At 31.8% G+C, this 72089-nt stretch overlaps 3 protein-coding genes across 3 annotated transcripts in view; 2 read left to right on the top strand and 1 right to left on the bottom strand.

The window, feature by feature from the left end:
• Nucleotides 1–569: 569 nt before the first annotated feature.
• On the bottom strand, nucleotides 570–5859 carry LOC128159240 (uncharacterized; the record flags this gene model as incomplete). The annotated part of the gene is made up of 3 exons (XM_052822303.1): nucleotides 5722–5859; nucleotides 4975–5543; nucleotides 570–1145 (listed from the first exon to the last, which is right to left on the bottom strand). Coding segments are annotated over exons 2-3 (1014 nt in total), but the record flags the coding sequence as incomplete, so codon positions are not given.
• A 1173-nt stretch (nucleotides 5860–7032) lies between these two features.
• Nucleotides 7033–38699, top strand: LOC128159242 (prion-like-(Q/N-rich) domain-bearing protein 25). Its single transcript, XM_052822307.1, has 13 exons — nucleotides 7033–7041; nucleotides 10777–10852; nucleotides 17215–17263; nucleotides 19351–19442; nucleotides 23041–23229; nucleotides 23343–23474; nucleotides 25961–26092; nucleotides 28590–28721; nucleotides 29295–29429; nucleotides 30308–30439; nucleotides 37230–37347; nucleotides 37447–37546; nucleotides 37745–38699. Exons 1-13 carry the CDS (start codon nucleotides 7033–7035, stop codon nucleotides 37949–37951), a joined length of 1503 nt encoding a protein of 500 aa, XP_052678267.1. The 3' UTR covers nucleotides 37952–38699.
• Nucleotides 38700–58692: 19993 nt separating this feature from the next.
• Nucleotides 58693–72089, top strand: part of LOC128159243 (uncharacterized) — a 20045-nt gene continuing 6648 nt past the window's right edge. The window contains exons 1-5 of the mRNA XM_052822308.1: nucleotides 58693–58775; nucleotides 63188–63239; nucleotides 63925–64016; nucleotides 64545–64730; nucleotides 64843–64968. Of these exons, the coding sequence (XP_052678268.1) occupies nucleotides 58703–58775; nucleotides 63188–63239; nucleotides 63925–64016; nucleotides 64545–64730; nucleotides 64843–64968 (529 nt within the window). The 5' untranslated portion in view covers nucleotides 58693–58702. The remainder of the gene's footprint in view (nucleotides 58776–63187; nucleotides 63240–63924; nucleotides 64017–64544; nucleotides 64731–64842; nucleotides 64969–72089) is intronic.

Genomic DNA, 72089 nt, shown 5'->3' on the forward strand with positions numbered 1-72089 from the left:
TTCAAAGAGCACATTAAACTTATAGGATTGTACAAAGGTCAACACTTTACCAGTTTTATTTTCTTCCTGCAGCGGGTTAATATAAAGATGATGTACAGTGTCAGCTGAAACTATTTAAACAAATATTTTAATTACACCAATAAATGTATACGTATATTATTTTCATTTATAATGACTTGTTATTGTTTTCAAAATTGTGTACGTTAAAAAGATAAATTGAAGTATAACAATATCATCATTTGTTTCATCTTGTTCTTATTGCATGGGTGCTATAAAATTGCAAATGTAGCCTCAGTAGAACATGGTTAACAATAATTGTACCCAAATTTTGCGGACAAACACAGAAATTTAATAAGCAAAACATGTTGCAATTTAAAATTGGAATTCTAATTGGAATAAAAATAAGTATAGATATTACTTAATGTTAAGAAATGTATATTTTTTTAAATTGTTGCTCAAATATATATATATATATATATATATATATATATATATATATATATATATATATATATATATATATATATATATATATATATATATATATATATATATAAAAATTGCAAAGACTCTTCAAAAAAGCTCTTGCCTTTTCTTAAAGGGAAGAACTTATGGGTTTCGTGAAAGACGTGACCGACATACAGAACATGGTTTGTCAAACTCTCACGACAGAAATTAAAGGATACTTTCTGCACAGATGTTCTGTCTTGTCTAAAAGAGAGCACTGATAACGGGATATTACATAGACGAGCAATTCCCCATACTTCTACAGCACCACAAAAAGTTTCTTTTTCCACCATTTGAAGAATAACCTGCCAACACATTTTCTCTTCCAAGTAAGTCATGAATTCCGATCCATGAGACAGATGACAATGGCATGACCGTTTAACAAAGTCACCAAAATGTTCGTTCATTTCATGTAATGGGTTTTGTTTCAGAAACTTTAACAATCTGCGACGAAGTTCTTTAACACCAACATCAGGCATTATCAAATCTTGGTGCCTGAGAAATGTCAAATAGAAATCTTCCTTAAAATGGGTTTTTAAGTCTTGGTCGTCCCTGTTTCCAATGTATAAATCAAAACCGACTATTCTAACTGTATTTATCAGCTCCCGGTAATCTACATCACAATTGCTTTTCAAAACCTATGAATGTAAAGATATACTATTACATTTATATACATTTATCAAAATAGTTTTACAAGATGCCTGAAAAGTAACAAATTACCACCACAATCCCTGGGGACAGATAGAAATCTTGCCCTATTTCCTTACCTTTCTCATTTTTAACCCCCCCCCCCCACATCGAGACACTGAAGTGTTGTTCTAAGGGCTAATCTGATTTCTTAACATGGTTAGAGGATTTTATAGTCTCCTCTTAATGGGAATTAATCTTTACAGTAGAACAGTAGGGCAAGAAATGCTTACATAATATATAATCTATGACCAACAGACCACGCTTCAGCAACCAGGACCCTAGCCTCAGGTTTAAAGAATTTAAAAATAAGCAATTCTAAAGCTATCTGAACATTCAGTCAGTTTCTCTTCGGTGTCAGAAAAATATTGATAATTCTAATCCATTTTTACAAGTTAAATTATAAAATAAAGTTATTTAGATGTCATCTTACAGCAAGAAACTCACCTACACAGCAAAATGTGTCACATATGTATCACATACGTTAAACATGTGTGATACGTTTGTGACCTCATATACCTTTAACGTAATTAAAGTATCATATGTTAAACATACGTTAATGTCGTAGGTATAACGTGCTTTAAGTATCACATGTTCAACATACGTTAGTGAACATATGTGAAATGTATGTCACGCGTGTTAGACATACGTAATACATGTCATACGTTTGACGCATTTGGATCAAACATATGTTTTTCATGTGTTATACATATATATCAGATGTATATTGCTTAAAATTAAATAACTTGAATATTTTCAATTTTTAAAGTTCATTCTTGAAACACTTCATTTTGCTCCTTAAATCACTTCAATTGATTACTTAGTAACGTCAGTGGATCTTTTGAAACATTCTATTAATTTTTGCATTTCCAACTACCTGTTAATCTAAAAGAAAAGATAAAAGAAAAACAGTGTCGATATTAGAAATGAGTTTAATCTCTTTAAACGATGACATTTACATTTACAATGTTGTCATTCTTCTGTGCTTTATTAGTTTCTGAAAAAAAAAGAAAACAAAGAATTTGACGCCAAAGTCTATTGTTTGATAAGGTTAGATTAACAAATGCCTGAGCTGCTTCTTTGTTCAAGAATAACAGGATTCATGTAGATTTTATTGCAAATACAACTTGAAAAAAAAATGAAAGTCTTTCATCCTCATTTCATTGTTAATAATTTTATAGAGAGAGAAACAGAGAGAAAGAGAGAGAGAGAGAGAGAGAGAGAGAGAGAGAGAGAGAGAGAGAGAGAGAGAGAGAGAGAGACAGACAGACAGAGAGAGAGAGAGAGAGAGAGAGAGAGAGAGAGAGAGAGAGAGAGAGAGAGAGAGAGACAAAATTAAAAAAGTCAATCACAAGTATTTATTTGACAAAATAAAGGTCTATGTGCGGTATTATGCATTTTCGCCCCCTTTTACAAAAGCCTTAAAATAAAGTAGAAATAGTTGAAATCGGAAATAATTGTGTGAAAGGTTATCGCCACAGTGACGTCATAATGTAGAAATGACGTCCTGAAGATTGTTGTAAAATATGGGTGTTTTCCGAGGATTTTTCGACTAGGAAGCATCGAGCGCAGGCTTGCTCAAGTACCATTTTTTATTATGATGTGTACAATTACTGAGTATATGAAGAAAAACATATGTTAAAATCGTACTTGAGCAGACCTGCGCTCTTTACATCCGAATGAAAAAAAAATTACATTTGTACATTTGTTTGCAAAATTGCGAGAACTTAGTCATTTAGGTGACGTCATAAATTAACAGAAAATAAGCAATGATGACTAAAATCAAGATTAAATTGATAGACATCTTCTGTACAATTATTTGATTAGAATTGGTTAAAATAGAGGCAGATATTTGACCATACCAAATATAGTGCTTTTTAGCTTTAGTATATTCATTCTGATTTCTGTCAAACTCCAACTTCTTACTTTTAAATGTTTACCCATGACAATGCTTCTTTCTAAAATGTCAATAAAAACTTTTTTACTTTCATCAAAGTTTTGAAATACACCAAACAAAAAAATATAATTTATACATATAAGCGAAAAACAACGTAAAGAGTAAATATAATTTGATGCCAATAAGCTTGAATCATTTTGGTGATATGAAATTCTAAAGCACATGTACACCTACATGCATACATAGTTTCACATTATCCCCCAAAAGGTGGAGGGGAACAACACTCCTTGATAGTTCACTTTTTAATGTATATTTACGAACAATCTTTACTGCGACAACCCCCCCCCCCCTCTTCCTCCGATGTTAACTTTAATATGTCAATAAATTAGCAACTGTCTTTGAACTCAAGAAGAAAATTTAGATCCTGGATCAATCATTACAAAATCTTCAGGCTACTTAAACATGGATCTTTGAAACCTGTGTATTATATCCATTTCATACAAAATATAATACATACAATAGATGAATAGGTAAATATATCTAAATGAGTTGCAATTTCAGTACATTCGTATTATATATTATAGCATTAGCAAAATTATATGATGACATTCATGCATACAGATATGAATGTTTACATTTTTGAACTTATTGTACACATACCAACTAAAAAACAGATGTCATGCAACAATTTAAGAATTGTTCTGGTTCAAGTTAGCCGACTTGTTTCCATACTTTTTTAGTACAAAGCTACAACAGACAAATGGATTATTGTTATAATACACATACATTTACAGAAATAATAACTATGATGACAATAACGCGACTCCATACATTTCTGTATATAAATGTATTGTTAACTCGAACTGCTTTCCATAGACTTAACTTTATATACACATCCCATTAATCATTTTACTTAGCTGTAATAGAAGACCTTCTTGTTGCTTTCCATTGGCTTTACTCTAGTTTTTCGCTACTTTCGTTCTTTTTAATTTTTAAAGATCGACTTATGTTTTATGGGCTTCCATTTGTATTGATTCTTCTAAAATAAATAAACGAGATGACAGCCGAGTAGTAGCTCTCTGAGGAAATATCACTTTTTATCGTTATTAATTTTAACCCGAATTTCCCCGAAGAACACAGTTGCAGCTCCGTGCTACATGTTGTAGCTTTCCTATTTTGCCATCGGTAATTTTACGGTATGAATTTCTAATGCAAGTAAATAAAATAATACCTCTGCTAAATTCATCATGCAGTTCGATCTCCCAAGTCCATGACGTAAAAATGTGACGTACGGTGTACTTTAATTTGTCAACAACAAAACCAAAGCCGATACCGGCTCAAATCTAAATTCGTTATCAAATTATTTTTAAGAAGGCACGCGGATTCTGTTGATAAAACAGCTTTATTTATTTATGACTACATATATTACAGTAAAGTTTAAACCAATAAACAGGGACATTAGCAAGGCTTTTCATCATATATCACATGTGTTAAATAACGTATGTAAAACACAAAAACCACACATGAATAATGCATGTATAACGTGAATAACGTATGTGTTACATTTGGAAAAATTAACATGTTACACCTGTGTGTATGGATACATGCGTTTACACCCACATGTTTAACATGTGTTGGAAAATCACGCATGGTTCACATATGATGCACATGAATTAAACTTATGATGATCTCAACATATTTGAAACGTATGTGGCACATTTTGCTGTGTATAAGACCACTTTTTCTTTTAGAAGTGCAGAAGTGCAAAAGAGGATATTTGAAAAATTGTTACATCTGGGAAGTTTACCCTGAGTGACTCAAGTGACCGAAAAGCTTAAACATTATTAAACAAGCATTTAAGCAGACTTGTACATTTTTCTTACCTTGCAAATATCAGGATGTAAATCAATATATTTAATTGTCAATCTCAAATCAACGTGTCTTTCCTTTAGCGATTGCGTTTGCTTTTCATGTGATGGTTTGATTTCGTCACATATCATCATAAAATCTTGAAGTTCTGATTTATACTGTTTTATGTAACGAGTATCACCAAATTTCATTTCAGGGTCAAATGATATTGCGTGATTTAAATATGTAAGAGCTAATTCAGTATGCTTATGCTCTTGAAGTTCATGATAGCGTGCATCTGCTACCAAAAATAATTGTTTCCTTCGGTCATCCATACCCTCCCTTATTGGGTATATCTCTGCTAATAATTTGCTAGCTTCCTCCAAATCATCTCTGTCCTTTTCAAATTTAGATATAGGACATGCCTTGTTTGACAATCCTAAATAACAATAAATTTTACGTTGCAAAAACATTTTTCGCCAAAACTCTTGGACCTCGACTTTTTGTGTCACTAGGGTTTGAAGCCCCAAATCGATGAATTTTAAAATTTCATCCTTGATAGCGGATGTCGGATTTCTTTCAAACTCACACCCCTTAATGTAAGCTGCAAAATAATACATATTTGTTATGATTGAACTATCAGATATTCCCAATGATTCCATTAAGGCAGCCGATAGATAATTATTAGAATCCTCTATTTCTCCCCTGACGGCACTCGCAATAGCAAGTCTAGATTGATAAGCAACATTAAATAAGTTCGTATTTGTTGTAGAAAGATTTACCGTTTTTAACTTTTTAAACCAAGGATGATCTGGCAAGGATTCTGTAAATGACATAATAATCGTATCAAGACCAGCACATAAAACATAAGCTAGTTTATTAGCATCCCTCATATTTCTTTTGTATTCTCCAAACCTTTGGAATGATTCCAAAAGAGCGTCTATTTGGGGGTGCTCTAATGTTTTATTATATGCTTTTGTTTTCAAAGCATAGAATATTTCATTACACGAATCATCAACTTCAGTTGTTCTAGGTCCAACAAGCTGTTTACAAAGTTTTCTTGACAACTGCAAAGCAACACAGTTATATCCTGATTTAAATAGGACACTCAAGAACTCCTGAGGAGTAAGATAAGCAGTGACGTACTCAATAATCCGTTTCCAAATTCTCTTTTTCGAGCTAAAATCTCGCCATTGATAAAACATATCCTTTTCCAGAAAAATTTCGCTTTGAAGCTCAACAGCAACTTTGATTGGGTCCACATTATCTCTTAAAATACTAAACATATCGTAGTCAAGTGTCATTGTGCTGGGTGATTCCGCCATTTCGTTTGACAATATCTCGTCGAGACTTGGGAAAACCTTGTCAGCCAATGTCAGTTAGTATATAAGACACAAATACTCAACTCAAAATATTGAACTGCATTTTTGTATTGATTTCTCGATTGCAATGCAATGCAACAATATAATCATTCATGGTTACCGAAGAGAAGCAATTCATTGTTATTAATAATTTAAAACTCTGCAGGGCACTAGTTAAATCGACATTTGGAGCTAGTTGAATTAAAATATCAGTTATATCGATTCAATCATTGAAGAATAGCGTTACCTTTTTTTTTTAAATATTCTTTTTTAAGTTAACCTGTTTATGTAAGCGTAGTATGAGGTCTGTAATTTTTTTTAAAAATATTTTTATTTGATGTTTTCCAGAGGTCCGTGATTGCTCTACTTTCGACTATTGATTGAATACCGAATTGTCCTCGGATTTTTCTCCGTTTTTCCCGATCATAATAATTTCCCCAGGTTACGACATTTTTCCCGATAATGACAGTTTTAGGGACTTGACATTGGGCGTACGGCGGGTATGACCGGTCAGCATAGGATTCTTACTCCTCCTAGGCATCTGCTCCTAGCTCTATCTTTTCGAAGGTCCGTGTTGATCTGCTTTGAATTTGTATTTCGTTTAATGGATTTTTTTAGATGATTGACGGCTTGTTATTGTCAGTTTTTTTTATTTGACTGCTTTGTTATATTAAATATGCAACTTGAAAGCTTTATTCGATTTCTTCCAGAAATAAAAATAACGCAAAAAATATGACTCAGGTAACGCACCAACTGATCTACAAACAGAATAAAGTCGATTTTAATGTTTCTTCCCTCTATTTCAATAGACCCATTTCAAATAGGTTCCGTACGATATTACCTATAGGCATTTAAAAATCCTGAATTATTTTACGTGTATGCTAATTTTGGTGAGGTTAAGCGTACATTTTAATCAGAGGTATATATCCTTCAGTGCTTATATATTACGAAGAAAGCAATTTGTTGATATTTTCTACATAAAAACGGCACTGTACCATATATTCAATAGCCCTTCTGTGAATTATTGCTAGCTCCCTTGGACGTGTACCGATGAACCGTACTGTTAGTTGCTTATTTTTCTATTATGATAAATGCTTTCTTAAAATAATAAATAGCAACTTTTGAATTTTAAATTTGTTTTCTCTTACTTGGATTTCTGTTAACCTAAGACCCGGGAATCATTATTTTGTAGTCTCATACAGGTAAACTAACTTCTTGTACCTACAAAGTGAGTAACGCACATCATCGCATAATGAAAGAAAATGGGAAGAACAAGATAGCGCAAATGCCTGTTTGGTTTTGTCGTAAAAACAATTTTAGATTATTTTTTTTTTCAACCAAATGTACTACATGATGTTTTATTTCAAGTTTACAAAAGCACAATTTCTAATTCTATTCAGTTTTGAATATTTTAAGAAACGAATAAAAAAAATAAAATTATAAAATGTTGGTGGTATCGAACCCACAACCTAAAAACCCTAGCTCTAAAATGTTACCTTATGTCTGGTGCTCTAACCTCTGAACCATTTCAGTCACAACACTTTTAACTCCATTGTTAAATGCTAAATGCAACTTCAATCAGGAATTTACGGACTTTTTATAAAACGTTCAATTGTTGGGATTAAAGTAAAGTGGGTCATCTCTCCATGTTTTGTTGATGGAAATCAGTTTGATTTCCTTTAAACTTTATATAGCCTTTGACAAAAATGTGGAGCCCAGACCCACTCTATAAGAGAAAAGGCATTGACGTTCTAAAAATGACACTTTTTGGAGGTTTGGCACGCATACTTCAGTTTAAATCAATCTATTCTAAATATTTAACATATTTAAAAGTTATAAATCAATTTTATGGTAAATATACATTGTTTTTAATAATTTAGAAAGAAATTATGAGATTTGTTCATATTTTAATTTTATAGTATCTTATCTATCCCCATATAGCCAGTTCAAACGCCTTATTCACCCATCTTCTTTGTTTGCAACTCCGTTGCAGATAAAAGACTATATCCATCAAATCAAAGTACTGAAATATGAATAGAGTTTCATGATTTTAAATCATTTTAAAATCAACGATATGAATTTTACATGACAAGTATATTTCTTAACTGTATTTAAAAAAATTACGCACGATAGTTTAGACGAAATACCGCATATGAATTATGTGTAATATTTAAAGATATAATTTACGACAATTTAGTATGTACCAGTAATCAAAATCTTTATTGAAATTGAATCAAAGCTACTTTTTCACACAAACAAACAAAACATAAATATAAACAGCTGAGAAACACACTTTCATTACGCGATGATGTAATAATAACGGAAAGCCTTTTGTGATTTATCGGAGATAAAAGAAACAGATCGAATACTAGTACCTACAGTTATTAATACATTGCTATTCTTTAAAATTGAAATGTATAACTTAATGGAAATTTTTTTATAGGGTATTACAGAATCCACCTGTCCTAATCAATGTGAAGTGAAAATGAATGATATAGGGAAACGGAAAACATATATGTTCATGTTACATCAAGTTGTGATTCATATCGGTAGAGTATTTAAGAAATCTCCAATATGTACACCATATCAATAGGGATGCTCAATCACTAACATGTACATCGATATGTATACCAACTGTTCGTTGTGGGACAAAGGTACGACACTGAAATACATATACTGTGAATTATAAACTTTTTTTATCAAATAAGTAAATTACGACATTGCATTACATAGATTAATATTTACAATTATTCTCACAGATTATTATAGTTTTAACAGTTTGTGATATAGTTACATTTACCACCGCAGTGTTACCGGTGCGCAGTGTGACAGACTATTAGAGTTTTACTATGTTTACCTTTGGTAATACGTGTACCCAAGAGTTGCAATGCATTGAACTAAATTTACTGGACTGTGTAGATCTGGTGTGTGTTCATTAGAAACAGGATACTTGTTGATTGACAACAGCTGTGATGCAGGTAGTCAAAACATTTCGTACTACATGTACATATTGAATTTATTCGTTGGTACGTTGGCAATCTTTCATACGTACGTTTACGTGAATATGCACCTCATTGCAAAGAATTTGGAGCTTTGATCATGTACCACAGTACATTCATTCCTTCCAAAAAATACCGAGTTGGTAAGGCAACTACTTCTCCACCCAGTAAGGTGGATTCTGCTGTTTGACACACGTTTTAACAAATTAATTAATGCATGGCTACCTGAGAAGGCCAGTAGCTAAGGCATAAGAAAAAAATGGTTTGTTCCCACTTTCCTGACAAACCCTAGCGTTTACCCCCGACTCAATTTTTTTGTATGATTTTTTAATCAAATCGCTTATTTCCGTTTTTAACTAATTTGGAAAAAAAATACTAAAATTTGGCCTGTAAATTTGTATGAAATGACTGTATTTTTTCATATCAATGATGCCCTCGTCGCTCCAAGAGGCAGAATCTGATTTATAATATCGTTTTTTTTTGTTTTCTTAAGTTTAGACCAACTTAATAGTAAGGGGAGACAAACAGTATTTCTCATTTTATACCATTCGGCGATGTCAGTATCTAACTGGCACGTATGGATACTGCTCAAAACACACTGCAATAAAGGAAAATTATTGACTTAATTGTTGTTAATTCTACTGTCTTCTTCACCAGAAAAATAACTTACGATTTGCAATGCACTGGGACCAAGTTTGCATGTTTATGTATGTGGAAGTGTACATGTCAAACAGGATACTTGTTGATTAACAACAACTGCTATCAGGGTAAAGAAATAGTATAGCATGGTAGCTTTTAAATTAGAAAACGAGGTGTCAAAAAAGTGAATGGAAGCGAAAACCTATCAATTAAGGTTTCTTTCTCTTTCCGGCACCAGAAAAGGTTTTTAAAAATGTTCAAACTTCCAGTAAGGATTCCTGAAAAAAAAATCATGAGAAGACATATGAGCATGTAAGAAGATGCCATTTTGGTAAAGATGCTTTTAAGCAATTTCCAAGAAGCACATTAGTCTGACACTTTGACTAAAACTCAATGATGTGATTCAACTCAACAGAGAATTGCATTCGTTATGAATACTTCTTTCTTCATTATGTATCCTGCTTAAAAATGCAGCAATTTGCTATCAAATGATAACTATCATAAGTCTATTGTTGCTATGTGCCTACAATGTAAACGTTTTGTCAACACAAAAGAGCTTGGCTTTCACTACACTATGATTAATACTAAATGTACGTTTTATGAAGTCTTATTCTTTTATTTGAGTCCTTAATTTAGTTGTTTTGAATTTAAAAACAAAATTATTGGGTGACTGTGGTACTTTGTAGAAAACAATGAATAATTCAACTTAATATTTGAAGCGATCGATCTATGTGTTAATGTATTAGAAAATTGTACTATTACTAACAAATCAACATTTTGATCATTGGAAGTATATACATGCTTCAATATTGTCAAATAAATAAAACAATCCCGGAAGTTGGTGAAAAGGATTGAAGATCTTTACACGTTTTATAATTGTGCTATGGCGGTCATGTATGAGTCTATCATTTTATGTAAGTAGTATTCCCTCTTAGTATTCTCTCTCTCTCTCTCTCTCTCTCTCTCTCTCTCTCTCTGAAATCACATTGATATGTTTCCTAACCTCACATTCCATATTTTATTGAGTATAATGTTTATATTTTCAATCAGTGCTTTTATATTTACTACACTGTTTCAGATAAAGTATCTGATAAAACCATATAGCTGTTTGTTTTTCTGAAACATCTAGATTATATGTAAACTGGACATGTATATACAGGTTTTTATCCAAAAGTAACATATTTCGAGGGGCAACTTATTTTGTACATAATTATTTTCCGTTTTGTTTATCTTCAATGTGATCATCGTGTGTTTATTTTTATCTACTCTGTGTTCATTGAACTTTAAATATATAGAAAAACTACTTTTTGAAAGCTTTAAAAGAGGTTTAAAATCATGGTTAATGAAATATCGATGAGCAAATCTCTTAGCATACAATATCACCACAATGTATCAGTTAAGTTGTTATATTGTATACGTAATGTTTTACTTTCTATCGTATAAGACAAATAGGTAAAAGAAACATTAGGATACAAACACAACTATTGATTAATGATTATCTCATTGATTATACATTGCACTCACAAACGCATTGACCTTTACTGCCATCTTATTTTGAAACGCATTCATGTGCATGTAATATATATAAAACGCAATACATCTGATACAGAGGTATAGCGTTTTAATTTCATTTTAACATCGTTGTAACTGTTCCGTTCCGTTTGTAATATGCCGTACGACAATTCTTGTTAAGAAAAACATTTTTGGAGATTGTATTAGCCAATTTTTAAATTCTCCATTGATCTATACATTATAACTTATGTGCGCAAAACTATAAAAGTTTTAATTTCCTCTTGCATGCGGTAATCCAGCTAAATAGGATTAACACATGTAATCTCTTTTTTTTCTCCGAAACAAGGAAGAAATATTTCAAACAAATCATTTAGATAAGTGTTGCTAATTTCAAAAAAATACAAAATAACACTCATGGACGACAGGCTGAATTCTGAACATATTTTCAATTACCAGTTTTATATACTTAAAATTAATCGCATTGGTGAACATGTTTTTGCATAGCAACAAAGCAATTTAAATTTAAAAACCATAAAGGTCAAATTAAAGTTAAGTTAAAATTGAATTAAATCTAATTTGTTGATGTTGCCTTTATCTTTTTTTAACAACTGTTTTATGCAATGTCTCAACTTCTCTTTTAAACTAAAACTCCCCTCCTTTAAACACTCTTTAGAAGACATATCATACCTTTTCATCAATCATGATAAAAAGTTTACACACCATCAATTATTTTAACAAAACTCAAAAATAAATTCAGGAAATATGAATATACATATATAGAAATATGACCTCACGATCATGTTTTGTGTTAAGGCTGACGTAAATTCATAAATAAGCATTATTAATTTTTTCATCTCTGACTACTGAATCATTAGTTTTCGACTACTATTGTCACGCTCATCGCCACACACCCTCTATATATAGGCAAAAGCACCAATCATATTTCAGTTATTTTATTTATCCGACACGCTATATTGGACGCAAATACTTTTTAAAAGGCATGTTGAAGAAAATATGACAATCACTGCACTAGTATGGAATTTTCAATTAAAAAGTTACTAAAATCCAGGCACACATATTAAAAAATATTATGACTATCGGAGAATGTTTCCTTGTGTTAATGTAATCATCATATATCTGTAAACTATATACAGCAGTAGGTTGTGCGATAACAGTTTAGACTTCATTGAATCTTTCTTTGTAAAAGTTGATAAACCTGACAACACATTGTTACTTTCTTGGTTTTATTTGTATGATTTAGTGCCGGGGTCTACAGTTAGATGCAGACGTTGTCAAACAGTACCGATAAAACCAGTTTAAGACAAAGTCCATCATTTAATCGTGTAATAAACATGTAAAAACATTATTTATTTAGAGTTTTAAGTAACCATAATCTTTTTTATAAACATATTAGTGTCTTGGTTAATTTTATTCCCTTGATTTTGTAAGTTTATACTTTTTGGGAATTGATTTTAATCGACTCTCCTGTGCAGTTACTCTGGCAAACCGAAAGTGAAGCAGTGTTTGCATCTAAGCACAAATCATCACCGCTGACAAGACTAAGTTCTTGAAAATAATAGAAAAAAATCGATATAGTGTATGCTGAAGCATTGTTTTTCAAGGAAACTTATCTATAAACACTTTGAAAATAGTCAAATTTTATATACTACGAACAATTTATATATTTTTGTAGTTTCATGTATTCCTACGCCAGAGTTAATATAGTCTCGTTCAACCAGACGCTCGGCTCTCTCCGTAAATCTGCGACAAGCAGAGAGGGGGCTCTCTTGCTTGTCGGATATTAATGGAGACAGCCGAGCGTCTATTTAAACGAGACTAAAGTTCGATATCAATAGTGCGTGGATCCATACAATTTTTAGAATTGTTTTGATAACTGATACATACTAGTAGTTGAAATCTATCTTTAAATATTACACAATATGATTCATATGGGGTTTTCTTGAAATTCTTGTCGGAAAAGTCTAAAAATTCATAATTCAAATACAAACTAGAAACCAATTGCCATGCAAGATAAATTGATTTTAAAGTAAATGGTAATCGATAAAATCAACTCCCGTCAGTGCGTCAGTACTTTATTAGTTAAGGCCCTGTCACATCAAGTTGCGTTCCCATAGCGTGTTCAAGGCGTAGTAAAATTCTTGAAATCGCCGTAGAATCGCACGTATTCGGCGTACAGAACACACCGAGGACGCGAAGTTACAAATGTTAACACGTTATGAGCGCTAGGCATAAGCTCAATTGATTAGTAAAACTTTGTGGAAGAGCTCTGTAGAAACACCTTCATCGCCGTCAGGACGCCTGACATCTTGGCCTGAAAATTTTAAAATTTCAAATAAGATTGTAATTTTTTTCTATTTATTTCTGCGATCCTAGAGCGATTCCAATAATTTTACAATGCCGTAAACACGCTGTTGGTATGTACCTTGTTGTGACAGTGCCTTCACTTGAGCACGCTAATGAAGCTCCTGTGGCGCTGTTTGAGACCTTACAGCGCTGTCATGACGACCCCACTTCGTTTCTATTTCGGGTTTATCAGAACGCAGAGCCAAAGAGTTTACGCAAGTCGTTTTACAATGTTTTAGGCGATCACGCAGCGAAATATGCAAATTCCATTGCGTTGTTGTAGCGCTGTTACATTATTTAAGGACGCAGACTGATGATACAGCCGCGTGATAGGGGTTTTCCTCTGTGCAAGACATATAGTTTCTTTAAAAAATTTACTACTGCTGTAATGTACAGAATTAACAAGGCAGTTTATCATAAATTTAAAATAACCATTACAAAAATTAAGAACATATCATTTAAAAAAGAAAAATTATCTAGAAACTTTGGTGCATAACTGAACAATTGACATAATATAAAAAGTATTAATGAACTGTTTTACCTGTAATGTCTATACATGTTTAATAATTAAAAAACTGATATGTGTGTTATGTAGTTTACTGTCAGTTTAACCCGTGGTAAAAAAGAACAAACTGTAATAAAATTGAGAAAGAAGCTGAAGGGAGTCAAAAAAATCTACAAATAGGTTTGAACTGCAATAACAAAAAGTAATTTAATATTTAATATTTGTTATCATCAACAAATGCACACGACTAACTACATGAATTTTTCATAAATGCACGAACAAATATAAGATGCGTATATATCATACATGTAAAAACCAGATAAAGAAAAAAAAATGACAGAACAGAATTGTATTTACTGTATGCTAAGCTTAGACAGAAAATCAAAATGTTCTGTATGAATCTTGCATACGTATTTTCAATTAATATCCATTTAATACACAGGGCGAAAAACCATCTTTAAGCAAGTCCTTAAAGGTGGCTTAACGGTGACTTAAAGGAGCTTAAAGGCTATACAACCTTTAAGCCGCCTTTAAGTCACCTTTAAGCAAGTGCTTATAGGTCCTTAATGTCCAAACTTCTTTAAGCTACCTTTAAGCCACCTTTAAGCCACCTTTAAGCATCTTTAAGTGGCATTTACGCTCTCTTTACACTGCCTTTACACTGTCTTTAAGTGGCCTTTAAGTCAATATTGATCAAGCTGAACAATAAAAACATATATTAAATGCAAAAGCTCTTTTATAGAGATGGGAGGGGGTCATCCGGGTGATAATATAATTTCCAAGGAAGGGGGGGGGGGGTGTTCCAGGCGGTTTTAATCGTCGCTCCATTAAACACAGATCGCTATCATCAGCACCGCTCTGATGGACACAGATTGCCGTTATAAAATTCTTTATAATTTTTGGGGGGTTTCAAAATTATTGTAGGTATGAGCGCAGTCTCTGTATCTTAATATGTGCATAAAACTAATTAAAGTATGTTTGTTTCCTATTATAAATTAATCGGTGAAAAAATCTCTCTCTCTCTCTCTCTCTCTCTCTCTCTCTCTCTCTCTCTCTCTCTCTCTCTCTCTCTCTCTCTCTCTCTAAGTTCATCCGGTTATTAAACAAAATAAAGATAATGAACAAAAAATGCATGATTTAATTTGTTAATCGGTTTAAGGTTTGTATTTTTTTTTCAATTTTCATTATTTCTAACTCTAGATCTGCTAGATACATGTTAAAGATGAAAAGACTCTCAACTGCCTTTGTTATATCGGGCAGGATATTACTGCTTTGTTTGTCTAGACATAGTTTTGTTCGTTTGTGTATATCTAATTAGAGTCTATTGTTTGTCCAACTTAAGAAAACCCCTGGAACTAACACAGAATATACAAGATATACACAGCAGTTGTGTCGTGTGCCCAGGTGCATGTTTGTGTATATCTAATTAAAGTCTATTGTTTGTCCAACTTAAGAAAACCTCTGGAACTAACACAGAATATACAAGATATACACAACAGGTGTGTCGTGTGCCCAGGTGCACGTCAGGGTTTCTAAAGGCGTTGAATCTTAGTATGTACGAGTATACGATAAGTCTAGTGAATAAAAGTTAATTTACATTTGTAATTCATTTTCAAAGTATTATTTCCTAGCTCTGGGTTTCAAAGATGTGACGTCTACAAATTAACGATACATGTATGTAAGAGTAAAATCTTGAGTCTAATTAATTAATGTACCGGTGATCATAAATAGGGGTTGATTATTTAAATATATGTATAAGGGTAAATATGTCAAATATACCCGGCCTGGCACATCATACAATTGTATGTACAAGTCATTTGCAATTGCCACATGCAGTAAATACGTCACCGGTAATTGGTAATTTTGTTTGTTATAGAATTGATAGTTTAAAAATCATGTACATATTGGAATGGCGCCGCGATCATGAAAACCGGGAAATTGCGGGAAATTGAACAAATACCCTAATAGTATCAATGCATTTAATAAAAGAAATGATTTCATTTTCTTTTTTACATTTTTATAGCTATAAATTAGATGAACGTATATCTACTCGGTTTAAATTTATTAACTAAGAAAGCCTAGCTACTATAGTGAACCTAACGGTTTCCATTTAGGTTTAATATATTTTTGTTCACTGAAGACCAAGTTCCGTATTTCATTCTAAATACATGCATGCATGTAATTTATAAATTAGATATAATTGATTGTTACAAACTGAATGGTTTGTCAAAATCTTTTCAAGTAAACAAATTCAATACAGTGATTCAATATCCACTGATATATAGGATATAAAAACGTTATACATATGTAAGTTGCCGTGGCGCAGAGGATGTGTGGTGATGCTAGTAAACTAAGGGTCTCGGGTTCAATTCTCGCCGTGGCCGTTTTTTTTGTGTTTTTTTTTCATTTTTCTTTCTAGAACAAAAACCGTTTTAATACCTTTTCTTTCATAAAGTTAATACATTTTGTTGGAAATTAAGCACAATATTGAATTAAATTTTTTTTAATGGCTTAAAGGTGGCTTAAAGGTAGCTTAAAGGTGGCTTAAAGAAGTTTGGACATTAAGGACCTATAAGTTGTCCTTAAAGGTGGCTTAAAGGTGGCTTAAAGATAGTCTTTAAGCTGCCTTTAAGCCATCTTTACGCTTTCTTTAAGCCACCTTTAAGCAATACTTATAGCTTAAAGGTAGCTTAAAGGTGGCTTAAAGATCATCTTTAAGCTACCTTTAAACACCTTTAAGCTATCTTTAAGGAGGACTTAAAGATGGTCATTCATCCTGTGATAAATCATACGTAATCCTACAAAGTATGCACTATTTTTTTCCGTAAAGAACTTTGTCTGCGAATTTTTCTAACAACCCTCGTATATTGTATGACGTTTTATCATTTTATATAGGTGTCATTGGGATCGTGATACACACATCTGCTGCCTTTAACATATATACGTAAGTAGAAACAAAATATTAGAAGCGCATCAGCGACATTATAAAACAGTGAAACATATTGTCAAGGTGTAATTTTGAATGAATTGTGTAGATAAAAATATTTGACATTATTACTACGTTCTTTTAAGAAAAATCATATTATATTTTCAATAACTGTGAATAAGTTGAATTTTTCAAATTAAAGGGGCGTTGTCACGATTTTGGTCAAAAATTATTTTTTCCGATTTTAATATTCAAAATGCTTCAGAAACACATTTCTAATAGGCAACCGAAATTTGAGTGTAATTTGTTGAGTTATAAGCGAGTTACATAGCTTGAAAGTCTTAGCTATGTAAACAAAGCGTTTGTTTACATTTTGAACGTTGGAGTAAAAATTTCAGTTTTCAATTTAAAACGAATGTGTTAAACATTAGAAACTGTTTATCCATGCCTAAATTAAATAAAACGATAGACAAATAAGCTGGAAAAAGATTTTTTACTGGTATATTGAACCTATGTAAACAAAAACAGGGCACAAGCCTTGTTTACATGACAAAGAATTGAGAGCCCTTTATCTTGCTTATGACTCTTCGAATCACTCTCAAATTTTATTTGATTATAAGAAATGTCTTACTAAAGCATTGTAAACAATAGAAATCGAAAAATAAATTGACCAAAATCGTGACCATGACCATTTAAATGTAAAGAGTTGTCTTATCCAAAATAAGAAATTTACTTCAACTCTGAAAGATATACTAGTATTTGTGTTTTTTTTAAAATGGATTTTCAAAATCGATTTACAATTTAAGTGGACAAAACAAAAATTCTAAAACTACAATACACAGTTTGTATATTATTACATCAAGTCCGCTGGACCCTCACTTACATTTCATTTTGTCATGTAATCCTTGAAGACGAGTTGAATTCGTGATCTACCCGTTAAAACATTGCTTTCTCGTATTATATCAGAAGGTGGACAACCATTCATTAGATCTTATTTGTTCATATGTCGTTTCAAAGTCGTTTGTTTAAGGATTACGTTTACTCAGGGGAAAAAAATTCCACTAATAGGAACGAAAAAGTACTAATTGTTCATTGTAGCCCCACTATTGTAGTGTTATTTTTCACTTTCAAATAACTAGGTCAATGACCTACTTTTTGCTAGTGACCTCTGAATGTATTTTGAAAAAATTGTCAAAAATTGTCAAAATTGTCCACCATTTTCAAGGTTTTCTTTATTTTGTAATTATTAGAAATAATAAAAAAATTTGTATAATTGGAAATGATAAAATACGAATAGCTTTACTAATTTTATATTTGAATGAATCGTTTAAAGCTCATATTTTAAGTTTAATTTAGTCCGAATTACCTCTATCAATTTCCAAAATAGTACCCATTTTTGATCAAGTTTTACAAAGAAACTGACCAATAGGAGCTCCAAACCATTGATTGCCTAAAACTGTTTTTATTGTCTGTTTTATGTTGACATTGACATTATATAAGGTCAATGATCAAAATTTCGAGATATTTTATCTTGAATCGATTTTATCTATTTTAAAGATTTTTCTAATTGCGTGCCAGCCAGTGATATAAATTTAAAGACGAGTAAATACAACCATAAAATATGTAAAATGATATGAAAAAACACATAGAAACTTAACTTTTGCAATTACATTGTAACAAAAAGGTTTTAAGAGAAAATAAGAAAATGAAAAAATTAGTCCGAATTTCCTCTGTTTCAATTTTAATCTACCTTTGTCGGAGCATATCTTCCTCAAATAAGCAAATCATGGATATTAATATCGATATTAGCTAAAAACGTTGTTATTTTGTGTTTTTAAAACAACTTTGGACTTCAGATATTGAACTTTAAACGTAAAAATATTTTTTGAAATCTTAAACCTGAGTAAACGTAATCCTTAAGTATAAATATAAATGATATTTGATCTGGACTGTCATGAATATACTGTTATTTACATACGCTGACGCGGACAGGATATAGTTATTTCATAGCTGCTTGAACCATCATAAGACATCCTCTTATTGATGAAGTATGTATATGTTTGTAAAAGAGTTGAATAACCGCTAAGCTATGACGTCTTTTTCAGACATATATGTTTAGGAACAGCTGTAAGATTTATAGATGGACGATACAAATGTCAGTTTCGATCTGATTATGCAGCTAGTGCTCTAAAAGACGGTAGGATATTATTCAACATTTATATTTTATTTTAAAATGTTGCACAGCGAATGTCTTTTTTTCCAAGTATTATAAACGTTTATATTTAAATAGAAATAATTTTCAATATAAATGTAAAATGATATAAATCATCGATCAATTATAAATAATCAAGAATTTGCTTTTTTAAGCAAATTTACTGAATCGTATATATGAATAAATCTAAACAACAACTCCATGTTCATGCTTTATATGTGCCTCAGCACAGAAAAGAAAGTTATCGTAATCATTTTCATTTTTGAGTAGAAAAAAATAAACTTTAGAAATTGTTCAGTTTCCATTTCAAATGTTGAATAAAAAATGATATTTCACTTACATTAATATTTCACTTATTTTATTATTATTATTATTATTATTAAGGTCTTCCGTTTTCCAACGGAAGACCTTATTGTTTTCGTTCGGTTTCTTTTTCCCTATTATTATTATTTTTCTTTTTTTTTCCAACCGATTTTGTGTACGCGATTTCTCTAAAACTACTCCACATATTTACATGAAACTTTCAGGTCTGATAGATAATGATCTGAACCTTATTGGAAATTTTTTTTAATGATGATGTCACTTCCAGTTTTGAGTTATTTACAATTTAAACGATTTTCAGAGGGTCGGCTTGTCCAGGGGTAAACTCCTAAACGATTTAAGATATTGAGTTCAAAATTTCAGGGATTGTAGACAAAAGGTTGTAGATCTGACATGTGGTATATATATTTTCCTGTGAACAAAAGCGCCGAAGCTCGCCCGAGCTCGAAAATTACAGTTAAAAAAGCTTCGTGATTTTTCGTGGTTTTCTTTCAATATCTCTTTCCTCGATTGTATTTTGTTATAACATGTAGAGCAAAAAATCTTTATAAAGTCAAGAGCTTTTATGTGACATCAAAAAAAAGGGGCTGGCCCTTCAAATAAAGGGCTGAGGGGGCTTTAAAGTCTTTTAATGATAACTTTTCACTGTGAAATATTTTGTGATACATTATAGAAGCAATTATGTTCATTCTAACGTTATCCACCTACACATGGCAATCATTTACTCCTATGTTACGTAATTAGTGATTTTAAGGGGCCAGAAGTTTAAAAAATTGATCTTCAGTATCTCAAAATGGAGAAAAATTTTGAAAAGCAATATTGAACAAAAGATGCTCAAAATATTGAGTTTAACAATCTGCAACCATAATTTCTTTGTTATGCGGTCCCTAAAAGGAGTTACAGGGTCGGCCCCTAAAACGACCCTCTTAAGATATCTCGAAAACGGTACAAAAATTTGTAAACACTTTTTGAACAAAAGGTGTTTGAATTGATTAGAGCTTTCATTTGAAATCACGAAAAAGGGGCTGGCCCTTGAAATAAGGGGCTGAGGGGGCACTAAAGTCTTTTAATGATAACTTTTTACCGTGAAATATTTTGTGATACGTTATAGAGTCAATTATGTTCATTCTAAGGTTATTACCTATACATGGTAATCATTTACTCCTATGTAACGTAATTAGGGATTTTGAGGGGCCAGAAGTCGAAAACTTTGATGCTCAATATTTCAAAATAGAGGAAAATTTTGAACAGCAATATTGTACAAAAGATGCTCAAAATATTGAGCTTAACAATTTGCAACCATAATTTCTTTGTTATGTGGTCCCTAAAAGGAGTTACAGGGTCGGCCCCTAAAACGACCCTCTCAAGATATCTCGAGAACGGTACAAAAAACACTTGTTGAACAAAAGGGTTTGAATTGACAAGAACATTCCTATAAAATCAAGAAAAAGGGGCTGACCCTTCAAAAAAGGGGCTGAGGGGGCTCTAAAGTCTTTAAATGATAACATTTTACTGTGAAATATTTTGTATACGTTATAGAGCCAACTATGTTTATTCTAAGGTTATTTACCTATACATGGTAATCATTTACTCCTATGTTACGTAATTAGGGATTTTAAGGGACCAGAAGGCCAACACTTTGATCTTCAATATCTCGAAATAAAGGAACATTCTGGAAAGCAGTATTTAACAAAAGATGCTCAAATTAATTTGCTTAACAATCTACAACCGTATATTATTTGTTATCTGGACCCTAAAAGGAGTTTTAGAACCGGATATCAAAACGATTTTTCCCATATATCTCAAAAACGGTAACCAATTTCTAAACACTTACATGTATTAGCGGTACACAAAAATACCTTTTAACTAAAATGAATGAAAAGGAGCTGATCCCTCAAATAAGGGACACCAAAGGGATAGATAGTATTTCACCCATTACACTCATGGATTCCGCCTCCTTTTCCGGATAAGTTTCGTTGACGAAGATCAAGAGTAAGGTCATTCCTTATTCTAAAACTGAATCGGACGGAAGACCTCCTCGTTGCTCGCAACGAGATCGTGTCTAGTTATTATTATTATCATTATTATTATTATAACATTTATATAGCGCTAGATATAATAAAATTACTCTAAAGCGCTTTACATAATAAGTTAAAACTACACAATGAGCATACACAAATAACATTGATATATTATAGGCATATAAATCTATAAAAAGAGGTTTACATATAGAAAATAGGCTAAACAGTTTTTTAAATATTCATAAAACATTTTCAGCACAGATTAAAAACTGTATCTATAAACTGTTAATATATAGTTTGAAACAAAATATCAATCAAAAAATGTTTTAAACCATTCAAACTTATTGGCTTTTATCCAATATAATAAAGTATTACATGTACCACTATTATATTTGCAATTATAAAAAAAAAATTATCAAGGAAGTGTCATTACTACCATTAACCGATTCATAGAAATCATTTTCTTTAATAAACAGTTCCTATGTTTCGTCGGTCACCGCCGAATGGAATTTTACTGGGGTTCTAATGGTTCTGTAACACGAAAAGTTCTTATAAAAGTGGTTTATAAAGAATTGAAACGATTTTTTACCTTTATTAATTGAAATCATAATCTCAGACGTTCAAATTCCGTGTTTAAAAACTACTTCTGACAAATAAAAATGAAATATTTCAAGCATTTAGCTGTTCAAAAAAAAGACCCATAAGCTCATATTATATTTTTTAATGTGCCTCACTATACCTTGAAATAGTTTCCCAAATCAAAAGAAAATTACTTGATTATGATAGATACATGTAGCATGATGGATAAGAAGTATATGTGTGAAATAGGCGAATAAATGTGCAATTTTAGATAAAAAATGATATTTTTGAACATGTCAGTCAGTAAACATGAACAAAAGATCCATGGCAATTCAATTTTATGACATGCGGTTCACAAGCCGGATACTTTAACCACTGAGCTATAACGATATACGTTTGAATGAATTGATACAAACAGTATAACAAAACATTGAAATCGCCATCTTGTGACGTAGTGTCTTAGAAAGTTTCGGTGTAGTGAACTACCTTAAAAAACCACAGAAAAAAAAGACAAATATCATTGTCAAAAAAAAATGAAGGCCACAATAAAATCACTTGCACAAAGGCTCCGCTTACCAGTATAAGATATTCGTTGTGTGTGTTAATGTAGAACATGTAAGATATATATAAGGCTTGTGTTTGTTTTGTTTTTCTTATTACAGTGGCAACTTGTACTAATAAATGCAATGTCCAGATGGTTTATTTGCAAAATCAGTACACATATTACTACTTACGTGAAGTCCATGTCACAATAGGAACTGAGCAGACATTCATGCAGTCAATTTGTCAACCATCACACACAAGATATGAACCCATGGACATGTATATTACATGTTCATCGTGGAACAAAGGTTATTCATAGACATGCTTTAACAATAATTTGTGGCATTTAAAGGCCTGTTGTTTAATGTTTACAGAAAGATGTATGTAGGTTATATAAAAATTTCTGTATTTTATCTTACAGATAAATATAGAGTTAATGTTATGAATACTACTAGCTGCCGATTGCGTAATGCACAGTGTGAGAGAATCGGCAATTATTGTATTTGTCATCGCTTCCGTGAATACATCGTGGTAAATGGATCCTGTTTAAAAGGTATGTTATATAAATGTATATTAAAAGGTTCATATAGAAAACTGTCATGTTGAGTTTGTTATACCTCGGGTAAACTGGAATCTGTGTAATTTTACACACCTATTTTTTCTTTTAAAAAGCAACATGGGAGGAAAATCTATAATTAATCTATATTAATCTATATTAATTATTATAAAAATAGACGTTTGGACATCAAACGAAAGAGTTTTGTGTTATTCAGTCCTCCACCTATATTTCAAGTTTGTTTTAAATACGAACAGTAGGTGATAAATCTCAGGTAAGGGTATGTGAGACGCGTTTATCATATCATTATACCTTATCTAAACATCGAAGTATGCGTTGTCCATACTTTAGACATGCAAGTGTGTTTAGCAGTAAGGATAAGGAATTGGAATTGTAGTATTTTCCACTTAAAAAACTAGCTTAGATTGTGACTATGTAATACAAAGAGCTGTTCATAAATCATTGTTTGTTCAAGTAATTGCATATTCACATATGATTATTGGTCTTAATATGGAATGTACCAGCAGCAGGGTAATAACGTAGTAAGTAATTTTAATTGTGTTTGCGATTCCAATTACATGTACCTAATTACTGAATAAAGCTTTAGTAGCTCTTACCTCTGCATTAAAAAGACTTAGATATTAAAGACATATTTTCATAACAAATTTCAACGATTTTTGAAAAAAAAAAAAATTTATTCCTTTTTACTACGTGGTGGCAATGTTGTTAATTGCTATTCAACAGAATAGTTCTGGCTTGAGTATGAGCGTACAAACACGTCAATCATAATGGGTGATGATATTTAAAATTTGTAACAAGAGGCATTGTAATAGAATTTTACAAGTAGAAAAGCGGCAGTTACAAATGATCAGCCCTTAACAATTTGTAAAATGACTTTTTACGCATGACATAATCTAAGCAAAGGGACCTTCATATAATCCGTAGTTGTAATATATCTATAAGCAGGAGAGTGACTTTTCTAATTTTTGATGCATTACATCTTTAAGAAGTCTCAAAAAACGGATACTTCACCCAATCCCTAATATTTTTTATACATCAGAACTTCCAAAATATGATAAAAATAAAAATAAATAAAAAACTCTAAATTATGCATTTGCCTAGTTCCAAATTAATTAATTTGTCTGGCCTTCATGTACATCAGGTTAACGTTATGGTATTCTTTGCTTAAGTGTTATCATATTTTAACTTGTTTAGAAAATAACGGTTGTTTTACATTATAATTAAATCATTAGTTGTGTCTATGTTGAATTCTTAGCTTTTACTGCTACTTTTATGTCGCTAGTAATCATATTGACGCATATACTACCGATTCCACTACTAAGTACATAGAATTCTAGAGGCGATATGTTAAACAAAGATATTTTCCCCATGGCCTTAAAACGTCGCATAGAAAACAGGAATAGGTGAATATCATACTTTTTTTAAATTAAAATAATACATCAATAATAAACGCAGTTTTAATTTTTGTATTAAATACCTCAAAAATAAATCAACGCCATTCGAGTATTGCTGATATAAAGTTACCCTTTCGCTCATTAGACTTTGCTCGCCATCCAAGTAAATTTGGCATTTCTGAACATAGAAAATCTAAATGTAAGACAATAAATGACATACATTAAGAAACCGATTTGGGGGGGGGGGGGGGTGGGGGTGGGGGTTAAATCATATGCAATTTACACCAACTTTATAATATTTGCCAATCTTCAAGAAAATCTACAATCTTGATTTTTGTATGGGCCATCCGAAAATACAGACACAATTACTACATAAATATAGTAAAAAATGTAATTTTCGGCACTTCGAAGCTTTGAAAAGTACCACAATAGCAATTTTCTTAAAATTGTATATGTTATTAGTTATATCCTTTTATACCTTATATATAAAAATACTTAATTCTACCAACTAGTTTTTAACAAGGATTTTGCTATATTTTTAGGGTTTTACAAATGTAGATTGGTACAATTGATTCATTTAACAATTTGAGTAAACAACCCTGAGGATAGCATTTTTGTGTAATATTTTCAAGGCGTGCACTTTTTACTTTTTCTTTTATGTTGTTCTTCTACAAAGCTTCTTTAAATCGTAACGTCATAATTGCACAATGATAACGCTCTACTACTGAACAACGGAGAACTTGTTTGAATAATAAATTATTTCTTAAAAATCTAGATATTTTATCTGCATTTTGTTTTTGTGCCCAGTCTCATTATTAATATTAAAATAAAAATGGTATAAATTATGTATTTTTTTTTTACTAGATTGCCTTATAATATGCGCAATGAAAACAAAAAATGGACACCTAATGTGATCTACAATATAGCAGTTAATAGAATTTAACGTATTTAGACTAATTGAACATAATGTTTTTGCATGTATTTACAATATAAATTTCCTTAATCTTTAAATGCAGTGTATATATAGTTTCATTGATTGATGATAAAATAACACTTTTCTTTTATCAGGAAACGTTACTGTCGGTCACTATTGTTCATACCAACAACAGTGCACTGGAACTGAATTTGCTAGTGTATGTAATAATAGGAGATGCGACTGTCAGACAGGATACATATTGATTAGGAACAACTGTTACCAAGGTTAAGGATTGTTTATTTCATTTCTCTGCAGTATTTGATGAACATATGATTTGATATTATTAATATTTAGAAATACCACTCATTGCCCTTTTTGTTGCTATTAAACATGTTGACGTCTATACTACCGATTTCACTACTACTACATCTTGAGGCGATGTCTTAACCCAGAGTATTTTCTCAATTGACCTAAATATTATATTAAACATGTTTTTAATAAATATGGGTATAAAACATATTTGATCTATGATAACAAACCAAACAATAAGCACAAGCAGGTCTAAAAGGTTGATAACATACTTCAATAATAAATCCAATCACTCAACCGTCATTGGATTAGAGCTCTCGCTTAACCTATTTGACTTTGCCATTCGTGTAATTTTGGCATTTTTCATAGTTTTCATAGTATTTATATTAATTTTATATGCTACTAATAAATGTATTTATTTCTTTGTACTTGCACTTAATATCTCAAAAACGGATGTGACGTCATCAATGCAAAACATTGCTATCAGGTTTAGATCAATATATATCACTTATGATAATTTGATGAAAATCGGCGAGCCGTTTCTGAGTATTCCCGTGCATAAAAACCGAAATAAAATAAATAGATCGTCCATGCTGCGAGCAACGACTGGGTCCTCCGTCTGATTTGTAAAAAAAATGAGATAAAACCCATTATTTCAAAATGAAAAAAATCGTAAATCAAAGCAAAAAATGGGCTTGAACTCGTGTTGCCTGGGCAAAAGTCCACGACTCAAAAGACTGAGCTACTCGGACTCTCGTTACAAACTTTGATGTTTAACGAGGCCGGGTCTAATTAGTTCTGCCCTAGATTTTTTAATGTAATTTTTTACCTGAATTTCTTCTGATATAATTATTATTTTAAGATTAAAAAATAAGACATTTACCACACCGTTTGTTTAGGGGGTCATCTCAAAGTTTGTTAATCTTTAACATAGGACCCTATGGGATTTCGTTTGAAATGTATCAATTTTGCACATATTTTTAAACTTCTGCCCTAGGGATTTCTTTATCTGTTCCACATATTAAAGTTATTGCTAAAAGGCATCAAATGGTCAAATAAAAAAACCCTTTTACCTCCTGGTTTGTTCCAGTTGATTTTTGTATGCCCAATTTCCCAGATTTGTCAGATAATGGCTGCTACTCGGACTCTCGTTACAAACTTTGATGTTTAACGAGGCCGGGTCTAATTAGTTCTGCCCTAGATTTTTTAATGTAATTTTTTACCTGAATTTCTACTGATATAATTATTATTTTAAGACTAAAAAATAAGACATTTACCACACCGTTTGTTTAGGGGGTCATCTCAAAGTTTGTTAATCTTTAACATAGGACCCTATGGGATTTCGTTTGAAATGTATCAATTTTGCACATATTTTTAAACTTCTGCCGTAGGGATTTCTTTATCTGTTCCACATATTAAAGTTATTGCTAAAAGGCATCAAATGGTCAAATAAAAAAACCCTTTTACCTCCTGGTTTGTTCCAGTTGATTTTTGTATGCCCAATTTCCCAGATTTGTCAGATAATGGCTGCTACTCGGACTCTCGTTACAAACTTTGATGTTTAACGAGGCCGGGTCTAATTAGTTCTGCCCTAGATTTTTTAATGTAATTTTTTACCTGAATTTCTACTGATATAATTATTATTTTAAGACTAAAAAATAAGACATTTACCACACCGTTTGTTTAGGGGGTCATCTCAAAGTTTGTTAATCTTTAACATAGGACCCTATGGGATTTCGTTTGAAATGTATCAATTTTGCACATATTTTTAAACTTCTGCCCTAGGGATTTCCTTATCTGTTCTACATATTAAAGTTATTGCTAAAAGGCATCAAATGGTCAAATAAAAAAAAACCTTTTTCCTCCTTGTTTGTTCCAGGGGTCTTATCAAAGTTGATTTTTGTATGCCCAATTTCCCAGATTTGTCAGATAATGGCTATTTTTTATTTGACAAAGGCGGAAAAGGTGATCTTTAAAGTATTATTAAAGCATTAAGACATATTTAAGTAATAAAAAAATATATAACATCACATATTAAGGGTTATTTATATAAAATACATGGTTACTGTCTTGAACTATATGAATAAAGTATATTTAGGCGGGTTAAGAAAACGTGACAGAGGGTTAGGCCTGCTGAACCCTCTTCACGTTTTCGACCCGAGCCCAACTATAGCTTATACTTTGAGACAGTTATGTTTATTCCACAATATAACATTAATTTTACGCATTAAACGAGCCATTTTCAACAAATTTTGCTGAATATCTGCAGTTGAATATATTACGCCATTGTGTCAACCAAGCAAAAAGATGACGTCACAATACAAATGAAACGCTGCGCGAAAGTGTGCGTACTCGTTCTGTACTCGGCCTCGTTAAACCAAAAAATAACAATAAGGTTAACTTAATAATAATAATCATGTATTACATGCTAGTAACAGCTTATACATATCAGAAGCCATTTCATATTTGTAGGAAAGGTAACCATTGGTAAATGGTGTGTCTTCGATGTGCAATGCACTGGAACTCAACTTGCAAGTTTATGTCAGAATGGTTTGTGCTCATGTCGTTCCGGATTTGTCGCTTATCACAACAACTGTGTCCCAGGTATTCCTTGTAATGAACAATTTTGAAATTAAGGTCAAATCTCGTTAGAGAAGACTGTTGGTAAAAAACAAAACATATTACGATTTCAATAGAAACATACTGATTTACACAATGTAACCTTCTGATTAAGCAAATTTGTAAATCAGAAAATTAACCTATGACTTATTGGAATCATATACTTTGTCAATAAATTTTGCATATGTGTTATGTACTTTTTCTTTTCAAAATTTGAAGCAGATTTGTAATGTTAAGAATAATTAGCATCTTAAAGTTCATCCATTGAATATGTGTTATCAATTCAGTCGTGTTCCACATCATTGTCATACTCTTCTTCATACAATAAACTCCACATGTATTTCTAACGAAATCTGCTGACGATTCATAACAAGAATCAAAACGACCCTAACATCAATGGTATACATCGCAAAAAATATATCCGAACTTCAATTTACACAACATTTATAAATCAATTTGCAGTTGTTAATCAAATAATATATCTATAAACATGTCATAAATATACACAGAACATTGTTACTTTTATTTTACTATTGCAACATCATTTTCTTTTTTTAGCTAAAAATGTTACCGTCGGTCACTCGTGTTTATACGATCGGCAATGCACTGGAACTCAATTTGCAAGTGTTTGTGATCATTATCGGTGTGAGTGTCAGCCGGGATATATATTGATCGACAACAACTGCTATCCAGGTAAAGGGAGTGTTTATACTACGTTAAAAAGTTAAGTATACACCTGTAGGCTATTTTTTTGGAGATATTTTTTGCGATATTTATTGCGATTTATGATCTAAACTTTTAAAGAAATTAATCCATAAGAAAATTTGGTATCTTCTTTCCGTAAAAATAAATACATTTAGATACAGTGATTCCGGCATATATATTAGCTCGATATCCCTGTTGTGTTAATATTGACACACTTCAGAGTAAAGAGAAACAAGGCAATTAACTTACCTTTGGTGTATCTAAAAAACTAAATTGATCTGATCAAAGTCGAGCACATGGCAAAACGTCGCTTTAACCTTTTTAGACCATGGGTGTATAAAATCATTGTCGATCTTTTAAATAAGTTATTGAATATTAATTTTTTTTTGGATCGTTAGCTCAAGTGGACATGTCTGTTAAATTTTTTACAGTATTGATGTATTACAATAAAGAAAAAAAGCCAGCCATTCATTTCACTATAAGGTGACTGAATGTTTCCCGGACGAGTTAAGGCAACACACAAAAATATGCACATCAAACTTAATTAAAAAAAGCCAGTATTTTTAAAATTAAATGATTTATAATTGTACTCACGTCAAGTCGTTTTTTTAAGTATAGACATTGTTAACACATATTCTCAACCGTTACATATTACCAAGTGGCAGTATAAGAGCGATCGAAACTAATTATACTTTTATGAATTCATGTCAGCTTTAGGTCGGTCAACCATACCTGATCTACACCATCCATAGCAGTTGATTAAACGGATTTATATTAATTGTACATATTGTATTTACATATATTTGCAATATATAACACGATAATCTTCAAATGCAAAGCGTATAACCCTTTTCTTTTTTTACCAGAACTTGTTACTGTCGGTCACTATTGTTCATACAACCAGCAGTGTACTGGAACTGAATATGCAAGTGTATGTAATAATGGTCTGTGTGAGTGTCAATCAGGATACATATTGAATAGGAACAACTGTTACCAAGGTAAAGAACTGTTTAATTTCCTGTAGTATTTGATAAACATTTGATATTATCAATATTTAATATTTTGTCGCTTCTGCTCGTGCACCAATTGTAAAGAGCCTTTACATATAATAAGTCTCTAAAGTGTGATATGACATAAAAGTCCGATATTCACGCCAAAGACTGATGGTTTGCATGCAGTCGTCAAAGTCCGATGGTGTGACATGCTAAAATCCGATGGTGTTTTAAATGCGCCGAAGAGCGATGGTATTTTACGTTTACCCAAAGCAATGGTTCGTACAATTACTTTGGAGCAAACTAACTACAGGCGTAAATCAGAGTTACTGAAGAACTGATGGGAGTTGATTTTGTCGATGTTTATTTATTTTAAAATCAATGATATGTTATTTTGCATGACAAATACATGTATATAGTTTCTAATTTGATTTGAATTACGCACATTTTAATAAATGAATTATTGTACTTTTTCGACAAGAATGTCGAGAAACCCCAATATGGATCACGTAATAATATATGTAAATAATATTTAAAAATGAAAGTAATTCAATCAAACTATGTATCAGTAATAGAAATATTTCTCGAAAATTGCATGGATCCAAACAATATTGAACTCTTGTCTCGTTAAACCAAACGCTCGGCTGACACCGTAAATCTCCGACAAGGATTTACGGAGACAGCCGAGCGTCGAGTTGAACGAGACTATAATATTGAACTCTGGCGTACGAATACAAACGACTACAACAAATATTTAAATTGTTCGTACCATTTAAAATCTGAATATTTTCAAGGTATTTTATATAAGTTTCCTTGAAAAACAATGCTTTAGCATACATCACATCAAATTTATCAATTATTTTCAAGAATTAAGTCTTGTCAGCAGCAATGATTTCTGTTGAGGTCCAAACACTGTTTCAATTTCGGTTTGTCTGAGTAACTGCTTAGGATTAAAATCAACTCCCAAAAATGAATGAAAAGAAAGAAAAATAGATTTCATTAGACTTCTGTTTCAACTGCAATCGTGTTCGGTTTAAACGGTGGTATTGATCAAGTGTATCAAGTGCATCATTTCTGTGCATATATAACAGATATAATTACACAAGATGCTGTACTTAATATTGTTTAAGGCGTAACTATTGTCAAGACTGCCTGTACTGCATTTTTTTTTATTAAAATGCAAACAACGCTTTTACCAATGACGTCGATATAACGTTACGTCATACACGTTAAGGTAGCTCGCGGGTTTACTTGCTTATGAGAGAAAACCTACCTTGAAAATTTGTCCACGTGATCCATAGGTTTCATAGTTTTATTTCTAAAATTTATTTAAGATTCGTCTGCACGGTAATAATGTTATCGTGTTTCAAATACAGTGTCATTAATAAAATCAAGCAACGCCATTTCAATGAAATATATAGTAAAATGCACATTTTAACCGAGAAACGCATTACAAAACTATGCTCCAAACTTTTAAACGATTCAGACGAAATTAATCATACTCAACACAAAAACAGAGGAGATCATTATGAATCAATTCATAAAAAAATATCAGTATGTGTTCTCGGCCAATTTTTGGCAAAAAAAACTTTAAAGATTTAAAAGATTTCTCAAAACCTTATTTTTTCATTACGACGTTAGCCTGACGTCATCATTTCCTTACTTCTTAGAACACCAAAATTGAAATGCATTTATTGACAAGACTAGCTGTTTAACACATTTTAGAACATGTTAATGCTTATTAGACATTATTGTGAATGTTATTAAATGCAATTAATGTAAGGCTGTAAATATATAGAAAATTGCTATTTTCGTTTTTATGAAACTCTGAGTCAATCAATGCAAAAATAAAATGCCAGGCAACTACTGACATTATAAGTAAGTAATCGAATAAAACAGTTATCTCAAGCCAAAAGAAATTTAAGAATTTAATCGGTAGTACAGATTACGGAAGTTATAATTGTAAAAAAAATCAAAGTACTGAAAGTACTGGAAAGCGCTAAGCCGGGAAGAGATTGTTAATTCATAGACAGTCTCTTCTGCGGTATATTTTAGGGTATATCATTAAATTTAACTTAGTCTCTAGCTCATATCTTATTATACGTAAAAAGTAGTGTGTTTCAACAAGTTTAATTAGAGGATGTTGTCATGGACGCCGATTCAAATGTCATAACAGTATTTCACCGTAGGTCACGTCAAAACAGGGCTGAAGGAAAATAATTTCCTATTTTCCTCCGAATTTGGGCCGTTTCCACCTGCGACAAGGGATAACCTTTTATGTAATAAAAAGCATGTGTAAGGTTTCTGACTATCTAAGTTTTTTTTATTATGCAAGATCATTTGAATTTTTTTATGCTTGTTTTTTTTTTGGAGGAGGATAGATGAAAAGTTCTTGACTTGTGGTCTTGTGCTTTTCAAACACACGTGTAACTTCGACGTAACAAACTCTCACGCCTTGATGGATGCACATGTGTTTTTCCAATTATTGCTTAACACCTAATACACAACCAAATGCATATAACACCCATTTTTTCCCAAAAAAAAATTTAATTGGAAATAAATCATCATCATGAATGTGATATCTTTTGGAGCACCCATATCCGATATATAATAATTATATTCATTAAAAGAATTTATTCCCAATTTTATACTGATAGAACAAATGTATCTGCATGCAGGATAACTTGAAGATAAGTTTTCCCTACTGCATAGTTATGAGTTCTCCCGAGTACGACTTCTCCAGGGTACGACTTCTCTAGCATCCGCCAGTAGGTGGCGGTATTTCGGAAATGCAAAATCGAAAGTGGAAGTAGGATCATAAATCTGGCGACAAAAAAGCGCTGCAGCTATGCTTAGCGCTTTAAAAAGGCGAAGTTAATGCATACATTCTATTTTAAAACATGACTTTAAATGGAAAGGTTCTAACGCACACTCATTCTTTATTTTTATAGAACAAAATGTGACAATGTATGTGACATCTTTAAATTTTCAGCACTTGATATTATAAATCTTTATATAAACAATCATAAACCGCATATAAGCTTTTTAAAATATTTTCTTTCATACATGTACTTCTAAATATCTCATTTGTCATTTTAAAATAAAATTATGAGTTTACTATGACGGTCAACTCTTAACGTCGATTCCTATTGTGAAGTCAGCAAACCCGCGAGCTACGTTAAGTTTCCAGCACCGGCGTATCAAACCATGAGCATATAAATGCAGACCACTGGACTTTGGTGTTGTCGATCATTGTACTTTTGCGTGAAACGTCTCCAAGAGACAGACCATTGCACTTAAGAGTTATATATGCATCTGTTCAAATGAATATATATTAATTGATTTTAAGTGTAGACAAGGAATGTGTTTTAAAATAATATCAAATGATAATAATTGGCCTTTTTTGAGAAGTTTGTTAAAAAGATTTTTTCCTAAATTTTTTAAATGGATAATAGTTCAGCACAATGTGTACACATGGTACCCTTTTACTTAGTTTTCGCCTGAGGTAATTAAGACCACTTTTATGTCTATAAGAATATCTATAACAAACTCGGTGGCCATGCGTTATCACCTGTTACCTTGGCCAACATATACTTATGATTGACATATAATTTTAAAAATTATTTAAAGGGTGGATTGTTAATGTTAATTTTAATGTTGTAATATCATTATAAATCCATAACTTTTTAAATGGATAAGTCTATTTTTCCTTATTTACATTCATTTCTGCTTGTACTTTGTTTCCTCAAAAACCATTGTACGAGCATTTGCTTAGATACACGCAAAAGACATTCTACCTGTCAGTTTACAATCATTGGTGTTTGGAGCGGAAAATCTTCGCTCGACGGCGCATTCTAGTAGATCATCGGATTTTAGCATGTCACACAATCGGACTTTGATTTCAAAAAATCTTAACTGCTCTTGCACCCACAAAAATGGTTTAATAACAAAACCAAAACTGGAAATTCGGAAAATTCAATCTCAATTTGGAGAAATCTTATATTAGCTAGTACATGTACAACCGCATTATGGTTTATAAAGAAAATATCCTAAGAAAAACTCTATACATATGTTATATATTTTTAATAACTGTACGAGCGTATACAAGTTCTTTTCTGGTATTTTCTTTCTTAGAAAAAGCAGACAAATTCATGAAAATCCACAACAATGTAACCCAGAATCAGTTTTACAAATTTAAAAAGATTCTATTCAATGTCATCATGTTATCATTTCTAGTATCTATCAAGGTTTTTTATGTCAACCAAGAACGTTAATAAGTACAGACTTATTGCAAAGTCATTTTAATATGTCCAATTCCATTGATATTTTAAGCACTTTTTAAACAAACGAAAAACAATAATTCTTCTTAACTGTTATCTGCAGTATTTACCGATAGGGCTAACAGTTATATATTTTATCCATTTATAATTCTTTTTTTTTAATAGAACTATTATATTTAATGGTTTAGCAAAAATTATTGTTATACTTTCATGTTAAATACTGAAATCTGATTGGTTTAGGCGCAGTTCATGATCTGTTCTATTACCCTCAGCGTTAGCAACGCACTTTGCAACGGGTAACATTATATAAATAGTGCCTGTTTGGGAGGGTAACAGTTGAAATTGACACCCCGAGAAAACCATTGTCAACCGACGCGAAGTTGCTTATAATATTATATCATATGCTTATCAGATTATACCTAGAAACATAAACAATAAATTCACTGAAATGGCCATTCGCTTGAATGTATTTAAATTCCCTTTCAATAAATATGTATAACCTGTCACCATAAGGCGGTCGGCAAAGTAAAGGTGTTGTACGTTTCAGCGGAGCTTTTATATGTGCACGTATCATCAAACAGTCAACGTTTCGAAGTTAAACGCAAAAGGAAAGCCACCGGTTGAACGAGTTTTATGATGAACATTGTATTTTAAATTTTGAAAGTTACTCAAAAGTAATAGATGACATTTCTGTTTTTCGTTTATTAAAAAAAAACCATACTTAATAACAAAAAGAATTCAACAAAAAATGAATTGTATTCATTTATGCAATACGTATTTAGTACACGGGATTATCAGGTTGATATTTTATATAATCTTACACACAGTTTGTTTCTTATTTGCATTTGATGTTTGTGTTAACTGGTTTAAACTTTCAAGAGTTATTTATTATTTTTTTATTTCCCAAAAAATATATCCAATTCTGTTTTACATGTCAAAATACTTGATTTAGTCTACTTATTGATATGCATGTTGGCGTTATTCATTTATATTACAAAAAATTCGAAATTTGGCAGTAGAGGTACTGTCGTTTTCTTTCTTAAAATCCTTTGTTTGTGTATTTGTACTGTATGGGCTAGAAGCTTTGTTGAAATGTGACACCTTATATAATGCATTTGATACTATCCCGGGTTTTATGAAAGCTGTAAACAAAATCAGAGAGATGCTTACAGTTTTTTGTCGTACAAGCTTGTAAGACAGTATCAATAGTGAACTAATTGCAATATTTTTCAATCCGAGTTTAGTAGCCTTCTTACATTTTATACACGTATAGAAAATAAAAGTATACATGCGATACATGATAATGTAGTTTCATTAATATCAATTTTAGTGGGTGTAATTAAAACACAGTATTAAGGGTATTTCAATTCGTAGACAATGACATTATGACTACAGTTTAAATCACATTTAATTAAGTGTCAAATTTACAAATGTTGTTATTCAATAAATATTGACGAAGGTAGGTTTAAGTCTAATACCACTTTGTTCATATTTTATGAGATGATTTTCATGCACATGTTATAGTTCCCTTTAATCTACGTAGTTTTGGCATATTTTTCGTAAAAGTGAACATTTTGTTGATATAATGTATCGTATCACAGACGAGCTGTTTTACAGGTCAAACCTTAATTACATAAACTATCATTTTTTACATATAAAAAAATAGATATGCACTGATTCTTTTAATCCGCAAGACGTTTTACGGGCAATGCCTTTACACATGAAACGACATTTGTAATATCATGTTATACGTTGGGTTTCAACGTTATAGTTGTGCTATTTTCCCTTTTTTGATATATTTGGCGAAACGTCATAATATGCTTTATCCTTGTCTTACATGTTCAAACGGCTTACTAGTAAATAACCTTTTTATTTATCAATTTAATTAATTTTGCAGAATAACATTACTCTCTTTAATGTTATTCATCTCTTTTGGAACAGGTGAATTTCCAACCACACGCAGGGGAAGGGAAGGGGGCAGACAGTCACGTTTAACCCTTTATTTCATTTTTTTTAGAATACAAATGTGGAGCTTTTATACGATTTATTCCTTACAAGGTTCTCAATAATACATAATATATTTATAATGTTTTCAGCTAAAAAAATGATCTGCGTTATTAAGCATAAATTTAGTCATGCATTTTGTGGCAGTTGTTTTTAAACAATTTTTCAATATGTGTCTTTAACGGAATATATAGACAATTTTCGGCAAATTAATTTGTTCTTACTTTGATTTATATCATTTTTAGCTTTTAAAATAACTGGTTTATAAGCGAATCAAAATGTAGATCAAATAACTTGTCGGTTTAAACACAGTGTTTATATTTAAATTAACATAACCTACGTTTTGAGAATTTTTTTTTTATCATGTATGTCGAAAATCATGGTCTCTGAATGAACTCAATGATAAAAGGTACAATTGTTATTTATTTGTTTATCAATCTTTCCGTGCATAGAAACGCGGCTATTCATTGTATTTATTATTACTTTTCGCATATTTTAATGTTACATAACAGATAACAATATTGGAAAGATATTAGGAACCCTGTTTGGTGGAATACTTATTGGTGTTATCCTAACAGCAGTCGTTGCGTTCTTGATGTTTAAAAAAATGCAAACCAAAATAAAAATGAGGTACATGTAAGTAGACACGTCGATTTGCAAAATATATAGTGAATGTTTATTGTAGTATTGGAGGAAGTATAATAAATTACAACAAACTTTTTTATAAAGAGAAGAACCGAGTGTATCGTTTGCAAATGATGCAGTATACAGTTCTGCAATCGTTGTTGAGCGTGAAGATATCACAGGTTCTCAGGCAAACGCTAAAGAGGTAGTACATTACATTAACAAAATTGAATATTTTTTTCCTACATTTTGACGTGATATACAATGTAAAAGATAAATAATAGTGAATAAGTGCACGTGGCGATTTGTAACTGTCACACTTATAAAAAAATGGGGAGTATCAGTTTAGAAAAAATGCATGTAAGCAAATCCAATCTATATTTATTTTCTTTGTTTTTAATAGCAAAAAGTCGTAAACGTTTTGCCATACGCCTGCTCAGAGAAAGGTGCAGTCTACAGCTTCGTAAAAGGAAAACCGACGACAGAGGGTGTTTACAATCATCTACGTGAGGAAGAAAAACATGACTATGAACATGACGACAATTATGATCATGCGTGTGCTGCATCGTATCTCGGTACAGAGCCCAGCGTTTATAGTAACATGCCGTGAATTCGATATTTTATAGTATATAACTGCTTGATTAACAAAGAACTGTTTTCTATATATAAAAAATATATACAAAGAAGTGATTAATTTTTGTGCATTGTGTTAATATCCCTTATCAATGAATTTTTAACTTCCCGAAAGAATAATGAAACACTGTTTTTTAAACAATGTTCGTATGTATGGAAAAAAAATTCTACAAACTCTACAAAATTACAATCAAATGGATATTTAAAATATTATAGAGCTTATGAATACAGGATTTCATGGTTATTTGCGATGGAAGATCATTGCTAAATCTTGCCCAGAATGACTGTTTGCATTGTATTATAATTTAACATGTACATTTCCTGTTAAACAGTTTTTCCGAAGAGTTTTCATAATGATTTTCGAACTTCGTTGAGTATTTTCCAGGATATTTTCCAAAGTGACTGATACATATGGTCCATTCCCTTTGCAAGCTTTGATTATTATCGTTGTTTTTACTAATTGATATTTAGTATTTTACACTGATTTTTCATTCGTGTTAAATTGTTCCAAAAAGATTGTATTAAACAATATGCAGCTACACGATCACTACAATATTTTGTAATCAAATAACGACAACTAAATACCAATACGGGTCTTTCCTTTCATACTACAATAAGAAATTTGTAAAAACATGTTTCATGTATAATATTTTTGTTGTCATCATTATGAAATCAATAAATCATAACAAAGTGACGGAATAAGCTTAATAAAAGTCATTGCACAAAATGGGGATTTTGTTGGCTAATTACTGTAAAAGTGGTTGTTTACGCTGGAGGTTTATCTGATAGAGAGATAGTACATCAAAACAAAATCATTCATTGTGAGAGAGAGAGAAAGAGAGAGAGAGAGAGAGAGAGATAGATAGTTTTTTTTAACATGAAGTGTTGATGGTTGAAAAATTAAAAATGTTGTTGAACTATTAGGTCTAAAAAGGATAAGAAATTAAAATTTCCATTTCTAATAGAAACCACCAGTCTGCAATGTTTTACCAATGTTGATATATGTTTTGATAAATATGAATTTTATAAGAGTTTTCATAAATTGTTTAATGATATTTATTTTCTAATGAGAAAGGACTTTATTATCAAGAAAACAAAATAAATTGCTGCAGAACTAGGATCGTGCTGGCAAAACGGTTAATCTAATTTTTATGTAAAATGCATATGGTCTTCCTGCTAACATTATTTAACACATTTAACATTGAATTCGGCTGTAACATCTTTTAATACTTTTCCGCTGCTCCATTTCATCAATCGAAGTAATCTTATTTCTCTGCGATAGGACATTTTTTTTCGGGGAGGGAGTCAGTCCTCTTTGCATTGAATGGTCTACCTTTTTCCTGAAAAGTCTTGATAACTGATCTACATGTAGATTCTGGCACTCCCAACATTCTTGAAATCTTAGAAATCCTTTATTCATCATTTTAAAAATTAAAATCACTTATTTCTTGTCCGGTGACAATTCTTTATACCTACGACCCATCTTTGATTGCATTAAAATCCTACGACGCCTTTTTTTTCTAGCAGACGTATTCATATGCCCCAATCATCAAGGGATTTTTAGTCATTTCGGGGATCGGCTGACTCTCAAGATTAAATTTCATTAAGTATTAGCATCGTCTTCGCTAGCCAACTTTAAACTGCAGATGCGTAGAACATTAATAAATTTAACAATGTCATAAAAAAAATTTAACTCAGTAATTTCTCTCTATACATTTGAAGGATAAAGAAATAAAAGTCCTAAGAAATGTATATTAAAAATGGTTACAAAGATACGATAGTGATATCATGGCATCTTACATGTATAATTGATTTGGTTTTATATCTTATATGTACAAGGTCGCCAAACACAATCCTGCATACGATTGACAATTTCTGTTTTAAAATAATTTAGAAACCGATAAATTTAATTGGTAAAAAATGTTTTACAAAATTCATTCTTTGAACAATAAAAAGACAGACATGATAACATAGTAACATAGTCAGGGGTTTTATAATATGTGCAATCAAAGCTTTAAAAACCAGCTAGTATGATTAGTCTGCATGTAACTTTAACTTTTATGATAAGTAAGATTTGAAATAAATCATGAATTTTTGTCAAAGGAAATATTTCTCTTCTAAGGAATATATAGCAAATCAATTTTTATACAGGACAACAATAATTCAGTTTTGCTCCAAATAAGGCTTCTTAACGGCCTTTTTCACAAAAATATGTCTAACAGAAATTTACAAACTATGATAATTTTTGTTATTTTAGTATAAAACATTCAACATGAAAAATGCAGCTGATATTGCTTTAACACTAGTATACTTTATACAAGCTAATAAGTGTGACTTACGCTACTGAGTAATAAAACCTATATATACATGTATACCACCTTCTGTGTCAATGAGTATGGAAAATTATGAATCTTTTTCAAAATAAAAGCAGTATTCATAAGTTATTTTTCGAACAACATGAGTGCAATTTAAGAATGAGAACATGAATACATATCCTGTAGCATGAATAAGAAAAAATCATATTTGAAAATTTGTCAAATGTTGCACGTGGTAAAGTTGATTCACATATTTATAGGTAAAGCTCCAATATTAAGATATTTTATTTTAGAAAAATATGATGCGTTTTAAGATAAGAAATTCTCGCAAGTGTTGTTCGATATTTTGGGTAAAAAGCATGATAACAAGTATCTAACTTTATACACATCATGACACAAAGTCTAAATATAAACCTACCATCTTGTAGCAATGTCTTTGTATAGCTTAAAGAAAAACTGCAGTTGTCCGAATCACGAATAAATCGTACAGCTGTTTTCAAACAAACAGATCTAGAAAAAAGTCGCCATTGAACAGCATTTTTTTTTAAATATTGGTATACTCTTACAAAATCGTTTTCGCAAATGACATTAAAACATGTATACTGTGAATTAATTATATTGTATATATGACAGTCCAGACGAAACAATGAAACAAGTAATTTTAGCTAAAATCATAATCAATCAATCTTATATAACCTAATCACAAATATGATGTTTTGAATGGATGTATTTGCGTTTATATTCAATATTGGAAAAAAAGAAAATTGGATCATTCAGTGGAAAAGTGATAATTCGGTGTATAGTAGAATATTGGATTTGATCAGACGTTATGGTTGTAAATATGTCATTTTAATGTTAAATTCTTATGAAGGATCAATGACATTTCATGTTTTTATTCGAAGAACATATTGTATCAGTTAATTTATCTTGTAAATAATGTAAAATGCAACGTATATGTTTCGCAAATCTTGTTAATACTTACGTATTATGCTATAGCAGCAGATTTGTATATCGTGATTCAAAAATTGAATAATTCAGTGGATAGTAAAATTTTGGATTTGATCAGACTTTATGGGCATTATCATGTTTGTTATAATTCATTTTAATGTTAAATTCTTATGAAGAATCAATGACATTTCATGTTTTTATTCAAATAACATATAGTATCGGTTAATTTATCTTGTAAATAATGTAAAATGCAACTTATATGTTTCACAAATCTTGTTAATACTTACGTATTAGGCTATAGCAGCAGATTTGTATATCGTGATTCAAACGACACCTATACAACAGACGAAAACATATTCCCATATAATTGCACTACTGATTTTGAGAATTATTGTAATCCTTAATTCATTAAAACGACGAAAAAATCAACCAAACAACAAACAATTATATGCTTTACGTACAAAATAAAATTTCCTGACAACATTTAAAAAAGTTATCGACAGATAAAAAATACAAGTCAAATACATTAACATCATGTATGTTTCAACACGTTTTTAAATATTTAAACGAACGAAACTAAATATCTGTAGTGCGCTGATTAAGCAGAGATGATAAAAAAAACCCACTGCAGGCAACTGATTGGATTTAAAATACTTATAGATTGCACGAAGACCGTACCCAATATATTTAAAATTACAAATGCAAAACAAAATAATCAGGTACAAATCCAAGACAAATATGAATGTATTGTAAAAACATGATTTATTAGTAAAATAAGAAAAATTAATTTAAACCTGTGACCACAGTCACTTTCATTCAAACATGTAAAATTGTTAATTTTGGTTTGAGCATATTTTTATTTTTCAAAATTACACTGGTACTAGACACAAATTTAGACTCTTTGACCGCTATCTCTCAACAGATGTTCACTTTGGTTGATGACAATATTGGTTTATTAGCTTTCTTAAGCAAGCAGAACGGTGAAATAGTATATTAAGCAGATAAAAAAGCCCCAAAACAACCTTTGTTGTTATTATATAAAAGTATATTTCATTTAAACAAATTATATTTTCATTTCTTATTCTTATTTTACTTAGATAGATATATATATAGACTCTTGCCTTTTTTTAAAGGGAAGAAATTATGGGTTTCGTGAAGGACGTGACCGACATAAAGCACATGGTTTGTCATACTCTCACAACAGAAATTAAAGGATACCATCTGTACAGATGGTATCTCGTTTAAAAGAGAGCACTGATAATGGGATATTACATAGACGAGCAATTCCCCATACTTTTATAGCACAACAAAAAGTTTCTTTGTCCATTATCTGAAGAATAACCTGCCAACACATTTTCTCTTCCAAGTTAGTCATGAACTCCGATCCATGAGACATATGAGAATGGCATGACCGTTTAACAAAGTCACCAAGATGTTCGTTCATTTCATGCAATGGGTTTTGTTTGAGAAACTTTAACAATCTGCGACGAAGTTCTTTAACAACAACATCAGGCATTATCAAATCGTGGTGCCTGAGAAATGTAAAATAGAAATCATCGTTAAAATGGGTTTTTAGGTCTTGGTCGTCCCTGTTTCCAATGTATAAATCAAAACCGATTATTCTAACTGTATTTATCAGCTCCCGGTAATCTACATCACAACTACTTTTCAAAACCTATGAATGTAAGGATATAATATTACATTTATATACATTTATAGTTTTACAAAATGCCTAAAAAGTAACGAATTACCACCCCAATCCTCAGGGACAGATACAAATCTTGCCCTATTTCTTTACCTTTCTTATTTTTAACCCCACCCCCCACATCGAGACATTGAAGTGTTGTTTTAAGGGCTAATCTGATTTCTAAACATGGATATACGGTTGTATAGTCTCCGCTTAATGTGAATTAATCTTTACAGTAGAACAGTAGGGCAAGAAATGCTTACATAATATATAATTTATGACCAACAGACCACCCCTCAGCAGCCAGAACCCTAGTCTCAGGTTTAAAGAATTTTACAATTTAAAAATAAACAATTCTATAGCTATCTGAACATTCAGTCAGTTTCTCTTTGGTGTCAGAAGAATTAAAGAAAAATATTCTAATCAATTTTTACAAGTTAAATTATAAAATATAATCAATTAGATGTCATCTTACATGTACAGCCAGAAACTCACCTACACGGCAAAATGTGCCACATATGTATCACATACGTTAAACATGTGTGATACGTATATATATGTGACCTCATGTACCTTTAACGTAATTTCAATATCATATGTTTAACATTTGTTAATGTCGTGAGAGAGAGAGAGAGAGAGAGAGAGAAAATTAAAAAAAAGTCAATCACAAGTATTTATTTGACAAAATAAAGGACTATGTACGGTATTATGCATTTTTCGCCCCCCCCCCCCCCCCAAATTAAAGACTTTTAAAAGCCTTAAAAATAAAGTAGAATATAACTGAAATCATATCTGAGATAATTGTGTAAAAGGTTATTGCCATAGTGACGTCATCATGTAGAAATGACGTCATAAAGATTGTCTTATTTATCTAAATTGATGTTTTGTAGCAAAATATGGGTGTTTTCGGAGGATTTTTCGACTAGGAAGTATCGAGTGCACACTTGCATTTTTTATTATGATATGTACAATTACTGAGTATATGGAGAAAAAAATATGTTAAACTCGTACTTGAGAAGACTTGCGCTCTATACTACTGAATGAAAAATATAACGAAAAAACTTACAGTTTTTTCATTTGTTTGCAGCAATGCGGGAACTTCGTCATTTAGGTGACGTCATAAATTAACAGCAAATAAGCAACTAAAATCAAGATTAAATTGATAGGCATCCGCTGTACAATGATTTTTTTTAGAATTGGTTAAAATAGGGGCAGATATTTGACCATACCAAATACAGTCCTTTTTACCTTTAGTATATTCATTCTGATTTCTGCCAAACTCCAACTTCTTACTTTTTAATGTTTACAAATGACAATCCTTGTTTTAAATGATTTCTAAAATGTCAATAAAAACTTCGGTTTATACTTTCATCAAAGTTATGAAATGCAACATCAAACAAAAATATAATTTATACATGTAAGTGGAAAACAACGAAGTAGTTAAAATGTTTTGATGCCAATAAGCTTGAATCATTTGGATGAAATGATGTTCTAAAGTACATGTACACCTACATGTATACAGAGTTTCACATAATCCCCAAAAAGTGGAGGGAGACAACACTTCTTAACAGTTCACTTTTTTAATGTAAATTTACGAAAAATCTTTGCTGCGACAAGCCTCCCCCCCCCCCCAATTATACATGGCTGTATTAAACTCAATTTAATTTAAAATACCTTAATATGTATCTTAGTTAGCAACCACATTGCAACTGTCTTTGAACTCAAATAGGAAATTTGGATCCTGGATCATTCATTACAAAATTGTCAGGCTACCTCAAAATGTATATTTGAAACCTCTGTATTATATCCATTTCATACCAAATATAATACATACAATAGATAAATAGTTAGATATATCTAAATGAGTTGCAATTTCATTACATTTGTATTATATATTATAACATAAACAAAATTATATGATGACATTCATGCATACAGATATGAATATGTACATTTTTGAACTTATTTTACACATACATACTAAACAACAGGTGCCATGCAACAATTCAAAAATTGTTCTGGTTCAAGTTTCCATACTTTTTTTAGTACAAAGCTACAAAATAAAATGTTGTTATAATACACATACATTTACAGAAATAATAACTTTAACAATAATGCGACTCCATACCATTCTGTATATAAATGTATTATAAACTCGAACTGCTATCAATAGACTTAAATTTATATACGCAACTCATTAATCATTTCACTTAGCTGCAATATAGGGCCTCATCGTTGCTTTCCATGGGCTTTTCTCTATTTTTTCGCAACATTCATTTGTTTAGCTTTTAAAAGATCGACAAATGTTTTATAGGCTTCCATACGTATTCATTTTTCTTAACGAGATGACAGCTGAGTAGTAGCTCTATAGGAAATAATCACTTATCGTTATTAATTTTAACCCGAATTTCCCCGGAGAACACAGTTACAGCTCTGTGCTACATGTTGTAGCTTTCCTCCTTTGCCATCGGTAATTTTACGGTATGTATTTCAAATGCAAGTAAATAATTTATTTCTGGTTGTAACACACTTTCTGATTGGCTAAAAACTTATTTTATACCGTATAGAGAATGTTGCCTACGTCATAGTAAGACTAACGTTAAAAGCGTATTAATACGCATGATGTTACGTTTGAATTTTGTACAATTATACGTCATTTTAAAGGCCAAATGACCGTTTTTATCTACAATGAAGCGTAAAAGAATTAAATTATAAGCAATGAATTCAATATTTATTAGTTTTAACCGATATAAAATGGTTTGAAACAGTTTACTCTTTTTTATAAACCGCTTCGCAGTTTATAAAGCGTAAACTACCCCAAACCATTTTATATCGTATAACACAAATAAAAAGTGAATTCATTCCTTAAATAAAATCGAATGCTTAACAAATATTACCTCTGCTAAATTTATCATGCAGTTCGATCTCCTAAGTCCGTGACGTTAAAATGTGACGTACTTTAATTTGTCAACAACAAAACTAAAGCCGATTCCGACTCAAATCCGATTCGTTATCAAATTATTTTTAAGAAGGCACGTGGATTCTGTTAAAAAAACATCTTTATTTATTCATGACTACATATATTATAGCAGAGTTTAAGCCAATAAACAGGGACATTAGCTAGGCTTTTCTTCACATATCATATGTGTTAAAAACGTATCTAAAACATATGATAAAAACACACATAAATAACGTATGTATAACGTGAATAACGCGTGTATAACGTATATATTACATTTTGAAAAATTAACATATGTTACACATGTGTGTGTGGATACATGCGTTTACAAACAAACACATGCTTAACATATGTTGAAAAACACGCATGGTTCACATTAGATACACATGAATTGAACGTATAATGATCTCAATATATCTGAAACGTATGTGGCACATTTTGCTGTGTATAAGGCCACTTTTTCTTTTAAAAGCGCAGAAGTGCAAAAGAGGATATCTGAAAAATTGTCACATTTAGGGGATTTACCCTGAGTGACTCAAGTGACCGAAACGCTTAAACATTATGAAACAAGCATTTAAGCAAACTTGTACATTTTTCATACTTTGCAAACATCTTGCAAACATCCAAAACTCTTGGACCTCGACTTTTTGTGTCATTATGGTTTGAAGCCCCCAATCGATGAATTTCAAAATGTCATCCTTGATAGCGAATGTCGGATTTCTTTCAAACTCACACCCCTTTATGTAAGCTGCAAAATTATACATATTTGTTATGATTGAACTAGGAGATATTCCCAATGATTCCATTAAAGCAGCCGATAGATAATTATTAGAATCTTCTATTTCTCCTTTGACGGCACTTGCAATAGCAAGTGTAGATTGATAAGCAATATTAAATAAGTTCGTATTTGTTGTAGAAAGATTTTGGGGGGCTCTAGTATTATATTATGTACTTTTGTTTTCAAAGCATAGAATATTTCATTACACGAATCATCAACTTCTGTTCTAGGTCCAACAAGCTGTTTACTAAGTTTTCTTGACAACTGCAAAGCAACACAGTTGTATCTTGATTTAAGTAGGACACCCAAGAACTCCTGAGGAGTAAGATAGGCAGTGACGTACTCAATAATCCGTTTCCAAATTCTTCTTTTTCGAGCTATAATCTCGCCATTGATGAAACATATCCTCTTCCAGAAAAATTTCGCTTTGAAGCTCAACAGCAACTTTCATCGGGTCCACATTATCTCTTAAAAAACTAAACATATCAGAGTCCAGTGTTATTGTGCTGGGTGATTGCGCCATTTTGGGTCCCAGTGCTAAACTTTGTTTTGACAATATCTCTTCGTGACTTGGGAACACCTTGTCAGCCAATGTCAGTTAGTATATAAGACACAAATATTTAACTCGAAATATTAAACTGCATTTTTGTATTGATTTCTCGATTGCAATGCAATGCAACAATATAATCATTCATGGTTACCGAAGAGGAGAAATTCATTGTTATTAATAATTTAAAACTCTGCAGGGCACTAGTTTAATCGACATTTGGAGCTAGTTGAATTACAATATCAGTTTTATCGATTCAATCATTGAAGAATAGCGTTTCCTTTTTTTTAATATTTTATTTTAAGTTTATTTTAAGTTAACCTGTTTATGGAAGCGTAGTATGAGGTCTGTAATTTTTTTTTTTTTTAATTTTTTTATTTAAAAAATGGACATAAGCTATCAATGAATAAAAACCACTATTTTCATAACGAAAAATAACATGACAACTTGCGAAAGGTGTATTAGATAAATATTCTATACATGTTTATTTCGAATAAAAAAGTATATCAATATAAACGCCAATGTTCTCATTAGAAGAAATTTTTAAAGAGGATGATTCCACTTGCTCGACTCAAAAACCTTAAAACGATGCTTCTTCACTCTTTGTTTTCAGATAGATTGCATATTCGGTATGTTCTGATACCTGCTGATAAGGCAAGTAACAACAATGTCTTTGTATTGCACATTATATTAGTTGCATTTTTAAAGAACTAGGTTTCAATTCTACTCATGGTAATCCTACTAACACCAATAGCAGCCTTTCCAAGCAGGAAATACTTCAAAATCATAAATCGGTTATGGATATCGTAAAGATCACTGATAAACAAAATTAATTTGATTTAAATCCTTGTCACACCAAAGCTGCATCATCGCGGTGATCCCGCTGTGTCCTTAAATAATGTAAAACGCCAAGGTTAACACATTAGAGTGTCCGATAGCGCCATAACAACGCAACGGCCTCTTCGTTTGATGCGGTGGGATTGCCAAGAACATTTTTAGAACGCCATTCGACGGCGTGCACTTTGACCATGCATAAAATACGCACCATGGTTCTGCGTTCTGGTACAATTGTACAAATTAAAATTAACCTCCAAAAAAGTGAAGAGCGGCTTGTAGACAAAGTCAGCGCGCAGAACGCGCCGTGAACGTGCGGTAAATCTCCTAGCACGTCATGAGCGCTAAGCTGATACGTGACATCTCCATGTAAATAATTTTCAAATAAAATTGTACATATTGTCTTAACTTTCCTTGCGATCCTACGGCGATTACATGAATTTTAAAATGCCCTGAACACGCCGTGGGAACGCAACTTGATGTGACAGAGCCTTTACCTTATTTGTATTGGATTCTAAAGCTTCACAAAAGTCCTTACAAACAGTAGTGAAGGAGAAACTTCAAAGGTACTGAACAGCAATATACTCCAGAAGTGGTACAGTGTATGAATCAGATGTGGATACTAAAAAGCTCTTAAAAATTATTAAAAACTTTGAGGTTACAAAAACTTACCAAAATCAATAGTATTAAAACATACGATTTTTCGACGCTTTATACAACCATTCCCAATGACAAATTAAAATCTAGGCTTTTTGATATCATCGACAGTTGTTTCTTCTATAAAAATGAAAGTCATAAAAATGCTTCATTATCATTGGAAATCTAAAAAAAAAATGATTGTTGAAAAACATTCTGATTGCACACACAAGTACTATACACTTTGCATTAAAAATGTTTGAGTTTTTGATAGACAATATCTATGTAGTTTTTGGAAACCAAGTCTTCCAATAATTTGTTGGTATTCCCATGGGTACCAATTGTGCCCCAATGTTAGCAGACCTATTTTTGTAGTATTCTTATGAAGCGGAATTTAAAAAAAACTTGTACGTGAAAAAAATTAATCACTCACTGTGGCCTTCAACTCAACATTCAGGTAAATCAGGTTATTTCCATTCTAACGTCAACTCGATATATCCCAGTAAATTTGAAATAAAACATACCACAGAGTCTGCGTTATCTGTTTCATTTTTGGATATTTCATTGGAAATGGACATTGATGGCCAGCTTACAACAAAACTTAATGATAAACGCGATGACTTTAATTTTTGTATAGTCTTATGTAACAATTTACCTTCATCACCTGCATATGGTGTTTTTGTCTCAAAGTTAATTGAATACACAATAACATGCTTTTCGTATGTAAAGTTTCTAAGCCGAGGCAAGCTATTTACAGACAAGTTGATAAAACAGGACTATCAACAGTCTTGTTTGAAGTAATATTTTCGAAAGTTCTATGGCCGATATAACGACCTTGTCAGCAAATACAATCTTCCACTGGGTCGCATGCTTACTGAAGTTTTTCATACTAATTGTTATACCATAATTAATCACTTAATACTCTACGGACATTTCCGTTTTTTCCTGATTACGACAAAGAACACACGGCGGGTGTAAGCGGTCAGCAAAGGATGCTTACTCCTCCTAGGCACTTGATCCTGCCTCTGAGGTTCTCCAGAGGTCCGTGATTGCTCTCCTTTCGACTATTGATTGAATACCGAATTGTCCACGGATTTTTCTCCGTTTTTCCCGATCATAAAAATTTCCCCAAGTTACGACATTTTTCCCGATAATGATAGTTTTACCGACTTGACATTGGGCCCACGGCGGGTATGACCGGTCAGTAGAGGATTCTTACTCCTGCTAGGCACCTGATCCTACCTCTATCTTTTCGAAGGTCCGTGTTGCTCTGCTTTGAATTTGTATTTCGTTTATGGATTTTTCAGATGGTTCACGGCTTGTTATTGTAAATTTTTTTTATTTGTTCACTTTGTTAAATTAAATATACAACTTAAAAGCTGTATTCGATTTCTTCCAGACATAAAAATAACGCACAAATTATGACTCAGCAAACGCACCAACTGATCTACAAACAGAATAAAGTCGATTTTAATGTTTATTCCGTCTATTTTAATAGACACCTTTCAAATAGGGTTTCGTACGATATTACCTATAGGCATTTAAAAATCCTTAATTATTTTACGTGTATGCTAATTTTGGTGAGGTTATGCGTACATTTCAATCAGAGGTAAATATCCTTCAGTGCTTATATATTACGAAGAAAGCAATTTGTTGATAATTTCTACATAAAAACGGCACTGTTCATATATTCAATAGCCCTTCTGTGAATTAATGCTAGCTCCTTTGGACGTGTACATGTTACACCAAGTTGTAATTTATATCGGTAGAGTATTTAAGAAATCTCCAATATGTACACCATATCAATAGGGATGCTCAATCACTTACATGTACATCGATATGTATACCAACTGTTCGTCGTGGGACAAAGGTACGACACTGAAATACATATACTGAATTATAAACTTTTATTCTCAAATAAAAAAATTACGACTTCGTATTAGTTAAATTAATATTTACAATAGTTATCACAGATTATTATAGTTTTAAAAGTTTGTGATATAGTTACATTTACCACCGCAGTGTTACCGGTGCGCAGTGTGCCGGACTAATATAATTTTACTGTGTTTTCCTTTTGCAATACGTTTACCCAGGAGTTGCAATACATCGAACTAAATAAACTGGACTGTGTAGATCTGATGTGTGTACATTAAAACAGGATACTTGTTGATTGACAACACCTGTGATGCAGGTAGTGAAAACATTTCGTACTATATGTACAGATTGAATTTATTCGTTTGTACATTGGCAATCTTTTATACGTACGTTTACGTGAATATGCACCTCATTGCAAAGAATTTGGAGCTTTGAGTACATTCACTCCTTCCAAAAAATATCGAGTTGGTACTTCTCCACCCAGCCAGGTGGATGCTGCTATTTGACACAAGTTTAACAAATTAATTAATACATGGCCACCTGCGAAGACCAGTCGCTAAGGCATAAGAAAAAAATCGTTTATTTCCGCTTTCCTGACCAACCCTAGCATTAACCCCCGACTCAATTTTTTAAGGATTTTTGAAGCAAATCGTTTACTTCCGTTTGTGTCCAATTTGGAAAGAATACTTAAACTTTGGGTCTTAAAAAGGCTTTTAGCAGTTACTTTTTTTTCAAATATGTGTAACTCAAACGCCTACATTCAAAATAACTGTATTTTTCTAGGTGTTGATATCAATGATACCCTCATCTCTGGAAGAGGCGGAATCTGATTTATAATATCGTTTTATGTTTTCTTTAGACCAACTTAAGTTGGCTCTATACACCCACAGTTTATTCCAATTTCAATGGAAGACCACAAAACATATACTTATGAAATATTAAAATGATGATAGTGATACTAAATAGGTATTTTTAAAGAATTTTAAAATCTTTTTTCGTGTTTTTGTAAAATAATTTTTAAAGGTTAACTATTAAAAAAATGAGAGATTTTTTTGTCATATGATGGATATTTCCTTCGGACACCTAAAAAAAATAACACTTCTTAACATTCAAAAATGTTTTTATTGCAATCTTTTTTAGTATTTCCCCAAAGCATAACTATTCGTATTTTCTTACCCTGTTGACAAATCATCTGAAAAAGCTGCTTGATGTTTTAAGAAAATGTATTTTAATAAATGTAACATAAAAATTGAATGAACATCATTGCAAATAAGCAAAAAATATATATAATTTTATTTGGTATGAAAGTTCCTCAGGTAAGAGTTATCGTTTTTAAGTCCCAAGGCCCAAACACCTTGGGGACTTTTCATTTACATACATATTTCATTATAGGCCCATATAAGTGAATATATTCCCTTTAATGCAAAATTAAGTCAAATAAATAAAGGGGAAAATTGACTTATAGGATTTATGTATTCCAACCTGAGAGAAATCCAAAGCCCCCTCCCATCCCCTTGAGTTGGTCAGGAACATATGTCGATATTAATGACCTACAGGTTTATAGTGACCCCAATAACCCACTGCGCAAAGCTGTAAGATGTCAATGATGGGAAAGAAACTATTTGAAAAATTATTCTTGGTTTTATTGTTTATTTCGATAAATAATACGAAACGTGAAGGTGTCACATACCACATTACTTGTAAGTAATGAATTATCCAATTATCAAATTAAATCTATTCATTCAACAAATTTTTCAAAAGAGCAGTCTCCATACAATTCGCCTCAGTTTAAATCAGCCAGTACCGGAATTGCATGCTTCCAGATTTGCTTTTTTGCGTACTGCGTCATCAAAAAGTGGTGTTTAGAGCCACCTTAATAATCAGGGAAGACAAACAGTATTTCTCATTTTATACCACTCAGCAGTGTCAGTATCTAACTAGCACGTATGATTACTGCTCAAAACACACTGCAATAAAGGAAAATTATTTACACAATTTTTTTTATTCCACTGTTTTCTTCGCCAGAAAAGTAACCTACGCTTGGCAGTCCACTGGGACCAAGTTTGCAGGTTTATGTATGTGAAAGTGTACATGTCAATCTGGATACTTGTTGATTGACAACAACTGCTATCAGGGAAAGAAATTTTATAGCATGTTTGCTTTTAAAATTAGAGAAACAAGTTGTCAATAAAGTGAATGGAGGCGAAAACGTATCAATTGAGGTTTTTTTCTCTTTCCGGCACCAGAAGAGGTTTTTAAAAATGTTCAAGCTTCCAGTAAGGACCTCTGAAAAGAAATGATGAGAAAACATATGAGCATAGAGGAAGGTGCCATTTTAGTAAAGATGCTGTTAAGCAATTCCCAAGAAGCACATTAGTCTGACACTTTGACTAAAACTCAATGATATGATTCAACTCAACAGAGAATTGCATTCGGAATGAATACTTATTTTCTTCATTATGTATTCTGCTTAAAAATGCAGCAATTGGCTATCAAATGATCACTATCAGAAAAGCCGGACGTTTACTAGGCTATGATTAATACTAAATGTAGGTTTTATGGAGTCCTTTTTTTTTTATTTGAGTCCTTAATTTTTAGTTGATTTGAATTTTTAAAAAAATGATTGGGTGACTATGGTCTTATAGAAAATAACAACTTGTAGAAAAACTGAATAAGTCAACTTAATATTTGTAGCGATCGATTTATTTGTGTTTATGTATAATTATAAAAATTGTACTTTTACTAACAAATCAACAGTAGTGTGACGTCAGAATGTAAACAGGACGGTCTTCGTGGGGCTCCGATAAAAAGTATTTTCTATGAGTGATATACGACAGATCTTCAAGAAAAAAACTGGTCAGTGAAAATATGTAAGTCAAAGAAACATATCGGGCACACACATTAGTTATTTGAGTTGTTCTGTGAATATAATCTATTTGATACTACTTCGATCGAAGACACCAATGCCGCCATTGTGAATACCTACTCACTGCCCGTTTGTACATTAACACTATATTATTTTGTGCTCATTGAGTCTTCATTGTGTTATACATCGTATATATACTTCGTAATGGCCTCTGGCAATGCTGCTGATGTAAATCCACTAAAGAGACAAAGACAGAACAGTAGCTTCAACATGTCCTCTGATCTTAGTAAACTCAATGACCTGCTACACTCAATTTTTTCAAATGAAAACGAATTCAAACAAGCCATTAGCCTTATTCTGAATAAGGACAATTTCAAAAACGCTCTAGCTGGAATTTTTGTTACGGAGGTAACACAATTACGCAAAGAACTCAGTGATCTTTATTTACGAATTGACGAAATGGAACAATATTCTAGAAGAAACTGTCTCAAGATAACAGGCATACCTGAAGAGAAAAACGAAAACACTGACACCCTTGCACTAAATGTATTCAACAATCTTGTTTTTAAAGAAAACACAGAGAAAATCTCAGTTAAGGATATCTCCAGGTCCCACAGGGTAGGGAAATATGACCCTCGCAGGAAAACACGCGACATCATAGTCAAATTCACCAGCTACAGAGATAGGGCCAAAGTGTACGGCAATAAAAAAAACCCTGAAATCATACAACAACAACCCTTCAAAGCAAACTGGCCGCATATTCATTAATGAAGCCCTCACTACCAGGCGTTCCGAACTCTATGGGAAAACTCGAGACCTTGTAAAGAAGAAGAAGATCGACAGTACCTGGACCTACGATGGACGCATTTACGTTAAACTCAGCGGTCCAAGAGGAAAGAAGGTCATCATTAACTCCTTGGAGGATCTGGAGTGCTTCCATGAGGATAACGCGGACAGCAACTACGAAGAGGGACAGATCTTAGCGTCAACACCCATGTCGTAAACTTACAAAACTCTTCGTTGTAATTGTAAACACTCACACGTGCCCGAGTTTCACAGACGCTTGAATCGTGGTCGTTTCAGCGTTTCCTTACTTTCGTGTTCGTTTATAAACATCAGTGCAGTGTTTCTACCAACTTAAAGGATGCCCCGTGAACACGCAAAGTATGTTCACGTTTAGTTTTATCTTCACATTACTGTTATTGTCATACCGTCCTCACGATCTACATATTATAGTTGGATGTTATTTTGTTCTTTCATGCATTGCATGCACTCTATGCATCCAGATATGTGTAAGTAAATATTACAACAGTTCTAGATACAGCGGTAGTCTACAACCCGCTTTCCATGCTATTTCTACAATTTATCTCCCAGTTCCACCATGTAAATTGTGGGAGTTAATGCGCTTTTCTTTATATTTTTTATACACTTTGTCTAGTGCAACTTATGTTTGTTTGTTTTTTTGCTCCTTTGAATTGACACACTTTGTATATTGCCAAATACTTGTAAAATCTTCATACCCTCTACGCTGGCGGTACAGATGTAAATTAAGCTATGGACTCTACTTAATTTACAAATTAGACAATGGGTAACTCTCTTGAACAATACCGTGCCGCTGTGGGGGTCTTTAAGTGTCATAATATACTCTCGAAGTCTGTTCTCAGATTTTCCAAATCTGTCAACACGTTAGACTTTCTGCTGTTTATATGTAATATCTTTAAACAACAATGCAAAATATTGTCTTCTTGGTCTCTTAGAATTAATTTTTTTGCACAGCTGTTCATGCTTTTTATTCTTCTACTATCTGGTGACATTGAGACAAACCCAGGTCCTTCTGTTGAAAAATCCCTTGCTTTATTACATCTTAATATTCGAAGCATTAGGAACAAGATTGACTCTCTAATGTATTTAGTGCATGATTTTGATATTTTATGTTTACAGAAACTCATTTAGACTCAAATGTTTTAAATGAAAAGCTGTTCACTGAGGGTTTTAATAATATGTTTAGAAAAGATCGCAACTGCTATGGTGGTGGAATAATGATTTTTGTTTCAAACTTTATGAACGCGAACCGTAGAGAAGATTTAGAACCTTCTGATACTGACATTATTTGGATAGAAATACCACAAGTGAAAGGGATTCTTCTGGTATGCTGTATTTATTGTCCACCACACTCTAGTAGTGCTATTTGGCAAAAATTGTCTTGGTCTTTTGAAAAGGCTACTGATATTTCTAATAATATTGTAATACTTGGTGATCTAAATATTGATTTTTTAAAGGTAAATAACTCACATGAGATACATACAATAATGAACAACTATAGACTGACAAATATTATACATGAACCCACAAGAAGTACACACAACACAAATACCCTCATAGATCCCATTATAATTAGTGAAAATATATGTGTACATGATTCTGGTACGTTAAGTGTATGTAATGCTCTTAGTGATCATCGGGCAACTTATATCTATATTTATCAGAAAACAAATACAAACATTGCATATAAACGCAAAATTTGGGATTACAAGCATGCAGATATGGAACTTTTAAACAAACTCATACTTGAATGTGATTGGTGTAGAATCATTGATGACACAGATAACATAGATAAGGCCACAACAAATTTTACTAACAAACTCCTTTCTTTTATTCATCACTGCTTACCTGAAAAAAATTGTAACTATAAAGCCGTATGATAAACCATGGATGGATTCTCTTCTTAGAAAAACCTTGCGAGTTCGTTATAGGTTAAGAAAAAAGGCACAAAAAACAAGAAGGGAATCTGATTGGGTTATTTTTCGTAGAATAAGGAACAAGGTTAATAACATGAAGAAACATGCAAATGCAAACTACTATGACAATATAGACTCTCGTCTTAAGGATGCTAGCTTAAACAATCAAAATTATACTGGAAATTATTGAAAGATTGTTTCCACACTAAACTAACACACGACATCCCACCTATAAGGTATACCATGGACAATGGTAAGGAGGGTTATGCATTTTCAGACACTGATAAGATTGAATTACTTAACAATTACTTTACATCTATTACTTTCTTAGATGACAGCAATCATGACCTTCCAACTATAGGGGGTGTAGATTTAATAACTCTTTTTCAAAAATAAGAATACAAGAGCATGAGATTACAGATATCATATCTATCATTCCAGTTAATAAGGAAATTGGTCCTGATTGCATCAGTCACTAAATGTTAAAACATGTTAAGATACCATCTCAAAACCACTTTGCATATTATTTAACAAATCATTATCACTCAAAATTTTTCCAGAATGTTAGAAATTAGCACATGTTCTTCCATTATTTGAAGGATGACCCTTCTATCACTTCAAACTATAGGCCAGTTTCTCTTTTGTCTTTTATAAGCAAAATTTTTGAAAGAATTATTTTGAAACATGTATACAATCATTTACATTCGCAGAATCTCTTTAACAAATATCAAGCAGGTTTTTTACCAGGTCATTCTACAATGTATCAACTATTAGAAATATACCATTCGATTGTTAAAAGTACTGATGAAGGCAAACTTTGTTGTATGGTGTTTTGCGATCTTTCAAAAGCGTTTGATCGAGTATGGCACAAAGGTCTAATTTACAAATTAAATATGTATGGAATTATGGAAACAAGCTGGATTGGTTTGAGAGTTATTTAAGCAACAGAAAACAAAAAGTTATGTATAGAAATATGTTTTCTTCCGTAGGCCATGTTAAAGCCGGTGTTCCTCAGGGCTCAGTACTTGGGCCATTATTATTGTTATTGTTTGTAAATGATGTAGCTGAAAATATGATATCTGTATGTAGATTATATGCTGATGACAACTCTTTACAACAATGTTCAGATAATATTAATGTTATTGAACAAAATCTTAATCATGACCTCAGAATATTAGATGAATGGTCAAAAAATGGTTGTTGAAATTCAATCCACAGAAAACCAAAGCTGTATTTTTCCATTTGAAAAATGTACATCATTTTCCTAATTTATTTTTTGAAAATTGACAATTGGAATATGTTACTGAACACAAACATCTTGGTATACAGTTATCTTCAAACTTAAGTTGGTCAGAACATATTGATAACATTGTTAAAAAAGCTTACAAAAAACTGGGGTGACTTAAAAAGCTAAAATTTTCTGTTTCAAGGGATATTCTATCACAAATGTATGTATCTTTTATCAGACCACAATTGGAAAATGCTGCCGAAGTTTGGGCTGGTTGTACACAGATGGACATAGAAAAATTGGAAAAGGTTCAATTAAATGCCGCAAGAATAGTAACTGGGCTCACAAGTTTTGCTTCAAGAAACTCAATTTATTTTGAAACAGGTTGGGAACCTTTGAAACACAGAAGAAATAGAGCTAAATTAATATCTATGTACAAAATGCACAATAACTTAGTACCAACTTACATACAAAACATTGTACCATATACAAGAGGCAGTGTTTCAAGGTACACAACTAGAAACTCTCTTGATTATTCTGTTCCAAAATTTAGATTAGAACTATTTAATAAATCATTTATTCCTGATACTGTCAGAAGATGGAATGCCCTAAGTCTTAATACAAGGGAGGCAACCTCTATTAAAATATTCAAAAAATGTTTATACAATGATACGGTAAAGCCTCAGAAACATCTTTCATTTGGAAAAAGATTTTTAAACATAACACATACACGTTGGAGACACAACTGAATTTTAAATTCTGACTTATTCCGATGTAACTTAATAGCCAGTCCAGACTGTTCGTGTGGCTTATCAGAAGATGCATACCATTTGTTTTTTGTCTGTAAAAAGTATACAAGAGCTCGGAATTCTCTAATGAATAAGCTATTGACATTACGTTATGTACACATTATAGATGCACATTTATTATTATGGGGGGATGATTCGTTGACAAATATACAAAACACTGAAATTTTCAAGACAGTACAAATTTTTTGGAGTGAATGTGGTCGTTTTTTCAAAAAATGTTTGAATTTATAAGGTGATATTATATAAGCAGTAGATTGCTTATTCATGTATATTTATGTGTATTCAATATATTCAATATTTCAATATATTCAATGTATGGCAATATTTATAAAATTTCATTACTAGGAGAAGACTATCTAAGTTTTAGAACTTGTGTCTTATCCTATTGATTTATTCAATAAAATATGTTCAATTCAATTCAATCAACATTTTTATCATTGAAAGTAGATATATGCTTCAATATTGTATTTCCTTGTTGTCAAATACATAAAAAAAATCCCGGAAGTTGATGAAAAGAATTGAAGATCTTAACACGATTTATAATATTGCTATTGCGGTCATGTATGAGTCCATCATATTATGTAAGTAGTCTCTCTCTCTCTCTCTCTCTCTCTCTCTCTCTCTCTCTCTCTCTCTCTCTGAAATCACATTGAATGATATATATTTCCTAACCTCACATTCCATTTTATATTGAGTATAATTTTTATATTTTCAATCAGTGCTTTTATATTTGCTACACTGTTTCAGATAAAGTATTTGATAAAACCATATAGCATATTTGTTTTTCGAAAACATCTAGATTATATGTAAATTGACCTGCATATACATGTTTTTATCCAAAGGTAACATGTTTCGAGGGGGAACATATTTTGTACATAATTATTTTCCGTTTTGTTTATCTTCAATGTAATCATCGTGTGTTTATTTTTATTTACCCTTTGTTCATTGGACTTTAAATATATAGAAAAATCACTTTTCTAAAGCTTTAAAAGTAATTTAAAATCATGGTTCATAAAAGATCGACAAACAAATCTCTTAGCATACAATATCACCACAATATATCAGTTGTTATATTGTATACGTAATGTTTTACTTTCTATCGTATAAGACAAATATGTAGAATGAACACTAGGATACCAACACAACTATTGATTAATGATTATCTCATTGATTATACATTGCATTCACAAACGCATTGACCTTTACAGTCATCTTGTTTTGAACGCGTTCATGTACATGTGATATACATAAAAATTCAATGGTATAGCGTTTTAATTTCAATTTAACATCGTTGTAACTGTTTCGTTTTGTTGGTAATATGCCGTAAGACAATTGTTGTTAAGAAAAACATTTTTGGAGATTTTATAAGCCAATTTTTAAATTCTCCCATGATCTATACATTATAAATTATGTGCGCAAAACTGTAATAGGTTTAGTTTCCTCTTGCATGCGGTATTCCAGCTATATTGGGTTAATACATGTAATCTCATTTTTCTCCGAAACAAGGAAGAAATATTTTAAAAATCATCAAGACAAGTATAGTTAATTTCAAACAAATACAAAATAACTTTCATGGATGACAAGCTGAATTCTGAACTTTTTTTTAAATTATCAGTTATATATTTAAAATTCATCTCTTTGATGAACATATTTTCGCATAGCAACAAGCAATTTGAATTTAAATACCATAAAGGTTCAATTAAAGTTAAGTTAAAACTGAATTAAATCTAATTTGTTTATGTTGCCTTAAACTTTTTTTATAACAACTGTTATGTGCAATGTCTCAACTTCTCTTTAAAACTAAGACTCATTACCTTTAAGAACTCTTTAGAAGACATATCATACCTTTTCATCAAGTGATAATTATGATAAAAGTTTACACACCATCAGTTATTTTAACAAAACTCTTACATTCAGGAAATATGAATATAAATATATATAAATATGACCTCACGATCATGTTTTGTGTACAGGTTGACGTAAATTCATAAATAAGCATTATTTTATTTTCATATGTGACTACCGAATCATTAGTTTTCGATTACCAGTGTTACGCTTTTCGCTACACACCCCCTTTATATGGGCAAGAGCACCAATAATTTTTCAGTTTTTATTTATCTGAACATTTCACGCAAATATTTTTTAAAAGGCGTGTTGAAGGAAATATGACAATCACTGCACAGGAAAGGAATATTCAAGTAAAAAAAACCCTAAAATCCTAATATACTAATATCTAACAAAACAAGTTGCTGTTCTTTAAAAAAGGACTACAATACGTGGACCATTTGCATGTGTTTCCAATGAAAACGTGAAAACCTTAAGATTATCAGATATTCCACCGACTCTAGCCTCCTGCTTTTAACCACTAAATTTGTACGTTGTTTACGTATACATGTATGTATAGCCCTGACTTTTTATCTAAAATTAAAAGGCTTCGTACTTCCTAAATAATCATGATCTATCTATTAGTGAAGTTTGCATGTATAGTATCAGGCATTCGGTGAATTCTACTATTTGCTCACACATACCGATTCGCACTACTTTGTTAACTATGCAAGGACAGCTTTGTGTAAATTAAAAATTTCATATTTTCATGCATTTTTCTTGAGATTTAAACTTTTATACAGTGACATAGTTATTCAATCATACTTAAATGCTTAAAATCTTTTAATCGGGAAGTACTCTAGCCCCGCCTACTATATAAGGGATAAGGAATCATTCTTTGGGTATTATGAGTGATAATTTCGGTCGGGGCGTGATCAAATCCAATGAAGCCAAAAGGGCTTAATGATAGATTTGATCACGCCCCGACCGAAATTATCACCTCATGATATTCAAAGAATGATTCCTTATTACTTATATTTATATAACTTTAAACCATCTTACGATTAAATGTTTGAATATAAATAAGCAAACCCCGCTGGCGCCTCAATTTGGCTTTACGAGTTATATAATACAAAATCTATATGTAGTGTTATAACAGGCAAACCCACAGGACAATATAAATATAAAGATACAAAGTTAAGTTACATGTGTATTCGGAAAAAAACAATACATTGCAAATTGTGATATTTGATGCATGTTGTAGTTTCGGCAGAATAATACTGACAGTCCATATCACATGCCGATCATTTCTTTTAAAGGAATACTTTGTTTCTGTACTGTTTACCGACAACTTTACAATAACAGCGCCTTTGAACTTATGGCACGGAATCCCAATCCCGATTCAGATAAACGTTTGCTAGCCTGGTTCCCTGAGCTACCCATTACGCACAGGAACCAGGCCAGCTCATGCGCAGGTTGCATTTTCCCCATAGCATCCGGTTTAACCTCGCTTATACAATTTCTGCGTGGACCTCAGGGTCCACGCAAATGGGACGATCGTAGAGTGTTTCCTTGTGTTCATATTTATCATCATAAATGTGCAAAACATATACACTGAAGAAGGTTGTGCGATAGCGATGTAGACTTCACGGAGTGTCCCTTTGTAAAAGTTGAAAAACATGACAACACGTTGTTACTTTCTTGGGACAACGCAACAGCATCTAATTTGTCGCGGTGGGATCTCCTAGAACATTTTAGAACGCCATGTGACGGAGCGCACTTTGAACATATACAAACTACGCGCTGTGGCTCTGCGTTCTGATAAACACGCCGTAGAAACGGAATGATTACGGCGTGACAGCGCCGTAAGGTCTCCAACAGCGCCACGAGAGCTCCGTTGGCATGCTCAAGGAACGCAGCTAATCGCAGTGTAGACGGATTGCGCTTGCACAGAGGCATCTCAGAGTCCTTTGCGAGATGTCACTGCGTCTCGATCGCACTCTCACTGTGCATCCACAGCGTTCGAACAAGTTCTTTTTCATTTGGCTGTGTTCACACAGCGACCCCAAAAGAACTATTGCTGCGTTCATCGCGCTCTCTTGGCGTTTCTTCTGCGTTTATTAGCGTTTGTACCGCGCTCCAACGGCGTTTCTAGTGCGTTAACATCCAGACCACGAAAACTTGTACAATGGCTGTTGTACAAAAGCAAGCGACGTAGTAATTACCAAACTGGATGTGGATGAGCATGTAAAAAGTAGCATTTGCTAATAATCCAGGACGTTTTGTTATCACATCATTTCTATGTTTTCTAACACCTTCCAGCGGATCTTTTTATAGACTTGACTACAAAGAGTGTTATCCTAGTCCTTCACAAACTATTAAGAAGTAGTAACGTTTCAATTACAATGTACTTAATCATCAAAACAAAACATTTATTTTATCATTTATTTACTAGCTGTAAATTCTTTTTTGCTTCCAATCCAATTGTACAAATTAACATTAACCTACCAAGTAGTAAAAAACGTCTCGTGCACGCAGTCGGCGCGCAGAGCACGTCGTGCACGCGCGGTAAAAACTCCTAGCACGTCATGAGAGTTCAGCGGATACTCAGCGAGAGCACAGTCAATCGCCAAGTAGAACTCCGTGGAAATACAGTTACACGCCATACGAGGTCGCAAGAACGCCTCGGTCGCTCTCAGGACGCCGTGACATCGCCACTTGTAAAATTTTAAAATAAAATTGTACATTTTATCTGAATTTTCTTTGCGATCGTACGGCGATTCCATGAATTTACAACGCCGTGAACACTCTGTTGGAACGCAACTTGGTGTGACAGGGCCTTAGCCAGTCTAAGACGAAGTTCATCATTTAGTCGTGTAATAAACATTATTTAAATAGAGTTTCAAGTAACCATTATCTTTTGTTATGATAAATTTAAAATGCCTCATAAATTATGGGTTTTTGCCTCTGTAGTTGCAGAATAAAAGTTCAGTTTGGAAATCATTAAAGGCATTTGATCACAGTTTGAGGGTGTAAATAGTGTGTATTTGATGTGAAATTTGAAAAGATTAGTGCGAATGTTTCTCCACTTGCCTAGATGCTGTTGTTGTCGTAGGAAAAACCCATCGGGAGCCCTGAACCGACTAAAAAAATTGTTTGTTTTATATAGGTGTCATCGGGATCGTGATATACACATCTGCTGCCTATCATTACATAAACAGGTAAGTAGAAACAATATATGAGTAGCGCATCAGCGACATTATAAGACAATGAACTATATTGCCTAAGGATATTTTTGAACGAATTGTTTAAATAAATATATTTGACACTATTACCACGTTCTTTAAAGAGAAATAATAGTATCCCTTCACTAACTGTAAATCAGTTAATTTTTTCAAATTAAATATAAGAAATCGTCTGATACAAGCTATGAAATTCACATCAATTCGGAAAGTATATATTTGTTTAAAAATGGAATATTAAAATCGATTTACCATTTAAGTGGAAAAAGTAAAATTCTAAAACTACAATACACAGTATATATATTATTACAACAAGTCCGCCGGGTCCTCATTTAAATTTCATTTTGTCATGTGATTCTTAAAGACGTGTTAAATTCGTGATCTGCCCGTTAAAGCATTGCTTTTTCATATTATAGCAAAAAAGTGGACAAACATTCATTATATCTATTTGTTCATATGTCGTTTCAAAGTCGTTTGTTGAATTATTAATATAAATGATATTTGATCTGGACTGTCATGAATACACTGTTATTTAAATACGCTGACGCAGACAGGATAAAGTTATACCATATCTGCTTGAACCATCAGAAGACATCTTATTTATTAAGTATGTATATGTTTGTAAAAGAGTTGAATAACCGCTAATGATGACGCCTTTTTACAGAAATATATGTTTAGAAACAGCTGTAAGATTTATACATGGCCCATACAGATGTCAATTTTCGTCTAGTTATGCAGATGCTGCTCTAAAAGAAGGTAGAGTAATATACACAATTTATTTTTTATCTTCAAAATGTTGCAGAGTGAATGTGTTTGTTTTCCAAGTATATCAAACGTTATTGTTTGAATAGGCATGATTTTCGAAAAGAATATTAAATGATATAATTCAATTATGAATAAACATGGTTTTGCTTTTCTAGCAAATTGACTGAATCATATATATGTATAAATCTGAACAACAACTGCATGTTCATGCTTCATATGTGCCTCTGTAGTCAGAACAGAAAAGAAAGTTATCATAATTATTTTCATTTTAAAGTATAAATCTTTTAAAAAATGAACCTAAGAATTTGTTCAGTTTTCATTGTTTATGCTTATTAAAAAACAAATGTGATATTTCAGTTACATTTTTTTTTACACTTATTTGACACAAAAAAGTAATGACCCTTAAATTGGCTTGCAGAAAGGCTCCGCTTACCAATATAAGATATAGGTAGTGTATGCTAATGTAGAAAATATTAGTTGTTTCTAATGCTTGTATTTGTTTTGTTTTTCTTATTACAGGGGTAACTTGTACGAATAAATGCAATGTCCAGATTCATTATTTGAATAATCAGTACACATACTATGTAAGTCAAGTCCATGTCAAAATAGGAAATGAGCGGACATTCATGCAGTCAATTTGTGATTCGCCACACATGGCATATTTAATCAGGGACATGTATATTAAATGTTCATCGTGGAATAAAGGTTAGTCACACACATGTTTAAACAATGATTGGTGAAAGTCTGAAGGTCTATTTCAAATGTTCACAGAGGCGATGTCTGTAGGTTATAGATGAATTACGTATTAATCTTACAGATAAATACACAGTTATGAACACTACTGACTGCCAATTGAATAGTGCACAGTGTGAGAGAATCGACAACTATTGTATTTGTCATTGTTACCCTGGATATAGCATAATAAATGGGTCCTGTTTAAAAGGTAAACTTTGTAAAACATATGTAACTGGTCCATATAGAAGACTGTTATATTGTTGTTTATGAATTTAAAGAAGTTTGTTTTACCTTAAATAAACTTGAATCTGTGTAATTTTCCACCTTTATTAGCTCACCTGAGCTGAAAGCTCAAGTGACATATTCTGATCACATTTTGTCAGTCGTCCGTCTGTCCGTCCGTCTGTTAACTTTTCACATTTTTAACTTCTTCTCTAAAACCACCTAACCAAATTCAACCACATTTGGCTCAAAGCATTCTTTTGGAAAGATGAATATAAATTGCAGATATGAAAGAAGAATTATCATTGAAAGCGGAGAAAACCTCAAAGAAAAGGGGGGTGCATTTTTAAAAATCTTCTTCTCAAGAACTACTGAGGCAAATTCAACGTAATTTAGCATGAATAATCCTTATGGGACGGAAAATAAAAATTGCAAAAATTATAAACTAATTCTGTTTCAAATCTGAGTTATTACGAAAATAATAGAAAAGAAAAGGCGTGTTTCATCCATGAGTCTTGGTAAAATGGGTAGGCATGACCGGGCCAGGGCAAAACAAAAGATTGACAGTTATTAATATGCCAATCTCATTAAAATTTCAAGATATTTACTGACCAGTATATTTGTATTCGCTGTAAATATTGCTGCAATAATGCGTAATTGGAATTGACGATTGCCGATCTGCCCCGGCTTTTATTTTGCCCCGACCCGGGTTTGCTTACCCATTTTACCAAGACTCGTATTCCATAATTCTAAAACGAGGTTCTTTGTTTAAAGCAGCCATGACACTATATGATAAACGGGTCGATCTGACAATGATGAATTTGTTTGTTGTGCAACAGTTCGTGTTCGAAGGGAATTTTTGAAACATGCAAAATACATAGGTGCCGATTTTGTGAAGTAAATTGAGGCTAAATATTTCAATGCGTTGACAGTTTTCACATATGACGGTGGTGTTAGCTTGTTGTGATTTTCGTTTCATTATCATTTATGCTTTGCGTTAACCTGGGAACTGTCGCTTGTTTTTTTCTGATTTTTACGTATCAAGTCAAACAGACTTCGGTAAATTAAACAGTTTACTGTTTACCTGCGCAAATTAAGCAACATCTAATTTATTAAGAAAGAACTAAAATGCAATTCATTCAGGCTATCGGTAATTCGATATCGGTATCATCTTTTGCGTAATGGTAGAATAATGCAATATGTTTTGCAATGGTCGGCATTTTCTCGAGTTTATTAAGTTTAAATAGAGTTTAAATTGCTGACGGAAATATGTAGGTATATACATGTATATGATTCATTTTGAAAAATGAATTGTGTTCTTTATTTATCATTTATTTGTTATAGTGCATGTTTCGTGTGTTTAATTGTTTTTAATTTCTATTTTCTTACCATATTTGAGTTTTAAACTTCGCATTATAAGCAAGATACAGAGATTTGCTCACAATTCTATGTTTGTACAGATCTGAGACCATTCATTTTTTTCCATCTTAAATGCCGAATAGGAAATACCAAGTTAAAAATCTTAAGCTGAATGTACTAAACTCATGTGTAACTCAAACCTAGCAAAATTTTGAATTCATCTTGCTTATAATTCTACGATTGACGCTTAAATTTAGGTTGGTCATTAGAAATTCTATATGAATTAGAGGATGTTTAATACTTGTACACAAAAAAATTAAAGAATGATATGCTGTATACAACTACACTCTGTTGCCCCCTCTTTATACAATGAACAATGTGAAATGTGAGTAAATAAAAACGTCATCGTTAAAAAAGTTTCAATCGTTCTGACACATTTCTGTTGCGGGGAAAAAGGAATTATCGCTATTCCAAAGAAAATATTACAGCGGAAAATTATCCTGGTTTGTAGCCATTTGTTATTTTTGAATAAAAATGAAAATAATGGGTGGGTCATAGTAAATTAGAGTGATGTGCCTGTCAATACGGTAACATTGATTTTTATAGCCATTTAACATGTCACGTGACAACATTTTTCATTCCAGTGTATTCATCAATCAAGTGTGAGTAAAGGTATAAAAATCACGGGTTACGCAAGGTGAACAACAGTAATTTAATTATAATGGAGAAGACAAATTAAATTGTTGAGTTTATTTAATTTGAGAAATTGAGCGCATTGAGGTGCAATTTTCTTCTTCACATATATACATTTAAGATTGTATGGATAAAATACAATAATTATCATATTTAAAAAAGTATTATAACTAGTAAGTAGTCGAGGAAGAAAATGTACCTATATACTCTCATATATTTTGATCGCTTTATCAAGTGGTGGAGGGGGGCAGAATGAAAATACATGGAATTAGAAGTTGTATAACAGTGTACCCCTACCAAATATTTAGTTCTATATCTTGCGTAGGATTTTCTTATTCTGTGTAAAAACAGTATTTCATGAAGGTACAATGTCAAAGATTACGTGTATGCAAAAATAAGTGTAAAATTCGAATACTTTACAATATTTTTTTTTGTTATTTTACCGAGGGCCATATGGCACAATATCTTTTGAACGCCCATTGTTGCTCAGGTGAGCGATGTTGCCCTATGGGCCTCTTGTTTTCTTTCGTTGAGCGGCAAACCGATACGAAATATTATAGAATCATAAGAATAGACGTTTGTACATCTAAAGAAAGATTTTTTGTGGTATTCAATTCTCTCGTTTCTCTCTGCTTTTTCTTGTCTTTTTCCGTTTTTATTTCATCATTTTACTCTAAAAATTATTTTTACAAATGGTTATTTAATATTGTTTCAAATGTAAGTCATTAACCTTGGTGAAAAATAAATGACATCGTTGATGTCTCCTTTTATATTCTTAAACTGCAATTGTCATTCCTTTGTGTACATAAAGTGTGTACATATAACATATTATATTTTACATTGGTGTATACATGCGAAATATTCAGAGCCTTTTTATAATGCTTTTATCTCTTATATCTTTTTGAGGGCATTTTTTAAAGTGTTTCGTGTACAATAAAATGTTAAGTTATTTTTTAGAAGAGTTGATGTAAAATATATTTTTTACGTATCTATTTGATTTATTAGCACTCACTTGCAGTATATGAAGCCAGAAGTGTCGCTATTTCTATGATTCAATCAAAATCGCTCAAAAATTGACATTTTTCTTATCTTTTTACGAATGGTAAATATAAAGCGCATGCTTATAAAAATAATTTTGTCACTCGTTAGTCTTGGCTAGATACATCTCTGATTAAAATATTTTCTTTGTTCAAGCAAGCGCTCTATGTTTTCTGAAAGAACAACTGCTTGAAAACTAGCTGTTTTATGCAAAAAAATGCAAAAATGGCGGGAAAAGGTTGTCTTTACGATGACATATTTCTAAATTTTGGGCACATGGATCAAAATGAACATTATGTAAAAACATCACATATATATCTGTACAAAGAGAACAAAAAAATTACAATAAAATGACGATGTTCATTTTACGGGGCCAGTTTGGGCCCATAACATATATAGTCCTTTGAAAACGAATGACAGTATTCTCATTTTTGCTTTATATGTTGGATTCGGAAGTGTAGAGCGCAGGTCTGTTCAAGTACGATATTGATATATGTTTTCTTCAGATAGTTATACACATTATACTAAAATGGTACTTGAGCAAGCCTGAGCTCGATGTTTTTCAGCCAAAAAACCAGCGGAAAACATCCATAGTTTGCTATAAAATATCAATTTATCAAAATAAGGCAATCTTTATGACGTCATTTCTACATTATGAAGTCAATGTAGTGATAACCTTTTACACCATTATTTTCATCATAATATTTTAAAACTATCTTTCGCCGTATTTTTAAAGCTCATTATAAAACTTTGATTTTGGGGGCCAAAAAATATATAATATCGCACATATTCCTTAGTCTATTCCCGTTGCTTTAATAATAATGAAGTCTTTTAAAAAACAAAAAAACAAAAACAGGATAACACAATTAGTAACATTTTATTAGTCTACATTGTTGTCCTGTAAAAGCATATGTACAAAAAGAAGCATAGGATACACAGTTTAATAGTATCAATAAAATATACACATACATCAATAAATATTATGCACTGATTTGATAATCTATAAAATTTACTCTGGTAAATAGTATTGTTGTAGATATATTGTTTTAAAAGAAGCAATGCTGTTACACGTTCAAACATAATTTGGCATTCGATTCAATAAAATGGCTGTTGATATTTTAAAAGAGCGCATATGAAATTCAGTCCTTGACTTAACAAGTAACAGTACACATAACAAACCACTTACACTACTTCTTGTTTCTCTAGGACTTACTTTTACATATCTAAAACATTCATGTTTTATGGTGTCATACCCTTTAAAAATTTTAGAAGGTACAAAAGGTTTTGTGTATATAAAATAATAATAATAGAACTCTATAAATGTAAACAAAGGAAGCTAAAGGGGTATTAACATTAACAATTTCGTCGTCTAACCATTTAACCGATATATGTACATTAGGCCATCATTAAAATATATATGTTTCCCCTAACCCGACCCAAAATTTGGAAGTTGGGTAAGTAGGTAGGTAAATATATTTTTTTTCAGGGCATAATATAAAATACATAATAAATTAAAAATGAAAAAAAAAATCAATCAATTCTTTAATTAATTACAAAACTTAAAAAAATATGACAAGTTGTAAAACAAATGTTAATACTTGTGCTGGTGGAATGTACAACAAATTTAAATATCGAATTCACAATTGGATATTTTTTCATCTTAAATTTTAACATGTTTGATTTAATGACTAGCTGTGCATGGATTCATTCCTTATCATTTGAACATGTAAACCTATATTTAAAAATTTTAGTGATCAAAATGTACCTACTTCGAAGTATCGATTAAGTTTTCTAAATTTGGTATATAAAATGTCTAAAACTATATATTAAAACAATAGTTTTGGATACACTTAAGGTAATGTAAAAATGTAAAAATTTGTGAAGTCATATTTAATGATTCTACAACAGTCAGGCTACGCAAAATCACTACACTTGCAGAGAATGTTCTCTTTTGACAAGAAAATTTTAACCCATATTTGAAACATAATGCTAGGGAAGAAAACAATTTAGATAGTAAAGACCTTTGTATAATTTTATTTTAATTAAACATGTAGTCATAACAAAAAACAACTCTTTTGTATCTGTTGATTTAAAATTTGACAAAATTTAGAGAACTGATTAAATTTTTCAAAACGTAAAGAGTCTTTCAATTCATACAGGTACCAACCTAGTTTTTTTGACATTTATTTCTCCCTAACAGAACAGTAAGGAGAAGTTTGACATCAGGGAGACTGTCAATATTAGATACAGCATGACCTACAGGAATTATACGATTTAACCTGAATAAAATTGGCTTACACTTTAAGCAAGTTCATAAAAAATAAAACAACTTCTTAAAGTTTAAAAAACTTATCCAATCAATTAAATTAAATTTATTTGATGTAAAGGCTTATTTTTGAAAAAAAGGGGTGTAAATTGATGCAGATATGAAAAACGGGGTCAAAAAAAAAGAAATTTTGATTTTTCCTTTTTGATTTGGATTGTGTTTACTATAGTCTGTCCCAAGATATTGCTTCCATTACTTTTTAATGATTTGTTATAAAAAAAAAATACATATACCTGTGAAAGTAATACAGTTGAAATCGATGAAAGGGAATATATCCAAGATATCTTCCTTGAACAATCCTCATTTTTCACTCATAAAAGTTCACAGGAATGAAAACAAATTTCTTACGGAGATTTATTTATAATGGGAATTGTTTACATCTTTTCTTAATTCGGAAGTACTCGGGATACCTCGCGCAATTTTTCAATGTTATCATATGTGCTTCTTAATGGCTGATGCAATGCGAAATTCCCGATTTTTTATTTTGGAATGCTAATGAAACCTGAAGTGGGAGAGGGGACGTGTCAAAAGAGAAAATCTAGACATTTTTCATATTAGTGGATGAACGTAGTTTGATCACAAAGGTATTTATGATTATCGAAATATCAAGCAAAAAGTGGTTGAAGCAAAAACTCGGGACAGAGTATAGCAATTAAGAATTGACTGCGATGCCTGCCTCAGATGATGTTATTGTTTTTTGGCATTGATAGAGAAACACACACACACACTCTCTCTCTGTCTCTCTCTCTGTTCTCTCTGTCTGTCTATCTTTCTTTCATTCTCTTCCCCTGTGTCTGTCTGTCTGTCCGTGTCAGTCTGTCTCTCTCTTTTTCTCAAGTTCTCTTTATAGTTGATAACTAAATAACATGATAATGATGCAAGATATGTGTAATTCTTGCTAGACGCATGCGCCACAACGGTAGCACAGTATAACATATTAATATTCATGATAATATACTAATAACAACTTATACATATCAAAAGCCATCTTTTCAGGAAATGTAACCATTGGTGAACGGTGTGTCTCCGATTTGCAATGCACTGGAACTCAATATGCAAGTCTATGTCAGAATGGTTTGTGCTCCTGTCGATTGGGATATGCCACTTATCGCAACAGCTGTTTCTTAGGTATACCATTTCATAAACATTTTTAAGATTAAGGTCAAATCTCATTAAAGGAAAGTGTTGTCTAAAATCAAAACATATTACGATTTCAATAGAAACATACTGATTTACACGATGTAACCGTCTGACTATGCAAGGTTGTAACTCAAACAATAAACCTATGACTCATCGAAGTCAAATACTTTAAGGTTATATTTTACAAAAGTGTTCTTTACTTTTTTTTGAAACTTGAAACAGAATTGTGTTGTTAATATAATCAGCATCTTATATATCATTCATTGAATTCGTGTTAACCATTTAGTCGTGTTTTACATCGTTGTCAAACTCTTCTTCGTACTATAAATTATTCATGTACTTTTGACTGAATCTGCTAAAGACTCGTAACATCAATCCAAATGACACTAACAACAATGATATTCATCACAAAAACAAATCCGATTTTCTATCTACACAATTTATGTAACTTCATTTGAAGTTTGTTGGGTCGGTCGCGTTAAGGGAAACATAAATATTTTTAATTTTGGCCCTTACCCGCAACGTTACTTTTTTTTTTACAATCCTTTCCT

The sequence above is a fragment of the Crassostrea angulata genome, chromosome 8, assembly GCF_025612915.1.
Source record: "Crassostrea angulata isolate pt1a10 chromosome 8, ASM2561291v2, whole genome shotgun sequence".
NCBI classification, from domain to species: Eukaryota; Metazoa; Mollusca; class Bivalvia; order Ostreida; family Ostreidae; genus Magallana; species Magallana angulata.

What these genes read in the sequence shown, in the direction of transcription:
- LOC128159242 (XM_052822307.1), top strand. An exon ending in AGCTAGTGCTCTAAAAGACG is followed by an intron (nt 19,443 to 23,040) that starts GTAGGATATTAT and finishes TTCTTATTACAG; the next exon opens with TGGCAACTTGTACTAATAAA. An exon ending in CAAACCAAAATAAAAATGAG is followed by an intron (nt 37,348 to 37,446) that starts GTACATGTAAGT and finishes TTTTTTATAAAG; the next exon opens with AGAAGAACCGAGTGTATCGT.